We start from the raw sequence: 65745 nt of genomic DNA on the forward strand, positions 1-65745 counted from the left end.
GTGATAACTTTCTTAATTTTTCTAGCTTCGCCAATGAGGAGACGAGAAAAAGACATCTGTTTGCGTATTTGTTGTGGCTCCTCGGGAATCTATTTCCAAATTCACATGCGACATTGTTGTCCCTGGTCTCATCTACATTGCAGAGAATATGGTAGATGAACCTTTACCCGAGCAGCCAAAATACAGCTTCGGTTCTGCCATGCTATCTCATACATACAGAGGCTTGTGTGATGCCACGCAAAAAACCTCTTTCGCACAAAAAGCTCCATTACTTTGTGTCGCCTATGAGTTTCTACAGTTGTGGTCCTGGGAATACCTCCCTGTAGGACGACCTCGTATAGTACAACCCATATACCCATACGACTTTAGCGAGGGTGCTTGCGCAACTATGGCCACCAGGTGGACAAAGGCACGGAAACGTTGGTCTCCAGATATTGCGAAAAATTGTTACCCTATGTACCACCAGCAGTTTGAGATACTTGATGAGGCAGAAGTCACATGGAACCCGTGGACTCAGGACCAGCTAAAAATGGTCTTTGATGCTCGACACTTCACACCAGGCATGTTGACCGATAGTGCATTCTGGCTGACTCGCTGCAACTTATTGTTCCTGTGGTGTGTTGAGCCTTACAACCCAGAGCATGTAATGAGACAATTCGGTCTCTATCAAGAAATTCCACCACCTTTTCCCAGACGTATCGACGAGGAAACACATAAGTAAGATGTGACATCCCTAAATAGTTAGTGTCCTTTTTAATTTACTAAACTCACACTTTGTTACATAATTTGCAGGCTAACCAATATGGGCAGGGGTTGGAGTTTATACGACTGGAGGGAAGAGAACATTGAACGGGTACACAAGTGGGAAAATGAAGCGCTAGCAGATATAGTGCATCAACTTAGGTATATTTTATGTACATTATTTTTTTACGATGATCATACGATGCGTGAAGATGCTTTGCTTTACAACGGTTTGTGTAATTATTTAATTTTGTATACCGTACGATGGAAGTACAGATCAAGCGTACAAGCAGTAGTACTGCATGAACACACGTGCTAGCCTGGCCAGTCAGCCAGCTAATATACCAACACATCTCACACAAGAGGAGCAGGCGCGGAGACATGTTGAGCTGCATGCAGCTTACTATCGTGACCAGATGGTAATCACTTGTAACTTTTTTAGGTCCATCATTTCATAATCATTTGAACTAAATAACATCCAAATATTGTTCAGCTTGAAAATGTCGATGAAGTAGGGCAGATGGCTACGGATAGCATGCCGGCCCAGGGCCCATATCGCAAGACATTCCAGAAACTTTTGCAACAATTCGTGGCAAAGAAGTTCAGATGCGGTAGAGGCGACGACGTTGTCACTGGAGCATACATGCCGGTAGCGAGGTCAGCCAGACCAAGTGCGGCGCCGTCGTCCAGACCGAGCGAGGCGCGTACGAGCCATGAGCAATGGGGGGAGGGTCCAAGTACTAGAATGACATTGCCACGACATGACTCATCTCTGCCACTGCATTGCTCTTCTTCGATGCAGCTTCGTCAGGGGCAGACATCTCAGGACCATGGCACGGGCTTGGATTCGATGCCTGAGCAGTTTCTTTCCCCTAACCCATATGCGTACACAGGATATGATGCATACACCCAAGGTGAGGGATCTCAGCCGTATCTCTCCACGCGAGGGATCCCCATGCCCGAGGAGACTCGTGTACCAGATTTAAACCAGCACAACGTACAATGGCCAGACAGTATAGGAGAGGGATATGCTCAGGTAGTCATGTTTACATTTCAATGCATTTACAATGATATCATATATTATCCTCTAACAGTTTGTTTAAAATGTTTCTATGTGCAGGACACACCTGATGTTAATTGGGGCGATGAGAACACCCAACGCGGCGTCAACATAGGCCTCCGGGGAGCATCACATGATCTTGGCGACCCGGTTACATCATTAGTTACAGAGTTCTTCGGAGGGGACGTTATTGGCCCATCTTTTATCCCCGCGGAGTCACAACCATACGCCTACAATTACGCTTCAGGTTCGCAACAAGGATTCGCGACTCCACCACCTACGCAGGACTCGCAGACACATGAAGCCGAATTGGAGTACGGCCGCGGTCTTCGTGTGACCCGGCCACCTAATCGCTTGTCGCCTTCCGCTCGTAAGGAAAGGCCAGGTGGTCATCGTAAATTAGGGTGATTCATCTATGCACGTGCGCGACCCATTGTATCTACATATGTCTGTATCAGACTTTTCGATTTGAACATCTATGTATGCTGAAATAAAAATGCACCAGTCAGGAACAATTTTTCCCGCCTATATCTCCCGCCATACTATCCCGCTCCACTCTTTTGCTTATGTTAGGCCGAAATGAATTTTTTTTTAAATTTGGGCTGATGAATACTGTGCAACCATTGCCCGTCTTAGACATTGAAAAAATATATTTTCAGGCAACGCTTTCCCCTCAATATTTTAGAAGGACTGCAGAAAAGCATCCATTTTTATGGACTGAGGAGAGCGAGGACGAAGATGATATCTTCATGCCGCCGCTTCCGGGTTCTGCATCGTCAAAGGGCAAGAGTTCTGCATCGTCCAAGGGAAAGAGTACTGCATCCTCGAAGGGCAAGAGTTCTTCATCGTCCAAGGGTAAGAGTTCTGCATCCTCGAAGGGCAAGAGTTCTGCATCGACGGAGGATGACGATGATGCCTTCATGTAGTTTTTAAGCTATATTCCAGTTGTACCGTTTAATTCATATGTACTTGCATTATTAGTTTGTACTCTCTTATTGTAAGGCATTATGTTCTATCTTAATTTCATTTTATAGTTGTTGCACGATGTTCGATAATTAGTGGAGGGAAAGAAAATGCCACTACTTTATTCTAAAACTATATATTTTTTTCATCACGACAAGGTACAACTGAAAATAAGATACAACACGACAAGGTACAACTGAAAATAAGATACATCGTAGAATTTAAATAAAGCTACATTTAACTACTGAAATGAAGCTACATTAAACTGCAGAAATAAAGATACAAATGATTGCGAAATTTAAAATACTACCACAGGAATTTACTGAGTCCAACGTGGATATTTTCCTTTTCCATCGCCAGCTTCTTCTGATGCCTTGGCCTGATGAGCCCTTTCTTTCTTTCTCTGCCTCTCCGCCTCACGAGCCTCCTTTCGCTGCCGTTCCTGCTCCTCCATGCGACGAGCCTCTTCCCTGTTTTTCTTTCCTAAATCCTGAAAAAACCGGTGTTGCTCCGCATAGTATTCTTTTAACTCTCTCTCTTGCTCTGCTTTCTCCTCAGCTTCCGCCTTCTCGCGTCGCTCTTCCGCATAGAAACTATTCCACGCACGGCGACTTCTTTCACGAATCTCAGTCACTGCCCAAGCGGGCATCTCCGTGTCAATACAACGATAGTACATGCACAGAAGCGGAGGAGACTACAACAAGAAACCAGAATGTTATTAAAGAATCTATCAAAATACCAACAATATCTATTTGTGATGGTTATAGCATACCGGAGGCTTGTCGTACTCTGAAATAGCTATGGGTGGATCTTCCTCATAATTGGCGCACATGAAAAACTTCATGCCCAACCAATCTGAAAAATCCGTAACCTCCTTCACCTTGCAAAGATCGCCACACCAACACCGCAGGACTGCCACCCCCGGAGGCAAACTTGCATTCTTCATTTTCCTCGGCCTAATGCTTTGATCCAAGCAAGGCAAACTCATACCGACTGAAAAAATGTGTTACACACTTTGTGCGCTGCCGATTTCGAGGATGGCTGGACGAGAGCCTCGGTGTCTCCTTTTATAAGCTCAGACGATGAATGATGGCGAGAAAATTAAGCGGGGATATTTACGATCCCTGTAGTGTCGGCACAACAGCTTCCCGTAGCCTCGGATTCCCAGTGCCATCGCATCCGCTGAGGCAAAAGAAGCAAAGGCAGGATTGATTCCCGGGCGAAAGAACCAAAAGCGTCCATATTCCCGCGCGCGTCGGAATCACAGCCGTCACTGTCGCGCCTCGGAATCAGCGCCGTCTGCGCACTGTCGCGCGTGCAGCAGCACAGGACAGGCCGCCTCGGCTGGTGGCAGCGCGCAGCAGGCCTTGTCGGCAGGGTAGCGACAGCGGCAGGGGCGGCCGCCTCACCCGGTGGCGGCCGGGCCCACCTGGCGCAGCCCGTTACGTCGCCGGACTATGCACTGTGCACACACCGTTATACACCGGGCTGCCGCCTCCTGTTGTGGCGGCCGGGCCCGCCGCCTCATGGCGTGGCGGCAGGTGACACGTGTCGCCTGCCGCGCCTGCCGCCACTTGTGAGGGGGTCTTTTTTGTCTATTTCGTCCGCGGGGGGTCTCTTTTGTCAATTCCAGTGGGCAGAGGGTCTCTTTCGACAAACTTGTGAGGGGGGCTTTTTTGTCTATTTCGTCCGCCGTCGTGCTAACGAAACTCTCCCTCGACACTCGGCTGGATCGGAGTTCGAGGGATGTCATCGGGCTGAATGTGTGCTGAACTCGGAGGTGCCGTACGTTCGGTACTTGATCGGTCGGATCGTGAAGACGTACGACTACATCAACCGCGTTGTGCAAACGCTTCCACTTTCGGTCTACGAGGGTACGCAGACAACACTCTTCCCTCTCGTTGCTATGCATCACCATGATCTTGCGTGTGCGTAGGAATTTTTTTGAAATTACTACGTTCCCCAATACTGGCAAGACGGCAACCAAGGAAGGCGGCAAAGGAAAAAGCCAAAGAGCAATAAGCGAGAAAAGATAGAACTCGGAAAAATATTTACATAGTAAAGGCCCTTGGCCGATCTTCAACTGAAGTTCAAGATACACCCCGCGGGTGGAATTGTGCAAAAATAACAAGTTCATCAAGACTGACTGACGGGTGAAGTAAAAGATAAAATGGCGGCCTAGGAAGCGGCAGAAGGGTTCGGAGGATCGGAGGAGTCGGCGGTGCCAGTTGCCGGAGCGGCCGGCTGGTCGGTCTCCGCTTGGTCGCCTCCGGCGGCAGCTGGCTCAGTTGGGCGCGGCTCGTTGCTGGAGGCGCGGTCGAGCTGAGGCTGGCCGTCCGCTCCGACCTCTGGCGCCTCCTCTTCGCCTCCCTCCTCCGCCTCGCCTTCTTCCTCGCCGCTGGAGTCGATCACCTCCGTCGAGTCCTCGCCGTCGTCCGGGTTCAGGCCGAACCATTCCGGCGGTGCCTCGTCGCCGTTTTCAACCCGCTCCGGGACGAAGATGCTGGTGTCGGTGTACTCGGCGATTGATGACGCACGCTTGACGAGATCGTCTTCCACGACCGCCAACTCCTCCCAAGCCTCTAGCCGGAATGTGGCCAGATGGGCCAGACTCAGCCCAGGGTACCACGCCTTGACAAACTCCAAGGCTCGGGGCGCTCCAGCTCGGGCCGAAGAGCCCTTCCAGGCCTCAAGACTGCCGGCCGCTACCTCCAGCCAGTCGGCAGTCCGACTGGGAGTACGCGGTGCCGGAATGTCTGGCCACAGGCCGGCGATCGCCTAGGCGCCGACACGCTGAAGCCAGCGCAGCATCCGTTGGGCTGGCCGAAGGCGGGCCTCGATGCTCAGGATCTGCTCATTAAGGGTCCGGGGGGCGTTGGCAGCGATCTGCGCACCGTCCGCTCTCCGTGCTTCGCGATCAGCCTCGATGGCCTAGTTGGCGGCGTGCAAGTGGCCTGGAAAGAAGTCTACCAAAACAGAAAGCAGAAAGCCAAAGTTAAAAACAAGAAGCCGGCTCAACCAACAAGTCGATAGTTCAAAGAAGGAAAGAAAGGGAAACTCACCATCGACTATGTAATCGATCGCGTGAAAGCCAGAAGTCAGCTCCATCTCCTTGTCAGTCCAGGCGGAGCGCTCGATCGCAAATTCAGCAAGGAGGAAGGTCTCCCTATCCTCCGCCTCCTTCTGGGTCTTCTCGAGGAGCTCCTTCTGCTCTGCCAGTTGCGTGACCAGCCGGTCGCGCTCTTCCGCCAGCTTGCCGCAGTCCACCTCCTTGGCACGAAGCGCGGTGTTAGCTTCGCCCAGTTGCCGTTGAAGAACAGCATTGGCTTCTGCCAAAAGTGAAAAAGAAAGAGACGGCAACAGTCAGCAAAGAAAGATGAAGTCGCCAGGAAGATCCAGCCCGACTGCTCAGCAGTCGGCCCGAATCTCGGGGACTACAGTCCGCGGGTGCGCCAGCGCGCCCCCGTAGAGAAAGAAGGAGACTTACTTCGGCTCTCTGACAAGTCGGCAGCACGTTGATCCGACTCCAGGACCTTGGAGTTGAAGGCGGCCGCACGGAGGTTATGATAATCCTACAAGCAAAGATATTTAGTATTCGGAGCTCGCCAACTTGAGTTCCGAGGCGCCTGCTCTGCAGCCGGCCCGAAACTCGGGGACTACACCCAGTGGGTGCGCTAGCGCGCCTCCACGAAGAAGTACAAGAACCAAGAGTAAAGAAGCAAGAAGTGTACCCGGATGGCCTCTCGCGACGCCAGATGCGCCTTGTTGCAGTTCCTGATGGCTTCGCCCTCAGCTCGGATCTTGGCTTGGACGTCCAAAAGCGCCCGGTTCAACGGGCCCGTCCCTCCTCCCCGCACCCACCCAGTGGGCGCGGCGCTCCTCACCTCGGTGTCAGGGATCGAGGAGCTCGCAGCGCCAGTCTCCAGCGGGCGTGGCGCCGAGGCCGCCTTCGCAAGACGGCAGCGCGTCGGTGTGCCGACCTCAAGAGCCAGGCCCATCGCCACCTCGTCTTCAGTTGGAGGCACCGGCGGGTCCGCCGGCTGCCCGCCTGGAGCGCTCCCGGACGGCGGCGGTGGCGGCACGATCACGTCCGGCATGGCGGTGTCGCTGCCGTCCCTCTCCATGATCGGGTTCTCGTCGCCGACTTCCCCAGTCTGCGTCGTGAACTCCGGAGGTGGCGGCGCGGAGTTCAGAGGAGTGATGAAAACCGCCGACTGGCGGTGTGCGGCTTCTTCAGCCTGCTTCTTCGCCGCGTCGGCGGCCTCGACCTCCGCCAGTTTTTTCAGGACGGCGGCCTCCGCCTTCTTAGCCTCCGCCTTCTCCCAGCGGGCGGCCTACCGCTCTTCACGCACTTCTCGTGCGTTCCGCTCCTTCGCCTCCCAGAGGTCGGCGGCTGAGTCGATCCGCCGAGTGGTGGTGGAAGTCTCCGCTGACTCCACGATGGAGGCGGCGGCCGTGTTCTCAAGAGAGAGGGGAGCCCTAGACCAAGGGAAACAAACAAAGAAACTCAGACAAGATCAAACGAAGAAAAATGGAAGGCGCAAAGGAAGGTAGTACTTACGCAGAAACCAGTTGCGGCGTCTTCACCTCCTTGCGGAAGCGGTTGGCCTTCGCGGCCGCTTCGTCCCGCCTCGGCGCGAGGCGGACCCTCACGAAATCCTTGCCGGGCAGCCACCGCGTCTTGCGGAGGAAATCAACGTGGTCGTCGTGAACTTCGGAGCCATCCCATGCTCCGGAGCGCACCGCGGGGGGCGTGACGATGGAAGAGGAGCTCATCGGGAATGAATCACCGCGACGCTCAGTGTAGCTTGGGGCGCAGCGGCGAGAGGAAGAAGAAAGAGGGAGCGGTGAGGAGGAGGGGCGCGCGTGCTCTGCCGCTCCCCCTCCTCCACCTACTTATAGGCCTATGGGCTGCGAAGCCGAGGGGGCGGTCGTGGGATTTACTGTGCCCACTACCCCACGCCCCATGATTTATCGCGCAAGTTACTGCGCGCGGTAACTCCGCGGGAACCTCAACCGCCCACAGCACCCGCAGCGGATCCACTCGCGTGCCAAGGTGTGGTAGTGGCGGGCCCCGCCTGCAGGCATGTCCCGTCGCATGCGTGGGTGGGCAGACTAGCCCGGCCGCTCGTCGCCACGTGACAGGCCCGAAGCGGGCGGCGGACTGGAAGCCTAGCTAGCACGTCACCTTGATCCCGCCGAGGCATTCGAAAATTTTGGACAAGTCAGATTGGCGAGTCCGACTCCTACCAGTCGGCCCGACTGAAGTCGAACAAGGTTCCGCCTCAAGCACTCGGAGAAAGAAACTGCTGAGGCTCCTCGGCTGATCATCCGCGGCGCCTCACCAGTTTCGGGGACTACTATCGGAGTAACGGGCCACGGGTAGGCTAACCCGAGGCCCAGAACCTTTCAAGACATCGGGGCAGACTGCGCCCCTCAAGATGCCAAGGTGAAGAGCCGTCTTCTGTGGGCCGGCTGGAGGAACAGTCGGCTGCCCGTATACGGCCGAGTCCTAGAGGCAAGGCCAAGACGAGCTGACTCCTACTCGGCGGCTTCTAGAGAAGTCAGCCCCGAGGATTCGGCCCACGACACCAGCGAAGCCCGTGCCCTCATCAAGGGGGACGGGACAGGGAATGGCTACAGTGTAGCCCATCCCCCCCTTTCCAGGGGCTGGCGTGGTCACAGTACGCTGTACGGCGGAGATCTCCGCCCGACGCAGCACTGTTGCCATGTCATCCCTGACATCATCATAGGCAGGCGGAGTCCTGCTCCCACGACGGCCTGTCGGTACAGCCCAAGGACGACGGGCCCACCAGTCAGCGAGATCCCGAAAGACGGCGACGATCCCACCAGTCGGACCCGAGGGAGGTCGGCCCCTAGGAGTCGGCCCGCCCCTTCCTCGGGACCCACTCTCCATTAACCATACGAGACGCGGAGTGGCTACAGTAACCGCCCGCCAAGCGGCGGAGCTGTAGCCACGACCCCCTGACCAAGCCTGCATCATTAGAGACGCGGCAACAGTGATCAGTTGCCGACAAGACCCGAGAGCGGCGGGGACGGCCTGTCGGCCCCGTACCCAACCAGTCAGCGGGGCCCACCAGGCGCCGGAGAGGCCGGCGGCCGAAGAGACTGACAGCCGGGCTCTACGCCCGGCCGGATTACCATTGTACCCCTGAGGGGTAGGCCTATATAAACCCCCCAGGGCACCCATGCAAAGGGTTCCCAACCTGTTAGAACTAGACCAGATCATAGAGGAAGGAGAGAGCTAGCCCTGCCTTCTCCTACCTCTAGCATAAAGCTCAAGAGCGCCTTTGTATTCACTTGTGCCTTAGTGATCATGCGGAGACCCCGCAGAGCAGGACTAGGGGTGTTATCTCCTAGAAGAGCCCCGAACCTGGGTAAAGTACGCCGACGTTCGTGCCTACGCCTCATCCCGCTTCCGGGCACCGGCGACGTTCTACTCGCCCCCACCATGATAAGTCATCCCTTGGCATATGTCGCACCCAACCCCCGACACACACGATTTAATCTATGCCAACATAATAGCACCGAAACGTCAGGGAAGCCGGCGGCATGTGCCGATGTCCAGGACGACCAGGTGCAGTATTGTAGCGGTGTCATGAGAAGGAGCGTCCATAGTCAGGTCCTGGGATGTAACTATATCGGTGAACCTCGTTAACAAATCTCGGTGTCGTGCTCATATGATTGCTTAGTCCTCGAGGGAGTGCCTCGAATTTATTCTAACAGTCTCTTCTCCGAAATCCGCGTCGCAATTTTGACCAGCTTACTCGTCAACATGATCAGCAATGATGCGTTCCAGGGATCTTCCTGATGGGAAGGCACCGACTCATCATTAGTCTGTGTCCGCTTCGAATATGGGGTCTCTCTTGCCATCTTATAACTTTTTTTTAATATTTGCCATCGTGTAACTAAAAAATGATTGATTGTACATGTAATTAACCATGTAATTGATTAAACAAACAATAAAGTTCGTAAAACGATTTGGAAGACCTTTCTAAAATAGGGCATATTGAGTGCCAGAAATTCAACGAAATGGAAATAAATAAACATTTTTGTCAAAATGTTGACACTCATTTGTATTCCATGAAAAAGAAGGCGGCAAAGCGCGAGCAACCAAATGTTGCATCGAATTTTTGTCTAAAAAGACCACCTGCCCAGTACAATTGACAGAAAAGATCGCCTCGGGGTCGAATTGCCAAAAAAGACCACCTAGTTACTCCGAGGCGGCAAGTGGCCTGTCACATGGAATCCTCGGGAGCGGCCAGAACGAGACGGAACGGGATCACTGGTGGGCCCCGCCGCCACACCAGGAGGCGGCAGTGCTGCTGCGGCCGCGAGTTCGGCTGGAGCACGGGCCGAGTATCGCTGCGCTGAGCTGATCACGCCTCGCCGCCTGACCGGAGTGCATGCGCAAGGGAGAGGTACGTGCAGTGCAGTGCAGCTTTGCTTAGCTGAACCATCCACCCGTGTATTATAATCATTAGTTGGATCGATCGCTGTAGCTTTTGGGCCTGCACTGCCATGCATGCATGTGCTTGCTATACGTCCTGATTAACCAACCTGGGACATCAGCCATGCTGCTGCAGTACCTGCCGCCTCTGGGCGTGGCGGTATGGCCCGCCGGCCAGCAGTCCATCGCAGTTCCCGTTCCATTGTGTTCTAGCCGATCCCAACGATTCCTGTGACAGGCCAGCTGCCGGCTGGGCCTGTGGCGGCAAGGGCTGCCGCCTCCGCGCGTGGCGGCAGGCGTCACGGCCGCCACAAATCAGATGGTCTTTTCTGGCAATTTGATTCAGAGGTGGTATTTTCTATCAATTACACTGCACAGATGGTCTTTTTGACAAAAAAATCCGGCTCGATGGCCGGCACCATCGCGAGCAATCAATTTGTATCAATGCTAATTATGTAGGAGGAGTTCACCGAGATGGTTTGTAGCCGAGGACTGTCCTCGGGAAGGGGAGCCAGCGGCCAAGGATGCTCGAGGTCAGTGGAGCTCGAGGCGTCCGTGGCCGGTGAGGTCAGGCTCGATGGAGGCAGGGGTCAAGCATGCTCGGGGAGTCGGGGTCGGTGGAGCTGGGGATGGCCGTGGCCAATGAAGGGTTGGACTCCAACAACTGACCTCGAGCATCCTCGATCAATGTGGTGGAGCTCGATGAAGGCCAGGGGGCGAGCATGCTCGGGGTGGCCACGGCCAATGATGGGTTGGACTGCAACCACCAGAGCCCAAGCGTGCGGCCGCCACCAACAAAGGGAAATGACACCATCCAAAGCAGCCAAAGGCGGGGAGGTCGCCCGAGCAGAGCAAGGCTAGTTCAGCTTGAAGTGCCGACAGGTAGGAGCAAAGCAAAGCTAGTCCAGCTTCACAAGTGCAACATGACCGGTGGGTTGTGCGACTTCGCCGGCATCTGTTTCCAGCGAGGGGTCACAAAACCAGTTCTGGTGAGCCAGCCCGTATAAATGCATAGGGGTGGGAAGAATCTTACGCACAGATCACATAGTACTCCGTCCGATCTTTTTTACTCTGCATATAAGATTATAAGATTTGTCTGAAGTTACACTTCATAAAGTTTTACCATATTTATATGAAAAACTTGATTTCATATTGTGAATGTTAATCTGTTTTCTATATAGTTGGTCAAATTTTACAAAGTTTGACTTCAAACAAATCTTATATGCAAAGTAAAAAGGATCGAAGGGAGAGAAAGCGGGAGCACGTGCGCAGGCCACAGCTCCCGCTGACATATAACTAAATCTAAATTACCAGCAAACAACAGAAGATACCAAGACAGTGAGAGACATGCGATAAGATGGCAAATAGTAAAAAGAAGACAGGCTACACTTGTTACACCAATTCCACCAACAAATGCCCAATAAATACATCCGCCACCTGAATGAACGCATCTCCCAATGTCATGTTGTTACCTCTTATGAAACAGTTGCCTGGTTTACGCCAATCCCCAGACAAATATATCGCCTCTATGATGTCAACATGAATAATGTACAATTCACAATCTCCTGTTCCTCTCCTTATTCCAGTCTCCCGATCCTAGAGACGAGGCCAATGTTGCTTTCCTCAGTTTCTGCTGGTTCTCGTATTCCTTCTCAAGCCGTGCCTGAGACGATACATGAATCGGATGCCTTGCGGCATTGCTGTGGTTTTGTCTCATATCAAGCATAAGGCCCTTCTCGGGTTTGACAGGAGATACAGCATCTTCAATAGGAACAGGCCACCTAATAAGCCCTTTCCCTGGATTGCTCATGCACGCAGCAGAATCGTTCTTCCTATCGACCACTTTCTTGGTAGAATGGTTTCCGCTGCGAGCTGGATCACTATTCCGAGAGCCCGAGGAGCTCTCAGCTGTACCAAACGGTGATGACGGCTTACGGGCTTTCACCTTATCAGGAGGTGACTTTGGCAAATTTATTGTCCCATTGCTATATACTTGGGGACTCCACCCTTCCGTGCTTCTTCTCATATCACATAGGGTCTCAGCTGCGCACAATATCTTCCGTGATGCTGATCGTGGAGCTCATATCAGCAAATCAGCAAATTTTAAGAATTAAAAATGGATAATACAAACTATGCAACCCAAATGAAATAGTAATCACGGTTCACTAAAAAACCCGCAGATAGCTAGATCTAATGACACAGAATGCAAAGGGGCTTTATACTACATATCATTCATTGCATTATCTTAGGTTATACCAAGAAGTGATATAGCATGAGTTCCCTAATAAACTGTGTCATACCTTGACGTGCTTTCAGAAGAGAACGTTCACTGTCATTCCTCCGGAAGCTATCTGAGGAGCCCACATGGTCTAGTGGATGTAGTTGCTGCGGACCATGCTCGCTTTCAGTTTTTCTTGAGTAAATAGTTTGTCCGAGGGATCCAGAAGTTGATTCCGTGCAGCATAAATTAGATTGTCTGCTACATGAATCAATGATAGATGACTTTGCCATATCCATTTCCTGAAGAAGATCATCAATTTGATGGACAGGTAAATCTTCGTAATCCTGAGCGGTTGGATATGATCCAACTCTCAACCACTGCCAATGGGAGTTACTCCTACTTGACCCATGTTTACCAGAGTCAACGCTCGGTCGGTAAACCCCAGCTTGTGAGTGTGACCAAGTAAATGGTGGCAAACTAGCTCCATGAGTTGTCATGGAAGGCCCTGTAGCTGAGCTCTCGCTTCCAGCTGATAAAAGAGAATCAAGATCATGTCCTTGGGGAAGTGTTAAACGGCTTAGGATGTCCTTTGGGCAAACATTGCAGACCTCAGTTTGTAAAGGATCCTGGGTAGCAGTAGTATTACAATAAGCATAAATGGTATTGTGAGGTGCTTCAAGACATGTTAATGATTTAAACACAATTGATTCCACTTACCTTAATCAAAGAGGACGGTTTGTCACTACACTGATCTTTGATATCAGAGCTTGAGGTGGTTGCTGAATGCAGCCTAGGACTAGGAGTCAAATTACCATCTTTTCCAGGACTACTGTCCATGTCAGATAGCATAAAAAAAGCTTTTCTGACAGAGACTAGGAGTTCATCTTTTGTGTGCAATACCTTCTTTCCTTTTTCTCTTCCTAAGCTGGAATATTTGTAAGTGCCATCGAGAAGTTCGCTCAATGTCAGGTTCTCAATGTGATTCGTGATGTCACGGATATCAGATTTAAGGCCATGTGCCCCTGAATGAACAGATAAACACTGTAAGGTGACATGCAAGAATACGTGATCAATGATAAGAGGCCTAAAAATTAATCAATAGCGTGTTTTCTCCATTACAATACCATATTAGTCATCCTAGAGTATTCATAAATATATGTTGAAATTGAACAATGAGATTTTTTGTGGATGCATACGGCGTACTTTTTAAGTAAAAAGATGTACACTGAAGAACCACCCACATAGTAAAATACTATACTAGTCATATCAGATGAATTGAAAAGGCCTAATGATGCAAAAGTCACTGGCGGCCATGAATTATAATAAATGATAATGCAGATTGCAGAATCCTACATATTGAAGTAAGAAAATCATGTACCACTGAAGAACGAACAAAAAAAGGTCAGATGTGCCATTAGTATTGTTTTTCATATCCGATAAAAAAATTGTTTTTCATATTGGTATTACAATTAGAGAGATGCAAAGCAACAAAAATGGAACAACTGACACTAAAATGAAACTAGAAACAGAAAGGCAAGTTGGAACATGTTTAATAAATAACGGCCACCAAATAAATAGACAAATACGGTATAAAAACCAAGAAATTCAAGAAAGGAAAAAAAGAAATTAAAACACCAATATGTAAAAGATTCTAGCATTCATCCCATTAGTGTTTATATTTGTGTGAGCAAACACTAATTTGCATCATGAATGAGTTGTGTGCAGCCATAACGAAACTCGGCACTACATCTGTTCTAAAATAGATGACGCATTCTACAAAGCATACAGTCAAACTTCTATATCTTTGTAAACTAACTATTTAAAAATTATTTAGGTTGGTTAAATGGAAATAAAAATGACGCCATAGGTTTGTCATGAAAAAACATTCCACAATATAATTTTGTATAATCTCATACTTAGATATTCATAATACCGTGATGGCCAAAGATGCATTCAGACACCATTGCAAAGTCGAATATCATCTCTATTAGAACTGAGGGGATATCATTTTAACAAGTAATAGAGGGAAGATGAAACCAAAACAAAAGGTGGGTGCTTAAAAGGAAAAGCAACTCCATGTCAATGAGATTTTATTTTATTTAGATCATATGATTAAAATGTGAGAAGACCAAGAATTGCCCTTTGCAGGTTAAAAATGAAGTTTCTAAAACAATCGACAATGAAACAAAACAGAAATCTCAGAACTAAACAAGTAACAAAATTAAAAGGATCTAGACAACTAGATCTCATTGCCCGCATTATCTAGGATCAATTTACTGAGAAAATCAGTTATGGATGTGAACGCCATAGAATAATAACTAACTTATAAATCTACATCCACAATCTGGCATATCATGTTCTTTATCCAGGGACAGCTCATGAAAGGTCAAATGAACTAACAGATCTATATTTCTCAAGCATACCAAACATAGCGAGTGCATCATGTACAGGCCATATGCTGACAAATCAAGAGCTAACATGCATACAGAATGACTTAGTATGTCTAAATGTGGAACTTTGTAATGTAAGTGAGAAAGTTTGCACTATGATAAGAAGGCATGAGAAGGATAATAACTAGTATAACACATCGATAAACAAAATCATAGTTGCAACCAGTTAATACATACCAAGCATGCCATTTCCCACGAAACTGGAATCATGATTTCCTAAACCAGACTTTAATGTGAAACAATCATATTTAGATCTGACACCAGACCTAGCATTCTTCTTGTCAATTCTCTTCGCATCAGAAATGCGCCTCTGCTTTAGCAACCCAGATTTTTCTGTATAACATTAAGGTAAGGGCAAAAGCAATTGCTGTCAGAATATCAAACTAGATAGAAGCATTGACACTAACTAGAGCAAACAAATGACTGCGCGCACAACGTAGAGCTATATGAGACGTTGTATGAAAGCAGAGAATGGCACATTGTACAGCAACTTGTTATCGATAATGAATCATCAAACAGAGAAAAAACATTAATCGCATGTATATGTATACGGCAGCGCTAAAGCAAGCGTGAGCGTAAAATGCTAATCCTGCGCTCCAGCCAGGTCGCAAGTGCTGCTCAGCTAAAAAATCAATTTTCCTCCCCCCTACTAGTACTAGTAATAGTAAAACATACTCCAGAAATGGTAACAGAACTAAAAGTGTTACCAGTGCAAGCACTGATGCCCCGCTTACCTAGTAAAACAGCAGCAAAAATCTAACATAATTAAAATGGTTACGCTGGACGCACCGGTCCACCAAATCAGGCCACCCTTTGGAGGACACCGACATAGTAATCAACCATTGTAATAAGAGAACTAAAGGGTTACCAATCCGTGGACTAGTTTTTTTACAGTGAGCCTGTGGACTAGTCAGGTTAATTAAACATAGGCGTAACTAGATAACCAACAGGGGGCACGCACTCGTGGTACGGCATCTCCACAATCACTGTACTACGGCTACCCCTCCTCCCAGTCTCCATCGTCATAACTTCTAAATTTCAAAATACGGTCATGGCTCCGCGCTTCAAATCTTGCATTGGTGCACACATGCCCAGTTACGGAGGTGCAGTATTGCCTGTTTGCTTAAGTTTTCTCTCTGCAGTGCTGCAAGTGCAATTGTTGTTGTATACTATATGCTGATCCAATAGAACTGCAATCATTTTTTTGGTCCCATGGCAGATTAAAAGGTATTATTACCTGAATCAGGAACTGTAAAAGGCTGAGAAATAACCACTGCTGACAATATTTATCATGGGGAAAGACTAAATCAAGAAAATCCCGCATTTGTACTAACAAAATTCAAATTATGAGGGGTAATTCAAGAGCTCTTGTGCCAACTCGCCCTAATACACACTAGTCATTCCAGAAGAAGACACAACATTAACACGTTGAATACTGAAATATGCACCAAACAATAGCTTTTTGGACCATGAGAACATAACAGTCAAATTTCTGAATTAATAATAGGATAAATTAGCCACTTACTGGTCCATATTTATATTTATTTGATGCGGAATGAACTTAAAAAACTGAATTTCTGCTAGTTGTTTAAGTACTTACAGTACACATTGTAAATTTCCAGGAGGCAAAAACTGGGTAATTGCTGCATTCCAGTACACAGCAAAAGTATGCTCTACTCGGGCAGATGAAACTTTTACATGTTTAGATTATGTGGATTACAAACCTGTAAGTACTTAAACAACTCCCAAGAATTAGCAGAAGAATGAAAACATCCATTACAGCACAAGTATCATTCCAGAAGTCATTTGTGTAACATGTTCCTTTTTATTCTTTATTTTTTTGCTCAGTCAAAAACTGAAATTTAAGGGTCAGCTTTCAGGTTTATATATACCTGCTAATATAACGTGAATAGGAAGAATGAAAACATCCATTACAGCACAAGTATCATTCCAGAAGTCATTTGTGTAACACGTTCCTTTTTATTTTTTATTTTTTTGCTCAGTCAAAAACTGAAATTTAAGGGTCAGCTTTCAGGTTTATATATACCTGCTAATATAACGTGAATAGGAAGACCACTAAAATTACTACTTTGCGGTCAGTTGGTCTTTATGGGGCTATCCCTGACTCTGCAGTCAGCTGGTCGTTAGAGTGAGGGTCCTTATTCCCGCTACTCTGTACCTTTCCTTCAACAATAACAACAACAAAGCCTTTCAGTCCCAAAGAGGTTGGGGTAGGCTAGAGTTGAAACCCAAAAGATCTCGAAACCAAGTTCCACACACCTCTGCAGCTAGTTATTTGGTGATATTCCAGTCCTTCAGGTCTCTCTTTACAGACTCCTCCGGTGTCAAGTTTGGTCTACTCCGACCTCCCAACATTATCACGCTTTAACCGTCCGCTATGCAATGCCGCTTCTGGAGGCCTGTGTTGTATATGCCCAAACAATCCCAGGCGATGTTGGACAAGCTTCTCTTCAATCAGCACTACCCCAACTCTATCATGTATATCATCTTAACGAAATGATACACAGCTCCCCTCTGTACCTTTCCTTCATCTTAGTGAAATGATATGCAGCTCTCCTGCGTGTTCTAAGAAAACTACTTTGCGGTCATGTACAGAGGTCCGAAGAACATAAAAACTGTAATAGAGAAATAAGTGCAATGGGAGCATGGTATTGATTCAAATGATGGTAACATTTAGCCAAAAGATAAGATATGAAGCTCTGATGGGAAGGTCCATAATGAATCCATTAACATATGCAGAGTCATTTGGTGAGTAGTTCTGTTATGTAAAATTAGACACCCATAGATGAAGAAATGAGACTTCATAACTTACCAGATGCTGTGCATCGTACCATTTCAGGAACAATCTTATGTGGCAGCGATTCATGGCCCTTAACTTCAGCACCTCTAGTGGTTTGAGTTGGCTCTAGCTTTGGCCTTTTTGGACAAGGTGGTGCATCCAACAACTTTATGGTCTTTTTGGTCAGTATCTTGCTATCTTGCTTATGCAAGGATGGAACAGTACCAGTTCCAGTGTAATCCCGCTTGCCATTGTTCTCAGACTTAATGCCAACAGCGAGAGATCTCTGCATAGAAACCTCCAAAGAAGTCCTTTTACGTTTTATAAGATGAACTGCTTTCTGTGTTCTGGTGGTGCTGCTTCACATCTGCTGATCTGCCCATACACAAGTTCGATGGATTAGTAAATTAGTCATCAAAAGTGAAACACATTAAAGACAACCTTTTGGTAGATGAAACACATGGCAAAAATAATTTGCATATAATACCGGAAACAACTGGGAAAAAGCAAATTCCATGACACTAGAAAGGAAGGATATCAATAAATACTAAGGTTACAAGACACCATTTATTTCGCCGTGAAAGAGGGAAACTTCAATGCAACATTCAGGCCCCAAAGAGACAAGGAGAGTCACACATCTATGGAAACTAACAAGTATGTATATGTTTTGCAAGCTGTGGTTTCATGGACGCATGGACACATGCTGATGGTGCTTTTGCATCTAGTATCTTAAAGCCCTCCCAACGAGATTCAGCATATTTGTCTCACGGGTATAAGAACTGAAGAAGTGAGAGCATATTACCATCACTAATACAAAGCTTCACATAAATAAAAATACGCACAATAAAACCCGGGATTGTTACATCTGCCATTGGGCAGAAGCGAGAAAGTTCAAATCAGAAAAGGGGAAACAAAATCAAAAAGTTAAAACAAAAGTAAACGCCAGATTTTTAAGTTCATGTATCACTTTCTTCAACCAACTGATCAACACTTACAAGAAATAAAACAGCCTAATTTGAGTAATTTCCACATCCCATAAGGAAAATAGTAGTATCAAGTTTCACAGTCATGAAACCTGAAACGGTCTACGGGGTAAAAAGGAACAAAAAAAATTGCCAGAGACAAGGCAAAAACTGGTGTGATTGCTGCATTCCAGTACACAGCCAAGTAAAATATGCTCTACTCAATCAAATGAAACTTTTACATGTTTAGATTATACGGATCACAAACCTGTAAGTACTTAACAACTCCCTAAAATCAGCAGAAGAACGAAAACATCCATTGCAGCACAAGTAAATAAGCACAGTTGCATTTAAAAGAACTCGATTTTCAAGAAGAGGTCACCCAGACAAGGGCGCCTCCCTCTATCAATAAGCATCTACAGGCACTTAGTTGCAGCACCTCCTGCTCTAAGGACGGGGTTGCACCTTTCACGATTCTGCGCCTCCCCACCCCCACCGCCCACCTCCCCAACCCAGTCATTCACTGTAGCGATTATAGGCATTGTAGCTACTGTCAGGCTGCTGTACCTAGTGTACTTTGAAGGGTTGGCCCGGGGCGTTGCCTAGCCCTGGCTACGCAACTGTCAGAAACCCCTGTGTGCAGCTCCTCAATCAAACAAGGTGGACCGCCTCCGCGTGCAATCAAGTCCTCACAGTTCCAAAGGTCAGTTTCTACTCGCTTTGGGGACATCGAGCACCCAAAAGTGGCGTCGACGGTCTTCTTGCTCCACAGGCACCCATGCCACATGAACATCAACACATTGTCATCCTTGGATGATATCCTCCGATGCCTCTGTTTTTGCTGTTTGTGAGCAACAAGTTGCCATCACGTAGAGGGAAAAGACAGTTGCTTGCACGAGTGATTCTGCCACAACTTGGGCAGAGCATTACAGCACCCTTCAGAGTCTCAAACTCCCATATTTCTCCACACCACCTCTTGCGCATGGCGTCCTAGGCAACCTGTCCATGCTCATGGAACAGAGGGGCCTAGAGTGAGGTTAGCACGTGGCATGCAACCTTGACCAAGCATAAGACAATGCCCGAATTATTGATGGTGCAAAAAGCATCATCATTGTCATGTGATGAAATGTCTCTTTAAAAACATAGTGATATACACATCTCATATCTATTCTCTTTATGCAACAATAATGTACAAATAAAACCAAGTAGAGAGTAACATAACAACTAGTTCTGTAAATGTATTCTTTGTCAGGGGCCTTCACATATATACTACACTTGACTAGAGTGAGGTTAGCACGTGGCATGCAACCTTGACCAAGCATAAGACAATGCCCGAATTATTGATGGTGCAAAAAGCATCATCATTGTCATGTGATGAAATGTCTCTTTAAAAACATAGTGATATACACATCTCATATCTATTCTCTTTATGCAACAATAATGTACAAATAAAACCAAGTAGAGAGTAACATAACAACTAGTTCTGTAAATGTATTCTTTGTCAGGGGCCTTCACATATATACTACACTTCCCAAATGGCAAGGGAAGCTTATCTTTGACAGAGTGGCACCCTCAAATTAACAGATCATATCCTCGTTGTGATGCCACAGTCAATCATGAGGTGTGACTTCAATCCCCTCATCATCGAAATCCAAATATCATTTCAGTAAAACAATAGAATTTGCTGGCATCAAGTGTCTGTACTAAGTTCTGAAGGCATCTACAAAGCTAACAGACCTCACGGCACAAGGTGTCGCCATTTTTCAAGTTAACCGTCTGATATCCAATTTTGAAGCATTAAAAAACAGTACTGTTATAAAACAAAAACCAAAAAAGGCTTCCTTTAAAGCTAAATTGTTGCCAACAGCCCAACACGAGAATACCAAAGAACACAATCATCAAGAAATAGCAGTAAGCTTATCGGCTGTCATAACATAAAGCAGTTGATGCTATCACCAAATAAGGCAGTTGATTCTACCTCCCTTTTCCCTTCCCTTCCTCACCCAGACCTATGCCCTAGACGTCCCCCTCCCCTACCCACCATGCGGCCGCCTCTTCACCCTGCGAGCGCCGAACCCCCCCCCCCCCCCCCCCCCCGATCTTTAACGAATGTGTGCCCCAGGCGCGTACCGCGCTCCGATTCGGCACTGGTGTGGCCAGAATCGGCATCAATTTGGGGTAGTTTTTGCGGCGAGTTGTTTGTTTCTAGAGGTGTTTAAAGGGCGCATTTCGGGGCGGTGGATGGATGGTGTGGAGATTCTACTGCCAGCAAAGGTGGATTTTGGAAAGATTCTGATTTCGTCGGCAACTAAGGTAGTGAGCAGAGGAAGTGCTGGTGGTGGAGGTGGGGAGGTTTTAAGGCGCTGTGCAAATGCGTATCGCCGGAACAGCGGTAATAATCTCTTAATTGTGCCCTTTTTTGTCTAGGTCGTGCAGTGTGCTGGCTGAATTTTGTTAATATGATGGGAAATTTGGTATTTTTTGAGTTACTAGAACTGGAGTTTTGGGAATCATTTTGAGTTCTACTTGTTCTGTTTTTGGCACATTTTTGTGTGAATATTCATTGCTGTTGTGATATTGGAGTGGCGTTGTTGTAGTGGTTTGTTGGGTTAGTAGGTAATAATTTCATCTTTCTTAGCCTTCCAGAGCAGATAATGATTAGCACTCATGATTTTGCCACTAGAATGATTGACTTGCTATGGAATACTTTTGCTATACCTTTCTTTTGTTCAGATGATCTTAATTGGCTTGAGTGTGAGCCTTCTCCTCAAAGAACCTTATGCTTGAGATTTTTTGTTGCTAGATCTTAATTGGCTTGTGTGCGCTAGTATTAAAAATTTATATGCCTCAAAGATCAGAGCAAATCACCAACTTCTGCGTATATAAATTTTTGATATTAAAAAATGTAAGCGCTTTTTATTCTTGAGATTGTGAATGGTGGCAGCAGTTATATTGTATGTTTCGTAGAGTAATGGTTTTTTTTACCTCTGCTATCATACTTCTCGTTATAGGTTGATTGATTTAGTTTCATGGACTTCCTTGTTGGGCAGTGAACTGAATCAACTGTTTTGGTGATAGCATCAACTGCTTTATGTTATGATCTACAAAAAATTGTTGCAACAACCCTATTCCAATGGTTATGCCCAATAGTATGCAAAAAGAAAAAACGTCCATTGTTACTCCCCGCTGACATGTGGACTGTTTTCTAGCAACTTGTGATCCCGCAATATGTCACACAACCGAAATAACACATTTCTTTCGAACCTTAACATGTTTTACCACATCACATCGCATTGCCATATTTTTTGGTTTAGATAATCAAATCTGATCCACGATCTCTTTCATTCATTGGGCCATAGGTAATACATGGTCTCCTCTTCCTTATTATAGCCCGGACAATGACTGCCATTGCAGCAAGTGCAACAAAAACAGTGGCTCCCCTAATCATCATTTTTCTTTTGTTCATCTTCTTGACCATCTACAATTCATGCATGATATCAAAAATATTTCTACCAGTGACTTGTGAGTTGTGACAGCAGAATATATTGCAAAGATATATTGTAAAACAGCACTTTGAGTATAAAATAGGAAAATCGCCCACTAGTTTGAACAGCATAGAGCAAGGAACTCGAATCAAACAAACGCCACGAGTGTCGCCTCAATATCCTCTCCATCTCCCTCTCGTCTGGGTAAGGCAGATGAGACAAGTTCCAAGATCTAGAGAGGGGCAAGCCGCGAGATACAAGGGGGGAGGAGGGGACGTTCTCACCTTCAGGGCCGCCGCCGGAGTAGCCCCTCGCTCGCCGCCCAGCTTCAAGACCGCCGCCGCGCAGCCGATTGAGGAGGAGACGAGGGAGAGGAGCATCCGGCGGCGTGGATGGGAGGAGAGGAGCAGCCGGCGGCGAGGATGAAGGGGGGGAGCAGCCGGCGGCGAGGATGAAGGAGAGGAGCAGCCGGGGGCGCGGATCCAGGGGGAGGAGCAGCAGCCGCCACCGATAGGGTTTGTGCGAGAGAGGGAGACGCGAGAGGGTTCGTGCGAGAGGGAGGGGGTGAGCGCCAGGCAGCGTTCCCCGTCGTTCACGGATTTGGAGGAAGAGAGAATAGCACTAGTCAAAACCGGGAGTGCCAAAATACCGCTAGTACAAACCGAAACGCCAAAATGGCACTGCAATCTCGGCTTTGTTGTCAGAATACCACTCCCGTCGAATGCCAGATGTTTTCTGTTAGTTCAAAATTATGTGATGTTTTTCAGATTCTTGTGAATTCATAAATAACCTTTTTTAGTTTTAAATTTTATCCCTATACTCTATTGTACGAGCTTTATCCCCTTCACCCAAAAACATTACCATGGCGACGCATCAAACTAGCCCGCGCCGGCGCCTGCTCCTCTCGGTCGCTCCCTCTCTATCTAATTGTTTCTTTGTCACTTGCCGGTTGCTCTGCTCTCGCCTCCCTCTCATATCCTCCCGTTATGGCCGTCCTCCCCTAGGTCTCCCGTCGCGGTAGCCTCCAGTGTTCGGGCCGGCGACGCCCTAACTCTGCCGCTCGCCACACTTCCCTAGTCCTCTCGCGATGGTAGCCTGCCCTAGCTCCCCGTCACTGGCTCCGTTGCTCGCCATCCTTCCCTATCTCCACTGCTCGTGTGCGTTTCTGACTACGATGCCCTTTGTGCTTGGATTTGGACCTCGACCTTTAATCCCGTGCAACCCTAGCTAGCATTGCCTCTGCATGTGTGTTGATTGTGTTGCCTACTTGTGTTGAAAATAATGTTTTTTGTGTTAATTGTGTTGGTAAAATGGTGTTAATTTGTTGTTGAATGAGCAGCGTGACGTGTGGAGATAAAGGCACATATATCTTTTTTCAACTATGCTATTCTTAGTTTAGCCACTAGTGGTATTTTGGCATGAACATATTGAAATGAGCTATTGCAGCTCTTTGGTTTTTACTAGTGTATTTTGGCATTTTGGTTTTGACAAGTGGTATTTTGGCTATTGCCTCTTGGAGGAACCACTGCATTACGGACCTCAGTTGAATATTCTCAAATGTGTAACGAGTGGGTTTGGGTTTTAGTTGTACTCAACACGAGAAGGGGGGCGAATTACGGGTCGCACACATGCTATTCCACTTGGTGACTCATACCAAACACACTCTTAATGCGACTGAGATAGTCAATTTTTAGGATGGTTGCCACTTGTTTATTTCCAGAATAAATGGATGAATAAATCAACCATTTTTGGAATATTCCCTGAAATAGGCGAGCTGACAAGATCTGTGGAAGAAACCAAGAAATGGTTTTCCCTTAATGTTTGTACACAAGCATGTTACTATGTGTGTAACACCTCGGCCACAACCACTGATTCCCGTGTGTTACGCCTGGCAGAATCTACACTGACCCTATAAACCAACACTAGTCTTTCCTGCGTACTTTGTGACGGAGCTAAATCTGGCATTTCTCGGGTTAAGGTGTCCCGAGCTAAGCGTCTAAGCAGGATGGTAACAAGGACATGAGTTTTTACCCAGGTTCGGGCTCTTTAAGGAGATAACACCCTACGTCGTGCTTTTGCATATTGCGTTAGATTAAGTACAAAGTACATATATTCTATCCTGAGATTGTAATGTGTATAATGTAAGATGTCTCTATCACCTAGCCAGCCTCGATTCATATAAGATACTGGAGACCAAGAGTCCTAGTCGGCTACGTCAGTTGAGAGGAGTCCTTCGGGGATACAGAGTCCTCGTCTTGAACAGTAGGCCTTCTTGATTTTCCCTGTAGATCGCCATGGTCCGCCCAAAAGTGGTCCAAGACGAACTGTCAAAGGCAGTGGCGGAGCTTGATCAAAATTATAGGAGAGGTTAACCCATGTAGGATGGGCCATTCAATCAAATGTTGGGCAAAAACTCCACCATTTTTGTCTAATTAAGTGCTAATGATATAACAAAACAACACTAGTTGGGGTCCATGGTCCGGGTTGGCCCTAAGGAAGCACTACAAAAAATACACATCTGCATCATTATGGTTCGAACGAAAACTTTTTCTGTCATGGAAGTGACACTTCCATGATGTAATTGTGGCAAAAACGGTAATTGGTAACGAGTAGCAAGTAATAAAAGTAAATAAAAGTGTAGCAAGATGGCCCAATCCTTTTTGTAGCAAAGGACAAGCCTGGACAAACTCTTATATGATGTAAAGCGCTCCCGAGGACACATGGGAATTATCGTCAAGCTAGTTTTCATCACGATCATATGATTTCACGTTCGGTACTTTGATAATCTGATATGTGGGTGGACCGGTGCTTGGGTATTGTCCTTACTTGGACAAGCATCCCACTTATGATTAACCCCTATTGCAAGCATCCGCAACTACAACAGAAGTATTAAGGTAAACCTAATCATAGGATGAAACATATGGATCCAAATCAGCCCCTTACGAAGCAACGCATAAACTAGGGTTTAACCTTCTGTCACTCTAGCAACCCATCATCTACTTAATACTTCCCAATGCCTCCCTCTAGGCCCAAGCAATGGTGAAGTGTCATGTAGTCGACGTTCACATGACACCACTAGAGGGATGACAACATACATCTCATCAAAATATTGAACAAATACCAAATTCACAAAGCATATTCATGTTCATAATCAGAGGGGTATTAATATGCATAGTGGATCTGAACATATGATCTTCCACCAAGTAAACCAACTAGCATCAACTACAAGGAGTAATCAACACTACTAGCAACTCACAGGTACCAATCTGAGGTTTGGATACAAAGATTGGATACAAGAGATGAACAAGGGTTTGAGAGGAGATGGTGCTGGTGAAGAAGTTGATGGAGATTGGGCCCCTCCCGATGAGAGGATCGTTGGTGATGACGATGGTGATGATTTTCCCCTCCCGAAGGGAAGTTTCCCCGACAGAACAGCTCCGCCAGAGCCCTAGATTGGTTCCGCCAAGGTTCCGCCTCGTGGCGGCGGAGTCTCATCCCGAAAGCTTGCTTATGATTTTTTCCTCGACGAAAGACTCCATATAGCAGAAGATGGGCATCGGAGGGCCACCAGGGGGGCCACGAGGTAGGGGGCGTGCCCAGGGGGTAGGGCGCGCCCCCACCCTCGTGGCCAGGGTGTGGCCCCCCTCTGGAACTTCTTGCGCTCAGTATTTTTTATATATTCTGGAAATAGCTTCCGTGAAGTTTTAGGACTTTTGGAGCTATGCAGAATAGGTCTCTAATATTTGCTCATTTTCCAGCCCAGAATCTCAGTTGCCGGCATTCTCCCTCTTTATGTAAATCTTGTAAAATAAGAGAGAATAGGCATAAGTATTGTAAGATAATGTGTAATAACAGCCCATAATGCAATAAATATCGATATAAAAGCATGATGCAAAATGAACGTATCACATTCACACAAAGCATGTCTGACCTAAGCAGATGGCATATGTGATGTATAAAGTAAGCAATGCAAGGCACCATATGCATGATATTACCAACATCAGCATGCCAAGCTAGAGCGAAGACCTCAGGGGGTAAATAGGAGTGGTCTTCTCCTTCTGAATCCCCCTCAGAACAGTTATCTTCCTCTTGATTACAATCCAAAATGGGTGGAGGGGGCCCGCCTTTGCGCCCACCATAAAGCGACGTCTGCATGAAATTTTATTGCCACTCAAGGCTCGTCTCTTTTGCTCTACATGTTCAGTTCTGATGTGTACAATAACTGACATGCATAGGAATAAAATATAATGAGATTATGTAAGGAGTGCATGCACAAATCCAGAGTGATGGTAGCAAACTGTGGATAGACCCAAAACCAATGATAGCAGGCAGATAATAGCTTTAGTTAAAAATACAGATAATGGCTCCTTTAAGGTTTGCTTGCACCCAACATGAAACTCATAGTAGACACCCGAGATTAACTAGATAGTACTGATTGCTGCCCCAATATGTACCCCACAACCATTTAAAAACTCAAGTTTCAGCATTAGTTTGGACCCGACTCGGAGTCTAATAGGTGAACACGATGATAAAGTAGCATGTCATCATTTTAAGCAATGCATAACGTAAGCAGACATGGAAGAGTGTGACCTCTCTTGCGGACCCGTGTAGTCCTCAAGGTCATCTGCTCAGTTGATGATGGTAATGCAGTTGTCGTGGCTGCCGGCGGCGGGGAAGAAGATCTGAGGCGGCGAAAGATAGTTTGGAGAGCGGATCCCTGCTGTGGTGAACCCTTCCATCGTTGGAGCAACTGAGCTGGGGTGTAACACAGCGCAACAGGAGCGGAACAAACCACACAAGGTTTTCTTTGACACATATTTGTAACAGAAGTGATTGTGTAAGGGCTTGTTTGAATTTGAGGATTCTAACAATGCAGGGATAGGAATTACACAGGAATATGATAGGAATGCACGTGCAAAATAGAGAATTTAAAAACACAGAATTTCTGCCAATCTGGGTGTTTGGTTCACAAGAATTGGAAGATCACAAGATGCAAAGAAGCATGGTGAGATTAAGTCAAACCACAAGAAAATGTACGGTTATAATGCTATTATGCTACTATCTCTTAGTCTTGTGCTTCATGAATAGGAATTTGAAAAGATGGACAAGTGGATATTAAAATTCCTACGGTTTTTCTTTCAAGGAGACACTAAAGGAACAAATCCTACAGTTTTCCTTTGCTCCATTCCTTTGAACCAAATGCATGAATGGTAGTACCATAGGAAACTTTCCAATTCCTATGTTTTTCCTTCATTTTTCCTTTCAAGCACTGGCGATTCTAGTAGGCAGGCTTGAGCATGGAAAATCCTACACTCAAAAATTGTTTTTGTGCTACTTCTACTACTTTGGATCCAGGCCACTGCCCTACAAGCTCAACTCCCAGGCCCATCGACAAATGCACAGCTCAAACACAGAGAAATAAATAATGATGGCGTTCAAGAGAGTCCATCACGGATAGCTAAGTTGCCTGGTACCTCACTTCTTGTCATATAGTAGGAGAAACTAATCGTATTTCACGTTACTACGTCTGCTCAGTGGATAATATATATAACATGTAGAGTAAAAAAGAGATGCAACTGGTGTACAATCTCTTTGGCGAAGCCATGTCGATCTCAGCGTGATTGGGTTGGTCGGTGAGGATGCTCCAGCTGACTTGGCTGTTGGAGGAGGGGAAGAAGATCTTAGGCGTCTGGAGATGGAGCCCGGTGTACTGCTCTGCTGTGATGGAGGGTTTCGTCGTTGGAGCAGCTCCGGTGAGTTGTCCGACGGCGAGGCTGAAGCAGGATAAGAGAGACAACGTTAACCTGACTGGAATTCTAAAAGCATCTCCAATAGATGACATAAAATACATAACCACAAAGTGCTAGATGTAAAATACATCAGCCGCTCATCTCTGAACTTAACTGTCGAAACTGAATTTAATTGTCGAAACTGAACTTAACCGTCAAAACTGAATTTTGTTGTCGAAACTGAATTTTATGGTCGAAACTGAACGCACTAGTAGCAGAAAAGCAATAGCAGCAACAGCGCCCGGAGCACCAGCGCGTGCAAGAGCCGGGGCAGCTGGTCGTGTAGCCGCATCAGGGTGAGTCTACACGTCAGTCGACTGACTTTTTCATCTCTGGTCAATCAATTTTCCAGCCGTTGGATACGAAATCAAGGGCATGCAATTCATCTTCAACCTCCACCCCCTTGAGCCGCCAGCCATCACCGGCCAAACTGCCGGCACCCACCGCCCGCGGCCGCCGGCGTGCCACCCTGGCCGCCCCGAAACCACTCCCCACCGCCGGTCAGCCGTCGGCCCGGCCATCCCTCTAGCCCCCCCCCGTGCCGAGATTTTTCTCCGGCGATCCCCACGCCCCCGCCCCACCACCGCTGGCGACCACTGCCCCCACCCTGAACCCTAAGATAGATAGTGGGGTACCTCTCCAGCGAGCCCCCCTCCTTGCTGCGGCTGGTTCTTCCTTAACTCCATGAGCCCCCCCACCCCTGAAAATCAACTGACCCAAAAATCGATTCAGTCGACTGAAGTGTAGCTAAATCGGAGCAGCATCGCAAGCAAGAGCAAGAGCGAGAGCGGCAGCACAAGCAAGAGCGAGAGCAACAGCATGAGCAAGAGCAAGAGCAAGAGAAGACCAAGCAGGGGACCAAGAGCAGGAGTAGAGCAGCAGCGCGAGCGAGAGCCAAAGTAGTAGCAGGTCCTACTGATGTGGACGTCGCCACCGATGGAGCGACGTTGTGGAGAAAGTAGCCGGTGACGCCACTGTGGATGGAGCCACGCCATGTCGGCTCGGGACCGAGTGCCAGCAGCACCGTGAGATCGAATCAAGAAAAAAATGTGGCGATTAGTGTAGAACCTCTTTGGTGGCACCGATTAGGACTCAGCTTCATCCGAGGAAACAATGATGATGCTGCTCTTCCGTTGGTGCTGGTGAAAACGGCGGTGTGGGAATGGAGGTGGCGTGAAAGACGAGGGGAACATCGAGGCAGCTCCTTGGAGGTGGAGGACGGGGTGGCTGAATCAGCGGGATGACGAGATCGATGACGGATCCTCATCTGATGCGGTGGATGAGGGACGTCGAGGTGTTGCTGTGGTGGACGTCATCGGGGAAGAGGCTCCGGCTGGGTGACGGACGGAGAAGGGTGTGGGGCTTCGCGGGTTTTCACGGCCTCGATGTATGAATGGGTGGGCGGATGGGAGGGGAGGGGGAACCATGGCTTAGGGACGCGCTTGTCCGAAATGTGCGATAAGTTATGAAAGTACCCCCACCGATTTGAGCTAGGCGGTTCTTTCGGTTCAGGGGTATCACGCGCATTTCGCGTGCCGGGGTTTCACAAGAGGTGTGACTTTTGTGCGCATTGTAATGTTTGGATAACAAGGCGTGGGTTGAGATGGAGGGAGTTTTTGGAGCACAACGAGACAAATATATATCTTAAATATTTCGGGGTAACAAGGCGCAGGTTGAAGAGGCGGGAGTTTCACAGCACGATAGACAGAAATTTTGGCATAACAAGGCGCAACTTGAAATTTCGGGAGAATAAGCTTAACGTGTACAAAAAAAGACAATTCGCACCTCATCACTAGAGAGAGCCATGTCCCGCTTTATTATATTACTAGAAATGCATTGAAATACAACAACAACAACAACAACAACAACAACAACAAAACTAAAAAAATTGGGACAACAAACATAACATGTACAGTACCAAATCAATTTGCACTTCCATCGATAATAAAAAACAATACGTGTTGTCTAGCATATGGACTAAATTTTAGTACACTTTCCTTGTTTGAATAGGATTGTACTCGGGTTAGTTATACAACCATCTAAATATTATCTTCACAACACATGACATGAATATAGGAATAGTAAATTCCTATATAAATACGAACTACATGTACATATATGATCTCAAATTCAAATATATCTATCCATTTTATGTTGAATTCAAATCATCGTACATGTATGCTCTAGCTAGGTGTTCAGAATCTAAACCATGTATGATACTACCTACAATGTGTTCAACATGCACAACACACACACAAACACCATTTAGACTAGTAAGGTACATGTGCATTGCACACATGAAATTTGGCAACCAAATTATGAATAAATACCACATTATAGCATGTAAGCTTTAAGTCATATATGCATGATGTAGATGTTCATTTAATTCTTATAGTTCATTCACTGGTACGCATCGGTCCTAAACAAACGGTTTTTAACCCGTTTCCGCGACGGCATTCGGAACCGTCGCCAAGTGAGTGTGGGCGATAGGGGGGTCCTTCTCACACGAGCCAGAAACCGTTGGGGATATGCCCTCCTGGCACACACGCTCGGCAAAATGAGGTCGTGTGTGCTACCTCTTGAGCACTGCGTTGATTTTCCCTTGAAGAGAAAAGGGTGATGCAGCAAAGTAGCGTAAATATTTCCCTCAGTTTTTGAGAACCAAGGTATCAATCCAGTAGGAGGCTACGCGCCAGTCCCTGGCACCTACACAAAACAAATAAATCCTCGCAACCAACGCAATAAGGGGTTGTCAATCCCTACACGGTCATTTACGAGAGTGAGATCTGATAGATATGATAAGATAATATTTTTGGTATTTTTATGATAAAGATGCAAAGTAAAATAAAAGGCAATGCAAATAACTAAGTGTTGGAAGATTAATATGATAGAAGATAGACCCGGGGGCCATAGGTTTCACTAGTGGCTTCTCTCAAGAGCATAAGTATTTTACGGTGAGTGAATAAATTATCATTGAGCAATTGACAGAATTGAGCATAGTTATGAGAATATCTAGGTATGATCATGTATATAGGCATCACGTCCGAGACAAGTAGACCGACTCCTGCCTGCATCTACTACTATTACTCCACACATCGACCGCTATCCAGCATGCATCTAGAGTATTAAGTTCAAGAGAACAGAGTAACGCTTTAAGTAAGATGACATGATGTAGAGGGATAAATTCATGCAATATGGTAAAAAAATATCTTGTTATCCTCGATGGCAACAATACAATATGTGCCTTGCTGCCCCTACTGTCACTGGGAAAGGACACCGCAAGATTAAACCCAAAGCTAAGCACTTCTCCCATTGCAAGAAAGATCAATCTAGTAGGCCAAACGAAACTGATAATTCGAAAAGACTTGCAAAGATAACCAATTATACGTGAAAGAATTCAGAGAAGATTCAAATATTGTTCATAGATAAACTTGATCATAAACCCACAATTCATCGGTCTCAACAAACACACCGCAAAAGAAGATTACATCGAATAGATATCCACAAGAGAGGGGGAGAACTTTGTATTGAGATCCAAAAAGAGAGAAGAAGCCATCTAGCTAATAACTATGGACCCGAAGGTCTGAGGTAAACTACTCACACTTTATCGGAAGGGCTATGCTGTTGATGTAGAAGCCCTCCGTGATCGATGCCCCCTCCGGCGGAGCTCCGGAACAGGCACCAAGATGGGATCTCGTGGATACAGAAAGTTACGGTGGTGGAATTAGGTTTTTGGCTCCGTTTTTGATCGTTTGGGGGTACGTAGGTACATATAGGAGGAAGGAGTACGTCGGTGGAGCAACAGGGGGCCCGCGAGGGTGGAGGGCGTGCCTGGGGGGTAGGCGCGCCCCCCTACCTCGTGGCCTCCCTGTTGGTTGCTTGACGTAGGGTCCAAGTCTCCTGGATCATGTTCATTCCGAAAATCATGTTCCCGAAGGTTTCATTCCGTTTGGACTCCGTTTGATATTCCTTTTCTTCGAAACCCTAAAATAGGCAAAAAGAACAACAATTCTGGGTTGGGCCTCCCGTTAATAGGTTAGTCCCAAAAATAATATAAAAGTGAATAATAAAGCCCAATAATGTCCAAAATAGAAGATAATATACATGGAGCAATCAAAAATTATAGATACATTGGAGACGTATCAAGCATCCCCAAGCTTAATTCCTGCTCGTCCTCGAGTAGGTAAATGATAAAAACAGAATTTTTGATGTGGAATGCTACTTGGCATATTTTCAATGTAATTCTTCTTAATTGTGGTATGAATATTCAGATCTGAAAGATTCAAGACAAAAGTTTAATATTGACATAGAAATAATAATACTTCAAGCATACTAACTAAACAATTATGTCTCTTCAAAATAACATGGCCAAAGAAAGTTATCCCTACCAAATCATATAGTCTGGCTATGCTCTATCTTCACCACACAAAGTATTTAAATCATGCACAACCCCGATGACAAGCCAAGCAATTGTTTCATACTTTTGGTGTTCTCAAACTTTTTCAATCTTCACGTAATACATGAGCGTGAGTCATGGACATAGCACTTTAGGTGGAATAGAATGGTGGTTGTGGAGGAGACGAAAAAGGGAAGATAGTCTCACATCAACTAGGCGTATCAACGGGCTATGGAGATGCCCATCAATAGATATCAATGTGAGTGAGTAGGGATTGCCATGCAACGGATGCACTAGAGCTATAAGGGCGTGTTCTGATCTCCTCCAACTTCACAAAACTTCACATATCCAGCTTCTTTCCGTGACTTCTTGCTTCACCTGGTGATCTAGAACCGTTCTGCTTCGATCGCCAGCTTCTCATATTACTGCAGCCCGGCTGGGAGGGTTGGGGCCTGTTTGGCACAGATTGGGCCGGCTGATGGCAGCCCAACTCGGGTGCAGTACACCGATACAAGGGGAGAGAGGGTTAGCGATTCGTTGGGATCGCTACTGTAGCGCTATTTCGAGGTGAGGCAGCGAACCGTTTTGTTTGGCGGTGGCAACTCCTTGTAAATAGGGGTGAACTTCTGATTTTCTAATCGGTGGAGCTGGGCCGATGGAGCTCCAGGTTTTTGCACTGTGGTTTCGCTCGGCTTCAAGAAGCTAGCTTCTTAGTGTAAAAGCGTTCGGCTCAAAAACTTTTCTGAAGTTGGTGAAGTTAGAAGCTGGAGGAGATCAGAACACGCCCTAAGTATACGAAAGCTCAAAAAGAAACTAAGTGGGTGTGCATCCAACTTGCTTGCTCACGAAGACCTAGGGCATTTTGAGGAAGCCCATCATTGGAATATACAAGCCAAGTTCTATAATGAAAAATTCCCACTAGTATATGAAAGTGATAACATAGGAGACTCTCTATTATGAAGATCATGGTGCTACTTTGAAGCACAAGTGTGGTAAAAGGATAGTAGCATTGTCCCTTCTCTCTTTTTCTCTCATTTTTTTGTTTGGGATTCTTTGGCCTCTTATTATTATTATTCGTCGGGAGTCTCATCCCGACTTGTGGGGGAATCATAGTCTCCATCATCCTTTCCTCACTTGGGACAATGCTCTAAAAATGATGATCATCACACTTTTATTTACTTACAACTCAACAATTACAACTCGATACTTAGAACAAAATATGACTCTATGTGAATGCCTCCGGCGGTGTACCGGGATATGCAATGAATCAAGAGTGACATGTATGAAAGAATTATGAATGGTGGCTTTGCCACAAATACAATGTCAACTACATGATCATGCAAAGCAATATGACAATGATGAAGCGTGTCACAGTAAACGGAACGGTGGAAAGTTGCATGGCAATATATCTCGGAATGGCTATGGAAATGCCATGATATGTAGGTATGGTGGCTGTTTTGAGGAAGGTATATGGTGGGTGTATGATACCGGTGAAAGGTGCGCGGTATTAGAGAGGCTAGCAATGGTGGAAGGGTGAGAGTGTGTATGATCCATGGACTCAACATTAGTCATAAAGAACTCATATACTTATTGCAAAAATCTACAAGTTATCAAAGCAAAGTATTACGCGCATGCTCCTAGGGGGATAGATTGGTAGGAAAATACCATCGCTCGTCCCCGACCGTCACTCATAAGGAAGACAATCAATAAATAAATCATGCTCCGACTTCATCACATAACGGTTCACCATACGTGCATGCTACGAGAATCAAAAACTTTAACATGAATATTTCTCAAATTCACAACTACTCAACTAGCATGACTCTAATATTACCATCTCCATATCTCAAAACAATTATCAAGTATCAAACTTCTCATAGTATTCAACACACTCATAAGAAGTTTTTTTTTACTAATCTTGTATACCTAGCATATTAGGATTATTTAAGCAAATTACCATGCTATTTAAGACTCTCAAAATAATCTAAGTGAAGCATGAGAGATCAATAGTTCCTATAAAACAAATCCACCATCGTGCTCTAAAAGATATAAGTGAAGTACTAGAACAAAACTATACAACTCAAAAGATATAAGTGAAGCACATAGAGTATTCTAATAATTTTCGAATCATGTGTGTATCTCTCAAAAGGTGTGTGTAGCAAGGATGATTGTGTAAAACAAAAAAGCAAAGACTCAAATCATACAAGACGCTCCAAGCAAAACATATATCATGTGGTAAACAAAAATATAGCTCCAAGTAAAGTTACCGATAGAAGTAGCCGAAAGAGGGGATGCCTTCCGGGGCATCCCCAAGCTTTGGCTTTTAGGTGTCCTTAGATTATCTTGGGGGTGCCATGGGCATCCCCAAGCCTAGGCTCTTGCCACTCCTTGTTCCATAATCCATCAAATCTTTACCCAAAACTTGAAAACTTCACAACACAAAACTTAAAGTAGAAAATCTCGTGAGCTCCGTTAGCGAAAGAAAACAAAACACCACTTCAAGGTACTGTAATGAATTCATTATTTATTTATATTGCTGTTAAACCTACAGTATTACAACTTCTCTATGGTAAACTATTTTACTAGCCATAGATTCATCAAAATAAGCAAACAACACACGAAAAACAGAATCTGTCAAAAATAGAACAGTCTGTAGTAATCTGTAGCTAGCGCAAGATATGGAACCCAAAAAATTCTAAAATAAATTGCTGAACGTGAGGAATTTATATATTAAACATCTTCAAAAAGAATTAACTAAATATCACTTTCCAAATAAAAATGGCAGCAGTTCTTGTGAGCGCTAAAGTTTCTGTTTTTTACAGCAAGATTAACAAGACTTTCCCCAAGTCTTCCCAACGGTTCTACTTGGCACAAACACTAATTAAACACAAAAAACACAACCAAGACAGAGTCTAGATAAATTATTTATTGAATAATAGGAAGGAAAAAATATTGGGTTATCTCCCAACAAGCGCTTTTCTTTAAAGCCTTAAAGCTAGGCATAATATTTCAATGATGCTCACATGAAAGACAAGAATTGAAGCACAAAGACAGCATCATAAAACACGTGACAAACACATTTAAGTCTAACATGTTGGAAATATGCCCTAGAGGCAATAATAAAAGCATTATTATTATATTTCCTTGTTCATGATAATTGTCTTTATTCATGCTATAATTGTATTATCCGGAAATCGTAATACATGTGTGAATAACAGACACCAACATGTCCCTAGTAAGCCTCTAGTTGACTAGCTCATTGATCAATAGATAGTCATGGTTTCCTGACTATGGACATTGTATGTCATTGATAACGGGATCACATCATTAGGAGAATGATATGATGGACAAGACCCAATCCTAAACATAGCTTAAAGATCGTATAGTTCGTTTGCTAGAGTTTTTCCAATGTCAAAGTATCTTTTCCTTAGACCATGAGATCGTGTAACTCCCGGATACCGTAGGAGTGCTTTGGGTATACCAAACGTCACAACGTAACTGAGTGACTATAAAGGTATACTACGGGTATCTCCGAAAGTGTCTGTTGGGTTGACACGGATCAAGACTGGGATTTGTCACTCCGTATGACGGAGAGGTATCACTGGGCCCACTCAGTAATGCATCATCATAATGAGCTCAAAGTGACCAAGTGTCTAGTCATGGGATCATGCATTACGGTACGAGTAAAGTGACTTGCCGGTAACGAGATTGAACGAGGTATTGGGATACCGACGATCGAATCTCGGGCAAGTAACATACCGATTGACAAAGGGAATTGTATACGGGGTTGCTTGAATCCTCGACATCGTGGTTCATCCGATGAGATCATCGAGGAGCATGTGGGAGCCAACATGGGTATCCAGATCCCGCTGTTGGTTATTGACCGGAGAGTCGTCTCGGTCATGTCTGCATGTCTCCCGAACCCGTAGGGTCTACACACTTAAGGTTCGGTGACGCTATGGTTGTAGGGATATGTATATGTAGTAACCCGAATGTTGTTAGGAGTCCTGGATGAGATCCCGGACGTCACGAGGAGTTCCGGAATGGTCCGGAGGTAAAGAATTATATATAGGAAGTGCTGTTTCGGCCATCGGGACAAGTTTCGGGGTTATCGGTATTGTACCGGGACCACCGGAAGGGTCCCGGGGGTCCACCGGGTGGGTCCACCTGACCCGGGGGGCCACATGGGCTGTAGGGGGTGCGCCTTGGCCTACATGGGCCAAGGACACCAGCCCCAAGAGGCCCATGCGCCTAGGGTTCACAAAAGGGAAGAGTCCCACTAGTGGAAGGCACCTCCTAGGTGCCTTAGGGGGGGGAGGGAAACCTCCCTTGGCCGCCGCCCCCCCTAGGAGATTGGATCTCCTAGGGCCGGCGCCCCCCTTGGCCCTCCTATATATAGTGGAGGAAGGAGGGCTTTTCATCCACGCCTTTGGTTGCCTCCTTCTCCCTCTCCAACACCTCCTCCTCCTCCATAGCGCTTGGCGAAGCCCTGACGGAGTACTACAGCTCCATCACCACCACGCCGTCGTGCTGCTGCTGGAGCCATCTTCCTCAACCTCTCCTTCCCTCTTGCTGGATCAAGAAGAAGGAGACGTCACGCTGACCGTACGTGTGTTGAACGCGGAGGTGCCGTCCGTTCGGTGCTAGGATCTTCGGTGATTCGAATCACGTCGAGTACGACTCGCTCATCCCCGTTCTTTGAACGCTTCCGCTCGCGATCTACAAAGGTATGTAGATGCATCCGATCACTCGTTGCTAGATTAACTCATAGATGGATCTTGGTGAAACCGTAGAAATTTTTTTGTTTTCTGCAACGTTCCCCAACAGTGGCATCATGAGCTAGGTCTATGCGTAGTTCTTCTTGCGCGAGTAGAACACAATTGTTGTGGGCGTAGATGTTGTCAACTTTCTTTCCGTTACTAGTCTTATCTTGCTTCAACGGTATTGTGGGATGAAGCGGCCCGGACCAACCTTACACGTACGCTTACGTGAGACCGGTTCCACCGACTAACATGCACTAGTTGCATAAGGTGGCTGGCGGGTGTCTGTCTCTCCTACTTTAGTTGGAGCGGATTCGATGAAAAGGGTCCTTATGAAGGGCAAATAGAAGTTGACAAATCACGTTGTGGTTTTCACGTAGGTAAGAAAACGTTCTTGCTAGAACCCTACTTCAGCCACGTAAAACTTGCAACAACAATTAGAGGACGTCTAACTTGTTTTTGCAGCAAGTGCTTTGTGATATGATATGGCCAAAGTTGTGATGAATGATGAATGATCTATATGTGATGTATGAGATGTTCATGCTATTGTAATAGGAATCACGACTTGCATGTCGATGAGTATGACAACCAGCAGGAGCCATAGGAGTTGTCTTTATTTTTTGTATGACCTGCGTGTCATTGAGAAACGCCATGTAAATTACTCTACTTTATTGATAAACGCGTTAGCCATAGTAGTAGAAGTAATAGTTGGCGAGCAACTTCATGGAGACACAATGATGGAGATCATGATGATGGTGATCATGGTGTCATGCCGGTGACAAGGTGATCATGGAGCCCCAAGATGGAGATCAAAGGAGCTATGTGATGTTGGACATATCATGTCACTATTATTATTTGATTGCATGTGATGTTTATCACGATTTAGCATCTTGTTTACTTAGAACGACGATAGTAAATAAGATGATCCCTCATAATAATTTCAAGAAAGTGTTCCCCCTAACTGTGCACCGTTGCGACAGTTCGTTGTTTCGAAGCACCACGTGATGATCGGGTGTGATAGATTCTAACGTTCACATACAACGGGTGTAAGACAGATTTACACATGCAAACACTTAGGTTGACTTGACGAGCCTAGCATGTGTATAGACATGGCCTCGGAACACAGAAGACCGAAAGGTCGAGCATGAGTCGTATAGAAGATACGATCAACATGAAGATGTTCACCGACGTTGACTAGTCCGTCTCACGTGATGATCGGACACGGCCTGGTTGACTCGGATCATGTTATACTTAGATGACTAGAAGAGGGATGTCTATCTAAGTGGGAGTTCATTGAATAATTTGATTAGATGAACTCAATTCTCATGAACTTAGTCTAAAATATTTACAATATGTCTTGTAGATCAAATGGCCAACGTAGTCCTCAACTTCAACGCGTTCCTAGAGAAAACCAAGCTGAAAGACGATGGCAGCAACTATACGGACTGGGTCCGGAACCTGAGGATCATCCTCATAGCTGCCAAGAAAGATTATGTCCTACAAGCACCGCTAGGTGATGCACCTGTTCTCCCTGTAGAACAAGACGTTATGAACGCTTGGCAGGCACGTACCGATGACTACTCCCTCGTTCAGTGCGGCATGCTTTACAGCTTAGAGCCGGGGCTCCAAAAGCGTTTTGAGAGACACGGAGTGTAATGCCCTCGATGCGGCTATAGCTCCCACGTGTCGAGGCACGACTTAGAGACATAACCGCATTGAAAGCAATGTCGCAAGTCAGGCAATCATTACAACATCCCATGTAATACATAATAAAACGGGGAAGATAACATAGTTGGCTTACACTCGCCACGTCACATCAGAGTACATAAATAACATTCATCATACAAATCACTCATGGCCCGACTACGGCGCCAAAATAGAAAAGACCCCCAACATGCGACAAGGCCCTGAATCGATAACCCCAACTAGGAACCACTACTGATCGTCAGGAAAGGAAACATAATAACGCTGAGAGTCCTCGTCGAACTCCCACTTGAGCTCGTACTCGTCACCTGGAGCGGAATCACCTGGACCTGCATCTGGAGTTGTAGTATCTGTGAGCCACAGGGACTCAGCAATCTCACACCCACGCGATCAAGACTATTTAAGCTTATAGGACAGGATAAGGCAAGTATATGTGGAGCTGCAGCAAGCGACTAGCATCAATGTGGTGGCTATCTTATACGCCAAAGAGAGCGAGAAGAGGAGGCAAGGCGCGAGCGAGAAACTAGAGGAACAACCTGCGCAAGCATTACTCCAACACCGTGTCCACTTCCCGGACTCCGCCGAGAAGGGGCCATCACGGTAACACACACGGTTGATTCATTTTAATTAAGTCTAGTTAAAGTTATCTACAACCGGACATTAACAAATTCCCATCTGCCCATATCCGCGGGCACGGCTTTCGAAAGTTCAATCCCTGCAGGGGAGTCCCAACTTAGCCCATGACAAGCTCTCACGGTCAACGAAGGAATAGACCTCCACCCGAGACACACCGATCAGACTCGGTAACCCGGTACAACAAGACAATTCGACAGGTTAAAACAAGTCCAGCAACACCGCCCGAATGTGCCGACAAATCCCGATAGGAGCTGCACATATCTCTTTCTCAGGGCACACTCAGATTGTCCAAACTTCCGATAGGCCAGCCCAGAGTTGCCCCTGGTAGCCATCGGCGGCTGACGGTTTGGACCAACACTCAGAGGAGCACTGGCCCGGGGGGGGGTTAAAATAAGATGACCCTTGAGTCTGCAGATCCCAAGGGAAAGAAAAGGCTAGGTGGCAAATGGTAAAACCAAGGTTGGGCATTGCTGGAAAAGCTTTAATCAAGGCGAACTATCAAGGGGTTCCCATTATAACCCAACCGCGTAAGGAACGCAAAATCCGGGAACATAACACCGATATGACGGAAACTAGGGCGGCAAGAGTGGAACAAAACACTAGGCGAGAGGCCGAGCCTTCCACCCTTTACCAAGTATATAGGTGCATTAAGACAACATAGCAATATAATGATATCCCAACAAGTAAATAAATGTTCCAACAAGGAACGGCCTCCAATCTTCACCTGCAACTAGCAACGCTATAAGAGGGGCTGAGCAAAGCGGTAACATAGCCAATCAACGGTTTGCTAGGACATGGTGGGTTAGAGGTTCAACATGGCAATTGGGAGGCTGACAAGCAAAAGGAAGGCATCGTAGCATTGGCATAGCAAGAGTGAGCAAACTAGCATAGCAAAGATAGTAGTGATTTCGAGGGTATGATCATCTTGCCTGCACAGTTGTCAAAGTTGACTGGATCCTCACAAGCAAACTCAACGGGCTCCTCGGTAGCGAACTCGTCTCCCGGATCTACCCAAACAAGACAAACAAGCAACAAGGATACAATCAACCACGTGCAAGACCAAGCAATGAGATGAAATGATGATATGCTATGCGGGATGCGATGCGGGATGCAAAATGCAAGATATGACAGGAAATGCATGAACCTGGCCTCAACTTGGAATTCCAAGGGTGCCACTGGATAGAGGGGATGAGATCGCTTGAAAACGATATAAAGATCATTGGAATCGGAGCTACGGTTTGGAAATGGCAAGCGTTTTAAGATATGACACCGGTCTGCGATTTACAGCAAGTAGGCATCTAAATGCAACGAAATGAACATGTTACAGCCACCAAACATGAAAACAAAATACATGGAAGTGATGTACACAAGATGGTTAACAAAACACTAGCACTGAGCCATAGGCAAATTCATCCATTAAGAGGTTCAAACAAACATGGCAACAATGAATATGCAAAACAGATTCCAGACTTAGTGAAATTAACACTAGCCTGAAATTTCAGATCACGATGCTCTCTTCGGAGCAGCAAAACAACATGATAAATGACCTGAACATGACAAGTAAGAACATGTCATGGAGCTACTCAACAAGCTTAACAAAAGACCCAAAGTGACCTGGGGTCAACAGGGTTCACAAAATACTCTACCGAGCTCACGAACATAGCTCGAACACAATCAGTTTTCAGACTTAGTGAAAACTGAGACATGCTGAAATTATAACTCACGAAGGCATGTAAACGAGCTCGATGCACTCACTACGGTGCAAGTCATAGCAAGGAAAGCATATAACCAGCAAAAAGGCACAATATGCTAGCTACACCTGGCAAGAACAAAGGCATAGCATGCATGGAACACTAACGGTAGCATCGGCAAAATCGCAAACAAGTTGACGATCTGCCCAGATTAACAACGAAGCAAAAGTTGAGCTCGATTGAGTCAACCTAGAGCACTCCGCATATGCAAACAAAGACATGGATGGATAGAGCATAACATAAATATCAAAACTCCCTTACTAATCATCCTCAAAAGAGGCACGAATCATTAGGAAACAAGCTGGACATATAGCATCACGAACTAAAATATCCCAGACTTAGGGAAAATCACTAAGTCCCTGAAATCAGCAATCTCAGGTACCTCTCTTCGCAAGCTTGCACAAGAAAACACAAACATCCTAAAAATGCATGGGTGGCACCTCTGGAAAGAAGACAAAATGCTTAACAATTCATCCCAAAGGGGCACAGGCATATCATGCACGGATTAAACATGGCAAAAATGACAAAAGTGCATGATGAACTAACGGATCTGCAATTTAACTCACGAAGCCTCCTTCTAACAGCATTTTGGGCAACAAGATTACCTCAAATGCAAATGATGCAATGGAATGAAATGATGTACATATCGGGACGAAGATTTTGATATATCATATGCCCAAAACGGAGCTACGGTTGCGGAGTTACGAGCAGTCAAACATCGCATAAAAAACTAGGTTAGGAGATAAAAGTCAACCGGGGGATCCCCAGATCCAGATCCAGATCGGGATCGGCACGCTTCCCGAGGCGGCGCCGGAGTTACTGTAGCACCCGAGCTCGGGCTCGCCGGAAACGGCTCGCCGGAGCCGGTGGGGGCGGCCGGAGCGGCGGGGAGGCGCGGCGCCGGTGCGGTGGTGGCGGCGCGTGGCGGCGAGGAGGCCGGCGGAGAGGCGGCGAGCGGTGGCGGGTCACCCGGCGGCGGGGCCCGGAGCAGCGGCGGACGGTCGGTGGCGGCGACGGCGCCGGTCGCCGGAGGGCGGGGAGGCGGCGGCGCCCGAGAGGAAGAGGCGGCGCGGAGAGGCGGGCTCGCGGGGGCCCCTCCTGGGCCTCCCGGGCCGGGACGGCGGCGGCGATCTGGTCCCGCGGGGATGCGTGGCGGCTCGCGGTTGGCTGGCGGCGGCGGGGCGGACAACATCCGGCGCGGGCGGACACGTCCGGCCCGGCGCGGGGGAAGATGGATCTGTTTTTTTTAGGGTTTTGCACGGGGGAAGAGGAGATCCGAATGGAGGGGGGTATATATAGGCATAAGTGGAGCTAGGAGAGTCCAAATGAGGTGCGGTTTTCGCCCACGCGATCGTGATCGAACGCTCTAGGACATGGAGCTGAGTTTGGTGGGTTTTGGGCCAAATTTGGGGGATGTTGGGCTGCAACACACACGAGGCCTTTTCGGTCCCTCGGTTAACCGTAGGAGTATCAAACGAAGTCCAACTGACCCGAAACTTGACAGGCGGTCTACCGGTAGTAAACCAAGGCCGCATGACAAGCCCCGGTCCAATCCGGAAATGTTTAATCCCCACACACGAAAGAAAGCTAGAAATGGCCACCGGAGGAGAACGAAGCGCCGGAATGCAAAACGGACAACGGGGAAAATGCTCGAACGCATGAGATGAACATGTATGCAAATGCAATGCACGAGATGACATGATAAGAGATGCACGAAAAAGAAAACAACACACGGAGACAAAGACCCGAACCCGAGAAATAAATATAACTTAACACCGGAAACGGCAAGAGTTGGATACAAATAGGGAAAGTTACATCCGGGGTGTTACACGGAGCATATGAGATGTTCGAAGAGCTGAAAATGGTTTTCCAAGCTCATGCCCGGGTCGAGAGATATGAAGTCTCCGACAAATTCTTCAGCTGTAAGATGGAGGAAAATAGTTCTGTCAGTGAGCACATACTCACTATGTCTGGGTTACATAACCGCTTGACTCAGCTGGGAGTTAATCTCCCGGATGACGCGGTCATTGACAGAATCCTTCAGTCGCTTCCACCGAGCTACAAGAGCTTTGTGATGAATTTCAATATGCAGGGGATGGAAAAGACCATTCCTGAAGTATTTGCTATGCTGAAATCAGTAGAGGTAGAAGTCAAGAAGGAACATCAAGTGTTGATGGTCAATAAAATCACCAAGTTCAAGAAGGGCAAGGGTAAAAAGAACTCCAAGAAGGACGGCAAGGAAGTTGCCACGCCTGGCAAGAAAGCTGCCGGGAAAAAGCCAAAGAATGGACCCAAGCCCGAGACTGAGTGCTTTTATTGCAAGGGAAGTGGTCACTGGAAGCGGAACTGCCCCAAATACTTAGCGGACAAGAAGGCCGGCAAAACAAAAGGTATATGTGATATACATGTAATTGATGTGTACCTTACCAGTACTCGTAGTAGCTCTTGGGTATTTGATACTGGTGCAGTTGCTCACATTTGTAACTCAAAGCAGGAGCTGCGGAATAAGCGGAGACTGGCGAAGGACGAGGTGACGATGCGCGTCGGGAATGGTTCCAAGGTCGATGTGATCGCCGTTGGCACGCTGCCTCTACATTTACCTACGGGATTAGTTTTAAACCTCAATAATTCTTATTTAGTGCCAGCTTTGAGCATGAACATTGTATCGGGATCTCGTTTAATTCGAGATGGCTACTCATTTAAATCCGAGAATAATGGTTGTTCCATTTATATGAGAGATATGTTTTATGGTCATGCTCCTATGGTGAATGGTTTATTCTTAATGAATCTCGAGCGTAATGCTACACATATTCATAGTGTGAGTACCAAAAGATGTAAGATTGATAATGATAGTCCCACGTACTTGTGGCACTGCCGCCTTGGTCACATAGGTGTCAAACGCATGAAGAAGCTCCATGCTGATGGACTTTTAGAGTCTCTTGATTACGAATCATTCGACACGTGCGAACCATGCCTCATGGGTAAAATGACCAAGACTCCGTTCTCAGGAACAATGGAGCGAGCAACCAACTTATTGGAAATCATACATACTGATGTGTGCGGTCCAATGAGTGTTGAGGCTTGCGGTGGCTATCGTTATGTTCTCACCCTCACTGATGACTTAAGTAGATATGGGTATGTCTACTTAATGAAACACAAGTCTGAAACCTTTGAAAAGTTCAAGGAATTTCAGAGTGAGGTTGAGAATCAACGTGACAGGAAAATCAAGTTCCTGCGATCAGATCGTGGAGGAGAATACTTGAGTCACGAGTTTGGCACACACTTAAGAAAATATGGAATAGTTTCACAACTCACGCCGCCTGGAACACCTCAGCGTAATGGTGTGTCCGAACGTCGTGATCTCACTCTATTAGATATGGTGCGACCTATGATGTCTCTTGCCGATTTACCGTTATCTTTTTGGGGGTATGCTTTAGAGACTGCCGCATTCACTTTAAATAGGGCTCCGTCGAAATCCGTTGAGACGACACCGTTTGAATTATGATTTGGTAAGAAACCTAAGTTGTCGTTTCTAAAAGTTTGGGGATGCGATGCTTATGTCAAGAAACTTCAACCTGAAAAGCTCGAACCCAAGTCGGAAAAATGCGTCTTCATAGGATACCCTAAAGAAACTGTTGGGTATACCTTCTACCTCAGATCCGAAGGCAAGATCTTTGTTGCCAAGAATGGATCCTTTCTAGAGAAGGAGTTTCTCTCGAAAGAAGTAAGTGGGAGGAAAGTAGAACTTGATGAAGTATTACCTCTTGAACCGGAAAATGGCGCAACTCAAGAAAATGTTCCTGAGGTGCCTGCACCGACTAGAGAGGAATTTAATGATAATGATCAAGATACTTCTGATCAAGCTCCTACTGAAATTCGAAGGTCCACAAGGACACGTTCCGCACCAGAGTGGTATGGCAACCCTATCTTGGAAATCATGTTATTAGACAACGGTGAACCTTCGAACTATGAAGAAGCAATGGCGGGCCCGGATTCCGACAAATGGCTAGAAGCCATGAAATCCGAGATAGGATCCATGTATGAAAACGAAGTATGGACTTTGACTGACTTGCCCATTGAACGGCGAGCCATAGAAAATAAATGGATCTTTAAGAAGAAGACAGACGCGGATGGTAATGTGACCATCTATAAAGCTCGGCTTGTCGCTAAGGGTTATCGACAAGTTCAAGGGGTTGACTACGATGAGACTTTCTCACCGGTAGCGAAGCTAAAGTCCGTCCGAATCATGTTAGCAATTGCCACATTCTACGATTATGAGATATGGCAAATGGACGTCAAAACGGCATTCCTTAATGGTTTCCTTAAGGAAGAATTGTATATGATGCAGCCGAAAGGTTTTGTCGATCCTAAGAATGCTGACAAGGTGTGCAAGCTCCAACGCTCGATTTATGGGCTGGTGCAAGCATCTCGGAGTTGGAACATTTGCTTTGATGAGATGATCAAAGCATTTGGGTTTACGCAAACTTATGGAGAAGCCTGCGTTTACAAGAAAGTGAGTGGGAGCTCTGTAGCATTTCTCATATTATATGTAGATGACATACTTTTGATGGGAAATGATATAGAACTCTTGGACAGCATCAAGGCCTACTTGAATAAGAGTTTTTCAATGAAGGACCTTGGTGAAGCTGCTTATATATTAGGCATCAAGATCTATAGAGATAGATCAAGACGCCTCATAGGTCTTTCACAAAGCACATACCTTGATAAGATATTGAAGAAGTTCAATATGGATCAATCTAAGAAGGGGTTCTTGCCTGTGTTACAAGGTATGAAATTGAGCTCAGCTCAATGTCCGACCACGGCAGAAGATATAGAAGAGATGAGCGTCATCCCCTATGCCTCAGCCATAGGTTCTATTATGTATGCCATGCTGTGTACCAGACCTGATGTAAACCTTGCCGTAAGTTTGGTAGGAAGGTACCAAAGTAATCCCGGCAAGGAACACTGGACAGCGGTCAAGAATATCCTGAAGTACCTGAAAAGGACTAAGGAAATGTTTCTCGTTTATGGAGGTGACGAAGAGCTCGTCGTAAAGGGTTACGTCGACGCTAGCTTCGACACAGATCTGGATGACTCTAAGTCACAGACCGGATACGTGTATATTTTGAATGGTGGGGCAGTAAGCTGGTGCAGTTGCAAGAAGAGCGTCGTGGCGGGATCTACATGTGAAGCGGAGTACATGGCAGCCTCGGAGGCAGCACATGAAGCAATATGGGTGAAGGAGTTCATCACCGACCTAGGAGTCATACCCAATGCGTCGGGGCCAATCAAACTCTTCTGTGACAACACTGGAGCTATTGCACTTGCCAAGGAGCCCAGGTTTCACAAGAAGACAAGGCACATCAAGCGTCGCTTCAACTCCATTCGTGAAAATGTTCAAGATGGAGACATAGATATTTGTAAAGTGCATACGGACCTGAATGTAGCAGATCCGTTGACTAAACCTCTCCCCTAGAGCAAAACATGATCAACACCAGAATTCCATGGGTGTTCGATTCATCACAATGTAACTAGATTATTGACTCTAGTGCAAGGGAGACTGTTGGAATGCCCTAGGGGCAATAATAAAAGGATTATTATTATATTTCCTTGTTCATGATAATTGTTTTATTCATGCTATAATTGTATTTCCGGATCGTAATACATGTGTGATAATAGACACAACATGTTCCCTTAGTAAGCCTTAGTTGACTAGCTCGTTGAATCAAGATAGTCATGGTTCCTGGACTATGGACATTGGATGTCATTGATACGGATCAACATCATTAGGAGAATGATGTGGATGGACAAGACCCAATCTAAACATAGCATAAGATCGTTATAGTTCGTTTTGCCTAGAGTTTTTCCATGTCAAAGTATCTTTCCTTAGGACCATGAGATCGTGTAAACTCCCGGATACCGTAGGAGTGCTTTGGGTATACCAAACGTCACAAACGTACTGGTGACTATAAGGTATACTACGGGTATCTCCGAAAAGTGTCTGTTTGGTGACACGGATCAAGACTGGAATTGTCACTCGTATGACGGAGAGATATCATCGGGCCCACTCGGTAATGCATCATCCAAATGAGCTCAAAGTGACCAAGTGTCTGGTCACGGGATCATGCATTACGGTACGAGTAAAGTGACTTGCCGGTAACGAGATTGAACGAGGTATTGGGATACCGACGATCGAATCTCGGGCAAGTAACATACCGATTGACAAAGGGAATTGTATACGGGGTTGCTTGAATCCTCGACATTATGGTTCATCCGATGAGATCATCGAGGAGCATGTGGGAGCCAACATGGGTATCCAGATCCCGCTGTTGGTTATTGACCGGAGAGTCGTCTCGGTCATGTCTGCATGTCTCCCGAACCCGTAGGGTCTACACACTTAAGGTTCGGTGACGCTAGGGTTGTAGGGATATGTATATGCAGTAACCCGAATGTTGTTCGGAGTCCCGGATGAGATCCCGGACGTCACGAGGAGTTCCGAAATGGTCCGGAGGTAAAGAATTATATATAGAAAGTGCTGTTTCGGCCATCGGGACAAGTTTCGGGGTTATCGGTATTGTACCGGGACCACCGGAAGGGTCCCGGGGGTCCACCGGGTGGGTCCACCTGACCCGGGGGGCCACATGGGCTGTAGGGGGTGCGCCTTGGCCTACATGGGCCAAGGACACCAGCCCCAAGAGGCCCATGCGCCTAGGGTTCACAAAAGGGAAGAGTCCCACTAGTGGAAGGCACCTCCTAGGTGCCTTGGGGGGGAGGGAAACCTCCCTTGGCCGCCGCCCCCCCTAGGAGATTGGATCTCCTAGGGCCGCCCCCCCCCCCTTGGCCCTCCTATATATAGTGGGGGAAGGAGGGCTTTTCATCCACGCCTTTGGTTGCCTCCTTCTCCCTCTCCAACACCTCCTCCTCCTCCATAGCGCTTGGCGAAGCCCTGACGGAGTACTACAGCTCCATCACCACCACGCCGTCGTGCTGCTGCTGGAGCCATCTTCCTCAACCTCTCCTTCCCTCTTGCTGGATCAAGAAGAAGGAGACGTCACACTGACCGTACGTGTGTTGAACGCGGAGGTGCCGTCCGTTCGGTGCTAGGATCTTCGGTGATTCGAATCACGTCGAGTACGACTCCCTCATCCCCGTTCTTTGAACGCTTCCGCTCGCGATCTACAAAGGTATGTAGATGCATCCGATCACTCGTTGCTAGATTAACTCATAGATGGATCTTGGTGAAACCGTAGAATTTTTTTTGTTTTCTGCAACGTTCCCCAACATAACATACTTCCTATGCATAGGCATCTTATAGGCAAACAAATTATCAAGGCAAGCAAAAACTAGCATATGCAAGGAAGCGGAAAGAAACAATAGCAATCTCAACATAATGAGAGGTAATTTAGTAACATGAAAATTTCTACCACCACATTTTCCTCTCTCATAATAATTACATGTGGGATCATAAGCAAATTCAACAAAATAGCTATCACATAAAATATTTTCAATATGATCCACATGCATGCAAATTGACACTCTTCCAAAATAGCGGGATTAACATTAACTAAAGTCATGACCTCTTCAAGCCCACTTTTATCAAAAACTTCATAAGATTGAACATTATCCAAATATGTGGGATCTAAAGTTGACAGTCTTCCAAACCCACTTTCAGTATTATTGCAAACACTATTATCAATCTCATATTCGTCATGGGGAGTAAATAAATTTTCAAGATCAAAAGAAGAATCACCCCAATCATGATCATTACAACAAGTAGTAGACATAGCAAAACTAGCATCCCCAAGCTTAGGGTTTTGCATATTATTAGCACAATTGAAATCAAGAGAATTCATAGTAAAATCATTGCAATCATGCTTTTTATTCAAATATCTATCATGAATCACTCCATAAAGTACTTCATCACAATTTTCAGATTCACGAATTTCAAGCAAAACTTCATAAAGATAATCTAGTGCACAAAACTCACTAGCAATTGGTTCATCATAATTGGATCTCTTAAAAAGATTAGCAAGCGGATGAGGATCCATAGATCTTAGGTTCTCTGTTTAGTAATAAATAAACAACTATTCCAACCACACGAGCAAATGAGCCAAGTAAGACATCAAAGCAAATGGGAAAGAGGCAAACGGAAAAGAGGGGGCGAATAAAACGACAAAGGTGAAGTGGGGGAGAGGAAAACGAGAGGCAAATGGCAAATAATGTAATGCGGGAGATAAGGGTTTGTGATGGGTACTTAGTATGTTGACTTTTGCGTAGACCTCCCCGGCAACGGCGCCAGAAATCCTTCTTGCTACCTCTTGAGCACTGCGTTGGTTTTCCCTTGGAGAGGAAAGGGTGATGCAGCAAAGTAGAGTAAGTATTTCCCTCAGTTTTTGAGAACGAAGGTATCAATCCAGTAGGAGGCTACGCGTTAGTCCCTGGCACCTACACAAAACAAATAAATCCTCGCAACCAACGCGATAAGGGGTTGTCAATCCCTACATGGTCACTTACGAGAGTGAGATCTGATAGATATGATAAGATAATATTTTTGGTATTTGTATGATAAAGATGCAAAGTAAAATAAAAGGCAATGAAAATAACTAAGTGTTGGAAGATTAATATGATAGAAGATAGACCCGGGGGCCATAGGTTTCACTGGTGGCTTCTCTCAAGAGCATACGTATTTTACGGTGGGTGAACAAATTACTGTTGAGCAATTGACAGAATTGAGCATAGTTATGAGAATATCTAGGTATGATCATGTATATAGGCATCACGTCCGAGACAAGTAGACCGACTCCTGCCTGCATCTACTACTATTACTCCACACATCGACCGCTATCCAGCATGCATCTAGAGTATTGAGTTCAAGAGAACAGAGTAACGCTTTAAGCAAGATGACATGATGTAGTGGGATAAATTCATGCAATATGATTTTAACCCCATCTTGTTATCCTCGATGGCTACAATACAATACGTGCCTTGCTGCCCCTACTGTCACTGGGAAAGGACACCGCAAGATTGAACCCAAAGCTAAGCACTTCTCTCATTGCAAGAAAGATCAATCTAGTAGGCCAAACGAAACTGATAAATCAAAGAGACTTGCAAACATAACCAATCATACATAAAAGAATTCAGAGAAGATTCAAATATTGTTCATAGATAAACTTGATCATAAACCCACAATTCATCGGTCTCAGCAAACACACCGCAAAAGAAGATTACATCGAATAGATCTCCACAAGAGAGGGGGAGAACTTTGTATTGAGATCCAAAAAGAGAGAAGAACCCATCTAACTAATAACTATGGACCCGAAGGTCTGAGGTAAATTACTCACACTTCATCGGAAGGGCTATGGTGTTGATGTAGAAGCCCTCCATGATCGATGCCCCCTTCGGCGGAGCTCCGGAACAGGCCCCAAGATGGGATATCGTGGATACATAAAGTTACGGCGGTGGAATTAGGGTTTTGGATCCGTTTTTGATCGTTTGGGGGTACGTAGGTATATATAGAAGGAAGGAGTACGTCGGTGGAGCAACAGGGGGCCCACGAGGGTGGAGGGCGCGCCTGGGGGGTTAGGCGCGCCCCCCTACCTCGTGGCCTCCCTGTTGGTTGCTTGACGTAGGGTCCAAGTCTCATGGATCATGTTCGTTCCGAAAATCACGTTCCTGAAGGTTTCATTTCGTTTGGACTCCGTTTGATATTCCTTTTCTTCGAAACCCTAAAATAGGCAAAAACATCAATTCTGGGTTGGGCCTCCGGTTAATAGGTTAGTCCCAAAAATAATATAAAAGTGAATAATAAAGCCCAGTAATGTCCAAAACAGAAGATAATATAGCATGGAGCAATCAAAAATTATAGATACGTTGGAGACGTATCAGTGTGCGACCGGCAAGCACTCAAATATAGAAATACGTATAGTAGTGCTAAAAAATACAATTATACAGGTGAAACCATTTACGGTCGTAAGTACATCCCACACAGTCAGTCACCACTAAACGTTTTCATTCGTATATACAGTCAGTACAAGGAAAGAGTTTGCACAAGGTGGCCTAACGCAAACAATTTTGAAGAGAATGTCGTGTGTGATTGTTCATTGATCCAACACGATTTATTCCTAGAAACTGTGTGCGTTGCCTGAGGTCATTGTCCATGGTGTTTTCTCATTAACCGTTTGCAATAGGAAAACCCAATTAGCAAGCTAATTGGCCAATTAGCGGGCTAATTGCCCTATTATTAATAATCCATTTACTAATCTAATTGACATTCATATTAAGCACATAATATATTCCATTTCCATATTAAGGAAGCAGGATTTCATAACTGAAATACATCGGAGTACAATATGATATAGCTTTAGCACTCAGCTACCCCATTACACAACTACACCAGCAGCAAGTTTCACATGCAACATCTAGAACCTTTTGAAATTAGCATCATAGACGGTACATAGAGAGATACATCTCATCTGGAAAACTGCTGAAGCGGAAGGCGAATATTGAGCCTTCATTCATGTTGAAGGTCTTTGCAACTTTAGGCCAGTGCTAGTGGATGATTGACCGTCCATCCTTCGACCTCTTCAGGAACACTTCAATATTGAACCGTGGGTGTTGTATGAAAACTTTCCTCGCCTCCTGACCACAAAGGTGGTTTGAGAGGTAATCACCAGTGAACCCTGAAAACAAGGATGTGCATAAATATCTTCTCTATATTGGAAACGGGGCAAATGAATAAAAAAGGCAAGGTATAATAGTTAGTACCATCTTGTAAACCTCAGTGCTTCCCATTGTTTCCCTGCAACACATATAAGGTAGTTAGTCATCAGTTTAAGTAAGGGTTCGCATGCTATCAGTAAAATATGTTGATGAAAAATAAGCACATTGCAGATTCATCAGATTAATTCAAGCCACATGGAAAACCCATTTACCCAAACCAAGCATGATTAAGAACTAGGAAATATAGCACTTGTATATGTTTCTCATGTATTAAGTGCAACCAAATTCGATTTATTCCTGACATGGTATACAATAACAGAATGCAGCCACAACAATTGAACATCGCATTGCAGAATTGAACCAACCAGTTAACTAAACACCACAACAAATGAACCAAACGTTAACTGAGCGCCACATTGCACAATATAACATACTCCTAATAGAAGATCAGACAGTTAACCAAACCAAGCATGCTTAACAACTTGGAAATATAGCAATTGTATTTGTTTCTCATGTATTTAGTACAGCCAAATTCGATTTATTCCTCGCATGGTATACAATAACAGAATGCAGCCACAACAATTGAACATCGCATTGCAGAATTGAATCAAGTAGTTAACTAAACACCACAGCAAGTGAACCAAGCCACAACAAATGAACCAAACAATTAACTAAACACCAATTGAACAATATAACATACTCCTAATAGAAGATCAGACAGTTAACCAAACCAAGCATGCTTAACAACTTGGAAATATTGCACCCTGAAGAATTGAACATCACATTTGCAGAATTGAACCAAGTAGTTAACTGAACACCACATTGCACAACATATAGAACATATACACTATAGAAGAAGATTGCATGGTAAAAGTAGATAACACAATTCACTAGAATTTGTTAAGGAAAGGCAGTAGCTAGCAAACTGAACATGGGTCCTTATAGTGAGCTAATAAGAAAAGCTACTCCTCATTGTCGGAGATATCGATGATGATTGGCTCCTTGGACATGGAAGAGGGCGAGGCCTCTGCATCGCGGGTGCCCTCGTTGTAGTGGTGAGTTGCCTGAGCCGCTCCGGGCACCAACCTGCTGGCTCTCGAGATGAGGTAAGCACGTGCACGCTGAGAAAACACCTCGTAATCTTCATCGAAGGCACCGACGGTGTGAAGGAAATATGCCCTAGAGGCAATAATAATATTGTTATTTATATTTCCTTATATCATGATAAATGTTTATTATTCATGCTAGAATCGTATCAACTGGAAACTTAGTACATGTGTGAATACATAGACAAACAGAGTGTCACTAGTTTGCCTCTACTTGACTAGCTCGTTGAATCAATGATGGTTATGTTTCCTAACCATAGACATGAGTTGTCATTTGATTAATGGGATCACATCATTAGAGAATGATGTGATTGACTTGACCCATCCGTTATCTTAGCATGATGATCGTTTAGTTTGTTACTATTGCTTTCTCCATAACTATACATGTTCCTATGACTATGAGATCATGCAACTCCCGAATACCGGAGGAACACTTTATGTGCTACCAAACATCACAACATAACTGGGTGATTATAAAGGTTCTCTACAGGTGTCTCCAATGGTGTTTGTTGAGTTGGCATGGATCAAGATTAGGATTTGTCACTCCGATTGTCGGAGAGGTATCTTTGGGCCCTCTCGGTAATGCACATCACTATAAGCCTTGCAAGCAATTTAGCTAATGAGTTAGTTATGGGATGTAGCATTACGGAACGAGTAAAGAGACTTGCCGGTAACAAGATTGAACTAGGTATTGAGATACCGACGATCGAATCTCGGGCAAGTAACATACCAATGACAAAGGGAACAACGTATATTGTTATGCGGTTTGACCGATAAAGATCTTCGTAGAATATGTAGGAACCAATATGAGCATCCAGGTTCCGCTATTGCTTATTGACCGGAGACATGTCTCGGTCATGTCTACATAGTTCTCGAACCCGTAGGGTCCGCACGCTTAATGTTCGGTGACGATCGGTATTACAAGTTTATGTGTTTTGATGTACTGAAGGTAGTTCGGAGTCCCGGATTTGATCACGGACATGACGAGGAGTCTCGAAATAGTCGAGACATAAAGATCGATATATTGGAAGCCTATATTTGTACATCAGAATGGTTCCAGATGAGTTCGGGCATTTTCTGGAGTACCGGGAGGTTACTGGAACCCCTCGGGGAGTATATGGGCCTTATTGGGCCTTAGTGGAAAAGATGAGAGGGAAGGAAAAGGTGGGAGGCGGGCCCCCTAGCCCAATCCGAATTGGGAGGGGGTCGGCCCCCCCTTTCATTTCTCCTCTCCTCCCCTTCCTTCTCTCCTACTACTACTACATGGAAGGGGGGAATCCTACTCCCAGTGGGAGTAGGACTCCCCTAGGGTGCGCCATAGAGAGGGTCGCCCCCTCCCCTCCTCCACTCCTTTATATACGGGGGAGGGGGCACCCCATAGACACACAAGTTGATCATTGACCTTTTAGCTGTGTGCGGTGCCCCCTCCACCATAATCCACCTCGGTAATATCGTAGCATTGCTTAGGCGAAGCCCTGTTCTGGTAGCAACATCATCACCATCATCACACTGTCATGTTGACAAAGCTCTCCCTCGAAGCTCTACTGGATCATGAGTTCGCGGGACGTCACAGAGCCGAACGTGTGCAGATCGTAGAGGTGTCGTACCTTCAGTGCTAGATCAGTCGATCGTGAAGACGTATGACTACATCAAGAGCATTTCCATAACGCTTCCGCTTACGGTCTACCAGGTTACATAGACAATACTCTCCCCTCTCGTTGCTATACATCACCATGATCTTGCATGTGCGTAGGATTTTTTTTGAAATTATTGCGTTCCCCAACACGGTGGCCTCGAGAAAACACCACGAACTGTCGTTTAAAGTAGCCAACCGCGCGTGGCATCGACGCGCGAGGCGTCAACGGTGGCCTCGACGGCGAGGTCCTCCTCCAAGATCTGCGGGTTGGCGCGAATAGCAGCCATCGCGACCTCATCCACGCGTGCGGCCGCGATTTGCTTCTCCGCTGCCAAATGCTCCTTGAGGTCCTGGCTATACTGTGTGCACCATGGCTTAGGTCGGCGCTTATTTGGTGGAGGGGTCGGCGATTTGGGTGGAAGGTGTCGCGCTCATGCTGGCGGTCGGGGCATGTGGGATGTGGAAGGAGGAGGAGGATGGGGGTCGGGTGTGGATTACCTGCCTGGATAGGCGAGGCCGAGAAGCGTGAAGGACAGTCGTCGGTGAGGAGGCGGCGGTGTTGCAAGCAAGGAGTGGAGGTTTCAACTTGGAAAGGAAGGAGGAAATAGGGGAAATGTGGCTTTTGGTAAGGGGGAGGGGGCGGGGAGGTAGATATTTCTGCGGAAGCCGAAAATTTGGAATCACTTCAGCCAATAAACTGGCGCGCAAAGTGTCAACGGACACGGTCCCTTATTCAGACACGGTCCGACGATATTTTGTGCTGCATCTCACACGGTTGGTTATAATAAACTGTGTGGGATCTAATTGATTTTTCGTCTTGATTTGAATTACACAACGGGGTCACAGCAGCCATGGACGGTGTTTGAATTGCTAGACATTTTATCTGCAATGATCATAAAAGAATTGGAATTATTCAGAGTTCGTTTGGACATTTTATGCATTAAGTGAGTTTTCAATGCATTTATGTGCATAATTCAAATTTGAACTACATGCACATGCTCCAGTGCATATAAATTTGTTGAAAAATCAAATATGTGTCCTTGGGTGCATGCTTAGGTCACATGCAAGATATGGGAATGAACTTCAAACACCAGGGCACCGTTGATTGCCGACAAAACATTGAGATGCTTGGTTTTTAAATTCTAGTAAATCCAAAACTCGTCTAAAATTCATGAAACTTGGCATGCTATCATGGAGCGGCATCAACATGCCGTGGTAAATTTTTTGTCCCATTTGGGGCAGGTTTGGGTATATGTTTCTCACAAACCAGAGCTTCTCACAACAAGCATGATGGTTTTGGTAGGGAACGCCCCACCTTTGGGGACGAAACAATATCCATTGCCTTTTATCGCTTTCAAGATTTTCTCGTGTCAACATAGAATAACAGGAGTGTTGTGTTATTTTTTGTGATTTTTAGGGTTTCGTTTGGACATTTTTATGCATTAAGTGAGTGTTCAATGCATTTATGTGCATAATTCAAATTTGAACTGCATGCACATGCTCCATTGCATATAAATCGGTTGAAAAATCAAATATGTGTCCTTGGGTGCATGCATAGGTCCCATGCAAGAAATGGGAATGAATTTCAAACACCAGGGCACCGTTGATTGCCGGCAAAACATTGAGATGCCTGGTTTTTAAATTCTAGTAAATCCAAAACCCGTCTGAAATTCATGAAACTTGGCATGCTATCATGGAGCGGCATCAACATGCTATGGTGAATTTTTTGTCTCATTTGGGGCAGGTTTGGGTATATGCTTCTCACAAACCAAAGCTTCTCGCAACAAGCATGATGGTTTCGGTAGGGAACGCCCCACCTTTGGGGACGAAACGATATCCATTGCCTCTTATTGCTTTCAAAAAATTTCTCGTGTCAACATAGAACAACAAGAGTGTTGTGTTATTTTTGTGATTTTTCGGGGTTTGTTTGGACATTTTTATGCATTAAGTGAGTTTTTGATGCAGTTATGTGCATAATTCAAATTTGAACTACATGCACATGCTCCAGTGCATATAAATTGGTTGAAAAATCAAATATGTGTCGGGTACATGCTTAGGTCCCATGTAAGAAATGGGAATGAATTTCAAACACCGGGGCACCGTTGATTGCCAGCAAAACATTGAGATGCCTGGTTTTTTAAATTCTTGTAAATCCAAAACTCGTCTGAAATTCATGAAACTTGGCATGCTATCATGGAGCGGCATCAACATGTCGTGGTAATTTTTTGTCCCATTTGGGGTAGGTTTGGGTATATGCTTCTCACAAACCAGAGCTTCTCACAACAAGCATGATGGTTTCGATAGGGAACGCCCCACCTTTGGGGACGAAATGATATCCATTGCCTCTTATTGCTTTCAAAAAATTCTTGTGTCAACATAGAACAACATGGGTGTTGTGTTATTTTTTGTGATTTTTGGGGTTTGTTTGGACATTTTAATGCATTAAGTGAGTTTTCAATGCATTTATGTGCATAATTCAAATTTGAACTACATGCACATGTTCCAGTGCATATAAAACGGTTGAAAAATAAAATATGTGTCCTTGGGTGCATGCTTAGGTCCCATGCAAGAAATGGGAATGAATTTCAAACACCAGGGCACCGTTGATTGCCGGCAAAACATTGAGATGCCTTGTTTTTAAATTCTAGTAAATCCAAAACTCGTCTGAAATTCATGAAACTTGGCATGCTATCATGGAGCGGCATCAACATGTCGTGGTAATTTTTTTTATCCCATTTGGGGCAGGTTTGGATATATGCTTCTCACAAACTAGAGCTTCTCACAACAAGCATGATGGTTTCGGTAGGGAACGCCCCACCTTTGGGGACGAAACAATATCCATTGCCTCTTATTGCTTTCAAAAAATTTCTCGTGTCAACATAGAACAACAGGAATGTTGTGTTATTTTTTGTGATTTTTTGGGGTTCGTTTGGACATTTTTATGCATTAAGTGAGTTTTCAATGCATTTATGTGCATAGTTCAAATTTGATCTACATGCACATGCTCCAGTGCATATAAATTGGTTGAAAAATCAAATATGTGTCCTTGGGTGCATGCTTAGGTCCCATGTAAGAAATGGGAATGAATTTCAAACACCATGGCACCGTTGATTGCCGGCAAAACATTGAGATCCCAGGTTTTTAAATTCTAGTAAATCCAAAACTCGTCTAAAATTCATGAAACTTGGCATGCTATCATGGAGCGGCATCAACATGTCGTGGTAAATTTTTTGTCCCATTTGGGGCAGGTTTGGGTATATGCTTCTCACAAACCAGAGCTTCTCACAACAAGCATGATGGTTTCGGTAGGGAACGCCCCACCTTTGGGGACGAAACGATATCCATTGCCTCTTATTGCTTTCAAAATGTTTCTCGTGTCAACATAGAACAACATGAGTGTTGTGTTATTTTTGTGATTTTTCGGGGTTCGTTTGGACATTTTTATGCATTAAGTGAGTTTTCAATGCATTTACGTGCATAATTCAAATTTGAACTACATGCACATGCTCCAATGCATATAAATTGGTTGAAAAATCAAATATGTGTCCTTGGGTGCATGCTTAGGTCTCATGCAAGAAATGGGAATGAATTTCAAACACCAGGGCACCATTGATTGCCGGCAAAACATTGAGATGCCTGGTTTTTAAATTCTAGTAAATCCAAAACACGTCTGAAATTCATGAAACTTGGCATGCTATCATGGAAGGGCACCCAACATGCTGTGGTATTTTTCGTGTCCATTTTGAGAGAAGGCGCACTCGAATAATGACAACCAACAAAGGCATTTTGAAAAAAATAGCTGCCACTTTAATATCTCAAACGTTTGTATAATTCAAACCGTGTGCATTCGGTTAACCATTCATGTGACGCCTCCTGTCTTGGTTTTAATGGCTATATGAGGTGCTTGACTGGACGGGAGGCGTGCGAGCACAGTCCGGTGCGCAGGCTCACCGGGAGCGTACAAGCTGTTCAACGCAAGATCCGTGCATCTCTTCAACGCAAACGGTTCATATTACGGTATGCAAATTAAAGCCAGACTTCGGTGCTAAGCCAAGAGACACTAAGATTTGTCAAAATATGCAGCTAAAAATCAATAGCACTATCTATTTTTTGCAACTAAAATTTAGTAATTAAGCATATATTTCATTCATACTAGAGATTAAGCAATCGTTCTCACCGGGAAGCGAGACAGCCTTGGACCGCCGCCCGCCTCACTCCCACTGGTCTATATTAATGGCGCTGCCGAGCGGCCGCACCCCGCCATCCTCGCCACACACACAATTCCTCTCTCTTCGCCTGCATCCTCGACGCCGCTCTGAGTCCTCAAAGCCGTCAGTGTATGAGGATGCCGCCGAAGCGCCCCATCGAAGGGAGTGGCAACGTCGGGGCTGCTAAAGCACCGGAGCACGGCGTGAATATGGAGACAAAGGTTTCCGTCCCCGCCAACGAGGTGGAGAACGAGGCTGCCAACAAGCGGAGGAGGGTCGAGAAAGAACCACAAGCGACTCCAGCAGGCCTAGACTTCATCAACAACCTCCCCGATGATATGTTGATAGTCATCATATCCCTCCTCCCAATCAAATATCGGGCGAGGATAGCCACCCTTTCCCGACGGTGGCGCACCCTATGGCTCCGCACCCCTGTCGACCTCCTCGACGCCCACAAGCTCTGCCATGGCTATCGCCAAATCTTGGATGCGTTCTCCCAGATCCTCGGCAGTCACGATGGCCCAATCAAAGGCCTTATCACGGGCAAGTTTTGTTCCAATGGCAAGGACCGAGCCAAGCTTGACGAGTGGTTCTGATCCCGTGCCATAGATCAGCTCAAGAAGCTAAGTTATAATGATGGGCATATGCGCTTGCCGCCAACGTCTGTGCTCCGCTTCGCGCGCACGCTGCACCTCGCCAAGTTCATGAACTGCCACTCCCCCCCTTAATGACGCACCCGCTCTTTTTCTACCACGATTGAAGCACCTCGAGCTCATCGTCGTCCGCATCCCAAAGGATGACATGGAGCGCCTGCTCCACGGCTGTACTGCACCTGAGTTCCTTCTTCTTCAGGCGATGAATTGGTCGAGTACCTTGCACATCACCTCCAGGACTCTCTGGACTATTTATGTGTGTTGTTGGTGCTGCAGCAAGAGATCACAAAAGGTGGACCACAATATGGTCATCCAGGACACACCTTCACTTGAGAGATTACTTCTAGTTGAGCAACAAGGTCCAACAAGAATCAATGTCATTTCTGCGCCGAAATTGAAAGTGGTGGGCTACTCGTCTGTCAAATACTTCAACTTTCAGGTACAACAGTTGCCTTATATACCTCTCCTTGATATCAACGTTATTTCTAGTTTTGAAGATGTATGTTCGTCTGTCATCCAGCGAAGCTTCACCCAGACTCTGGGCACAGTGAAGGTCTTGGCACTAGAATCTGTCGGCCCCAACCTGGACAAGGTTGTCAATTGCCTGAGATGCTTTCTGTGCCTGAAGAAGTTGTATATCGAGGTGATATTCCTTTCCTGTTAAATGTTAACCATAAGGGAGTTCAATTTTTTGCACCTTTTCCCAAGTTTACAATGACAATGTACTACGATTTCTGAAGGAATTTTGGAGGATTTTAGGACATACACCCCACCCCATATTGGTTTAAGGTTTGTATGTTCGTTTGTCAAGTGTTCAAAACTACATGTAGGCACTAACACGTTCTCTTCTTTTGCAGTGCATATTAGTCCCAGAGGTGGATGATGTTTATAACGACAATCTCAAATGCCTGGGTCTGCATCTCTCAAATATTACTTTGAACTCCTACCGAGGGACCCCACCAGAGATTACACTCGCCAGGTTCTTTCTTGCTAGAGCAAAGGTGCTGAGGGTACTGAGGTTGAACACGCATTTAACTAGGAAAGATAAATGGTATGATTATCAGAGCCGGCTAGTACTGTGGAATGGAAGTGCCTCCAAAAATGCCAAACTTCGTTTTGGTAGAGCATATGGCAAAGCAATTGGAAGTTATTGTGTCAAACCCATACATAACTTGTCAGCGGCTGATCCCTTTTCAGAAATGACGCAGCTTGCAATGTTTGAATTTGGGCGTTGTAATCTTTGAATTTGACCTTGCAATATTTATGGTGTTTTTTATATTGAACCGTTTCTGTTATTTTGTCTCAACGCAAACAGTTCATCCGGGTGAACCGCATGTCGTACATCGCACACACCTTGATCTGGCTGACCATTTCTTTTGTGTTGCCTAATCACAAACAGTTCATCCGAGTGAACTGTGTGTTGTACATCGCACACACCTTGATCTGGCTGACCGTTTCTTTTGTGTTGCCTAATCACAAACAGTTCATCCGAGTGAACCGTATGTTGTACATCGCACACACCTTCATCTGGCTGCCCGTTTCTTTTGTTCCTCCTCATCGAAAACGGTTAATTGAACTGAACCGTATGCCCTGAATCGCACACGCGACTAAAATCTGAACCGTGTTTGATGCATCCGTCATCGCAAATGTTTTGCGCCTTTTGACTGTTTTTTACACCACCATTTGTGATTATTGCATCCCACATAGTTTCGTCGAAGGGTCTCTGATCGTAGTGTCGCGTTAGCAGCATCCTGAAGTAGTAATTTCATTCAAAATCATCTAGTTTTTATAAGAAAGCAAATTTATTTTAAGATTCATGGAATTGTGCGTTGTAAAGAATAAAGTAAGAACAAATCATGTAGAAAATAATTTGGGCAATTATGATATGGAAGATTCTAGAACAAATAAGAAGTGCTTGTGTTTTGAGGTTTGTGCATTGTGCTTAAGTTCAACCATGGAGTCTTCTAGATTGTACATGTGGCAAAATCTGGTGGAATGTAGATGATATCCAACGGCCAGTAGTGCTCGAATTTGCCATCTCTGCACCATCGGATTAGCTTCATCCAACGACCATCTTTCAAAGTTAAAGTTATCCGCACACTATATAAAAAATTATAAAATGTAATATATGGGTATAGATATAGATATGCGATGCGAAAGCCACCCATCATCTCCAATTAGAATAGTGTGTCCATGCACGGATACAATGTGGCCAAACGATGTCTGCCATCGGTATCTCAAATTCAAATCAGTCTGACCTTGTTCAATGTGTGTACAGTATAGCATGCTCGTTTCCAAACCACACCGCGCATATCTCAGTTATATTCATGCATGCATGGGTTTCAAACATCATGATCTCTTATTCAAATATTTGAATTCAAGTTTACATTGATTATGACCTCACCTAGTCTTTTACACCCACACAGTCGTCTTCTCTTTATAATTGTACCACTAACTTCCTCTCGTGCATGCATGCACACACACTACCACGCGGCATTATCCATCGCACACATGCAATCTTTTTCTTCAGGTCAGTCTCCCATGCATGCACACACACACCTCCCCCTCTTCATCATATCAGGCATTCTTTATCTCTCACGTGCATGTGCAACGATCGGTGTTCCTCTATGTGTGTGTGTGTATATAGCTAGGTCTTTCCTGGTTTTCCACACAAACCGATCAATCTATTTATCTAGTGCTCACCTTCTTTCCCACATACACATCGATAAATATATACCTCTCTATATAGGATTACATAGCTAATACACCCACATTAATTATATATCCAACGTCCCCCTCTCATCATCCATGCCTTCCGCTTTATCTCTCAGTCGCGCGCACAGTGGCGAAGACAGGGGGCAGCAAGGGCCCAGCCCCCCTAACATCACTATATATTGAGGCTAATATGAATGTGATCATTAGATCAATTTCTAGTAAAACGGTTTAAGTTGATGAGTTGGCCCTCCTTGTAAAGGATTAGCAATGCTTGGCCCCCTAGCTCATTTTTTTCATGGCTCTGCCACTGCGTGCAACAGCGCACGTTCTCGCCCCCTCTCTTTAAATATCGATCTCGCACTTGTGCACTCCTTCATAGTCTCCCTCCACTTGCCCCTCGCACCATCTTCTAGCCCCCACCAGATTTTTTCACATGTACAATCTAGCAGACTCCATGGTTGAACTTAAGCATAATGCACAAACCTCAATACACAAGTGCTTCTCCATTGTTCTAGAATCTTCCGTATCATAACTGCCCCAACTTTTTTTCTAGTTGAATTGCCATTATTTGTCTTTATTTTATGCTTTACAACACACAGTTCCATGAATCATAAAATAGATTAAGGGCTTCTTTGATTCAAAGGAATTTTGGAGGATTCTAGTACTTAGGAATTTTTCCTATCTTGTTTGTTTGTTTTGTAGGATTGTAAACCATAGGAATTTTTCCATAGGATTCATTTGCACTAGATTTCATAGCAAACTTTCCATCCACTCAAACCTCTTTGAAAGAATCCTACGTTTTTTCTATGCACAATCAAACACTCGTACAATCCTGTAGGATTCAAGACGACATTCCACTCTAATCCCATTTTTTTTCCTATCCCTGCGTTTTGGAAATCCTATGAATCAAAGAGGCCCTAAATTTTTTATAAAAACTAATTGATTTTGAATGAGGTGAACTATAAGAATTAAACAAACGTCTACATCATGCACATATGACTCAAAGCTTACATGCTATAGTGTGGTATTTATTCATAATTTGGTTGCCAAATCTGATGTGTGCAATGCACGTGTACCTTACTAGTACTTCGAGTATGTGCAAAACACGTAAATTAGAATTCCAATGGCACACTACACAGTGTCTCTCTTCAGTTCATGAAGCCACGTGGCACATGTGGAGGCCGAAAGGATCGAGAAGAGGTGTCTAGAGGGGCGTGAATAGACTCCTAACAAAGAAAAGTTGCAGTTTTTATTTTCTTCAAGTTAAGGTAGAGTTTTAGCACAAGTTTAAACATCCACAATACATTCAAGCAAGCATGGCAAGAGTATATGAGCAGCGGAAAGTAAAGCATGCAATTTGCAAGAAAGTAAAGGGATGGGATTGGAGTGTGCAAATGCAATTGGAGACACGGAGAATTTTGGCGTTGTTCCGATAGGTGGTGCTATCATACATCCACGTTGATGGAGACTTCAACCCACGATGGGTAACGGTTGCGCGAGTCCACGAAGGGTCCACGAAGAAGCAACCTTGTCTATCCCACCATGGCCATCGCCCACGAAGGACTTGCCTCACTATGGTAGATCATCACGAAGTAGGCGATCTCCTTGCCCGTACAAACTCCTTGGTTCAACTCCACAATCTTGACGGAGGCTCCCAAGTGATACCTAACCAATCTAGGAGACACCACTCTCCAAAAGGTAATAAATGGTGTTGATGATGAAATCCTTGCTCTTGTGCTTCAAATGATAGTCTCCCCAACACTCAACTCTCTCTCACCGATTAGGATTTGGTGGAAAGAAGATTTGAGTGGAAAGCAACTTGGAGAAGGCTAGAGATCAAGATTCATATGGTTGGAATGGAATATCTTGGTCTCAACACATGAGTAGGTGGTTCTCTCTCAGAAAATGAATGTTGGAAGTGTAGGCATGTTCTGATGGCTCTCGCGTCAAATGAAGAGTGGGTGGAGGGGTATATATAGCCTCCACACAAAATCTAACCGTTACACACAAATCACTAAACTCGGTGGGACCGAATTAGAAAACTCGGTGGGAACGATTTAGTTCATAATGTGACCGTTAGGCATTTCGGTGGGACCGATATGATCAACTCAGTGGGACCGATGTGCTAGGGTTAGGGTAAAACCTCATCTCGGTTTGACCGATTACACAAACTTGGTGGGACCGATTTTGGTAATAACCGAAACAGCGACTTGGTCAAGCAAACTCGGTGGGACCGATTGCATATCTCGGTGAGACCGAAATTATTGCAATAGGTAACAGAGAGTTTGCAAGCCCATCTCGGTGAGACCAAGATCCCATCGGTGAGACCGAAACGATTAGGGTTTCTGGCAGTGGCTATGTCAAGTGAACTCGATGGCGCCGGATGGAAAGTTTCGATGGGGACAAGTTTGACTTTTGGTTTGGGACATATGTGGACATGAGAAAGTGTTGGAGGGCTTTGGAGCATATCACTAAGCATTTTGAGCAAGCAACCCATTAAGCAACACCTCATCCCCTTTTAATAGTATTGGCTTTTCCTGTGGACTCAATGTGATCTTGGATCACTAAAAGTAAAATGCAGAGTCTTGAGCTTTTGAGCTTGAGCCAATTCTTTGTCCTTAGCATCTTGAAGGGGTTCCACATCCTCTTGTCCACGCCACTCCATCTGTCGAACTTATCTGAAATATACTAGATAAAAACATTAGTCCAACAAGAGATATGTTGACATTAATTACCAAAACCACCCATGGAGCACTTGTGCTTTCAATCTCCCCCTTTTTGGTAATTGATGACAACATACATCAAAGCTTTAGATAGAGATATAGAGAATAGCAGGTAAAGCTTTGGAAAGACATATAACATGCATAGGCTCCCCCTACATGTATGCAATCATGTCAATATGGAAAGTAAGAGCATGTGAATGCATAAACATGACAGAGCAAGCAATGTGTTACATGTGTCTTGGCTATATGCATCAGAGCAAATGATGTGAATATGTGAAGTGTAACTTCATGTTCATGATTCCTCCTTGCAAACAATATGTACATTTGCAAGAAATCTCCATGTGCATGAGTGTGATGCATATACTTACCTTGTGGTCTTGAGCTGGCTTAGGAAGAGATGAACCTGAGTAAACAAGGTTAGATAACACAGGTACAACTAGTAGACAGAGCAAACCAAAGAGTCACAAGAGTACCAAGACTAGGACGACATGTAGAGAATAAGTACTAGGTACTCCCATTGGATATAGAAATGTCCCCAAAGGTAAAAATATGCAATGAATTCAGGATTTCCTTCCCTTATATGTCTTTCTCCCTCTGAATCTTATATTTGATAATGGAAGAATATAGGGAACCGAAAATCAGAGCAAAACAAATCAGAGCACAGAAACATAAGACAAACATGTATTTCCCCTCTTAAAGACATGTGACTTCTCTCCTCTTGAACACCAAGCATGGGGACTTTGATGTGATTATCTCTCTCCCTGTTGAAGTACTCTCTCCCCCTTTTTAAGTGATT

At 45.4% G+C, this 65745-nt stretch overlaps 2 protein-coding genes across 2 annotated transcripts; one reads left to right on the forward strand and one right to left on the reverse strand.

The window, feature by feature from the left end:
• Positions 1-1023: 1023 nt before the first annotated feature.
• Positions 1024-2727, forward strand: LOC125546731. The gene is made up of 4 exons (XM_048710881.1): positions 1024-1160; positions 1235-1777; positions 1862-2134; positions 2461-2727. The coding sequence occupies exons 1-4, from the start codon at positions 1044-1046 to the stop codon at positions 2725-2727; spliced, it is 1200 nt and encodes a 399-aa protein (XP_048566838.1). The 5' UTR covers positions 1024-1043.
• Positions 2728-11583: 8856 nt separating this feature from the next.
• LOC125543278 lies at positions 11584-22770 on the reverse strand. Its single transcript, XM_048706576.1, has 6 exons — positions 22438-22770; positions 17740-18081; positions 15084-15239; positions 13174-13478; positions 12536-13082; positions 11584-12302 (listed from the first exon to the last, which is right to left on the reverse strand). Exons 2-6 carry the CDS (start codon positions 17996-17998, stop codon positions 11791-11793), a joined length of 1779 nt encoding a protein of 592 aa, XP_048562533.1. The 5' UTR covers positions 17999-18081; positions 22438-22770; the 3' UTR covers positions 11584-11790.
• Between the last annotated feature and the right edge of the window lie 42975 nt (positions 22771-65745).

The sequence above is a fragment of the Triticum urartu genome, chromosome 3, assembly GCF_003073215.2.
Source record: "Triticum urartu cultivar G1812 chromosome 3, Tu2.1, whole genome shotgun sequence".
Classification (NCBI taxonomy): Eukaryota; Viridiplantae; Streptophyta; class Magnoliopsida; order Poales; family Poaceae; genus Triticum; species Triticum urartu.

Excerpts from the sequence above, each read along its gene's own strand:
- LOC125543278 (XM_048706576.1), bottom strand. The coding sequence starts at position 17,998 with ATGCAGAGATCTCTCGCTGTTGGCATTAAGTCTGAGAACAATGGCAAG. Across the intron at positions 13,479-15,083 it reads CGTGGGAAATGGCATGCTTG|GGGCACATGGCCTTAAATCT; the intron begins GTATGTATTAAC and ends CTGTTCATTCAG. Across the intron at positions 13,083-13,173 it reads AACCGTCCTCTTTGATTAAG|GATCCTTTACAAACTGAGGT; the intron begins GTAAGTGGAATC and ends ACTGCTACCCAG.
- LOC125546731 (XM_048710881.1), top strand. The coding sequence starts at position 1,044 with ATGAACACACGTGCTAGCCTGGCCAGTCAGCCAGCTAATATACCAACA. Across the intron at positions 1,161-1,234 it reads CTTACTATCGTGACCAGATG|CTTGAAAATGTCGATGAAGT; the intron begins GTAATCACTTGT and ends AATATTGTTCAG. Across the intron at positions 1,778-1,861 it reads TAGGAGAGGGATATGCTCAG|GACACACCTGATGTTAATTG; the intron begins GTAGTCATGTTT and ends TTCTATGTGCAG.